Source organism: Perna viridis, chromosome 2 (assembly GCF_037379345.1).
Source record: "Perna viridis isolate PV_CMFRI_1.1 ecotype Kerala chromosome 2, ASM3737934v1, whole genome shotgun sequence".
In the NCBI taxonomy this organism is placed as follows: Eukaryota; Metazoa; Mollusca; class Bivalvia; order Mytilida; family Mytilidae; genus Perna; species Perna viridis.
The window spans coordinates 32005820-32062131 of record NC_142446.1 but is presented as its reverse complement, the minus strand read 5'-3'; the positions used below and the strand labels follow the sequence as shown (position 1 = coordinate 32062131).

The following is a 56312-nucleotide window of genomic DNA, read 5'->3' as shown; positions in this document are numbered from 1 at the left end:
CAAGAGTTTCATAACGTAAAAATGCGATTAAATTGTTCACTCAAAATTGTCTAAAAGTAGTGTTTTCTAGGCATGAGCCTAGTGTACTGTTTTTACAATTATTTAAGTCAACTGCAGTACCGCTCTTCATAAAAATAAGAACCAGTAAATGAAATAAACTCTATTTTGAGGAGCTACAATGATTGAAAGAGTTAATTTTGAGAATAATATTCAAACAAAGAAATACACAAAACAAAAGATGGAATCAAAACTATGTATCATCGCATCCATTAACCATGAGTAAATTTAGAATGTAAATCTAATATGAGAACAAGAGAACAATATTGCAACCGAAAATAAAATTATGCAAAAGTTATTTTCTCCACACAGTTACATGCTAGATATAGTCAGATGTTAGTCACAACAACATAATTAAAATGAATTGCTTGAAATTTCATATAAAATTCAAATAAAAGTAACTTTCTCAACTCTAAACACGTGAAGGAGTAATAAAACTGACTAAGTTATGTCTTTGTCCGTACTCTCTTTATTTCAGTTCCAATAGTTTTTTTATTCTCTTTCAGGCTTGCTTTTCAAAATAACCTCCTTTAGAAGTGTATAATGATATGTTTGATGATATATACATATTAATCTTGCGTAAAAAGTATTAACTATTTCTGTCTGCGCAACTACAAACAAACAATATGCCAGAAGACCAATGCAATAGTTCTTTTATAGTAGTGAAATGAACCGCTTGTTGACAAATCAGCAGTCACAAATTTAGTTTGTGTAATAAGCATATGACAAACGATGTATATTGTACAAGTATGGTCCGTTCAAACTAACCAACATTTATACTACACCAAAGTCAGATGAATACAATTAATAGCAAAAGTATCCTTTTCATTTACACAACTGGTGTTACTTTTCGTGTTTTTTAAGCGCCTTCAGTTTACTTACTTTTTTGTACAATGAAAACCATGAAAAAAATTCGTAACAAAAATTCCTTCCTCCCTTTTAAGTCATGTTTAATTCAGTTAATAGTCAAATCACAGAACAAGCCAATATAATTTTATAAAGATTTTAAAGTAAGATATAGAATATTCTTTTTTATAGATAATACAGAACACTTAATTTTTTTCATAAACCATATTTGCATCTCAGTAGCATTAAATAATACGTGAAGAATTAAATCTTGCAAACTGCTGAAAATAAATAATAGCATTGCAGTTTTCCCATTCTCACGTTTTGCATTCAGTTGATTTCAGTTATTTAAAAAATCTTTTACTTTTTTGTTCGCTGTATCTTTGTCTGTATTTTCATATTTCACTAAAATGTCAAAATCAAGCAATCACTGTTGCAGTGTTTTCAAAACTTGAAGTTGCAATATAAGAACAAAAAGAGAAAAATTAAGTACCATTCCATATAAAAAGTAAACCTTTGTGGTACATGTTAAGAATGGATTCCCTATTTTTGTGTGCTTTTGTATTTTTTTAATATTTCTTTTCAGAAATTTGAAGTTCCTTATTTTGGCAGTTTTTCTTTTAAGTTATATTTTCTTTACAATGCACTATGAGTAGTACCCATACCATGTGTCAGAGAATACCCTTGACAATGTGTTTTTGTTGCAGGAGAAAAACCGTTGAAAAACAGAGCACAAGAGCACAATGTTGCAAGGGGGAAACATAGATACTACCAATTAAATTGTTTAAAAAGTACAATTAGTGGTATTTTAGACCTCTTATTTTAATTCTTTTATGTGAACATTTTAACAAGAATATCATACCACTATTCGGAAACCATCATATGCCGCCTGTCAATAGACTTATATATTTTTATATGGAACAGCACTTAAATGCAAAAAGAAACCGGACGTTAACAAAGATAGGTACCATTTACTCGAGTTTAACTTTTACTTTTTGAAAAAGCAATAAAAACAGATCATACCAATAAGTATTGCTAATAATATTGCCAAAGGTAAGATGTTATTTAAATTAATGATAACATCTGCTTAACATTATACATTTTCATCTAATACTACCTTTTAAATGTACGTTACAGCTATTGAAACATCGACATCGTTGGATGTTGAAACCACGTCAAGTACAGCTAGAACGTCATCCAGCACCAACAACTCATCAAACTACTTAAGCCCATCATGTTTCTGCTCATTTACCACTGTTTTGAATTATTCGTTCAAATATTTCTATGGAAATCTTTCAGACGATGAAAAAGCTGAAATCTTTTTAATGAAAAAAAGAGACTACAAAAAGAGCTTTTGTTGACAAGAAAGAAATTTCTTTTTATAAACGTAAAAGGACTTGCGCAGAGGATAATAGACCTATTGTTTTGACAATTCGTCGTTCAAGCTGACCTTCCAACATTACCAGTTGTTTTTGGTCGAAGGAAACACATGTTTAAGAAGATAAACTAGAAGAATCCGCAGTCTGGTACAAAATTTCTAAATATCGATGAACTCTTAAGTCTATTTCCTATTTTGGGTATAACACATATTAATTATTTTACTGATTTTTCATGAAAAAGTTATCCCAAAACAATTTCAATTCACATAATTCCGTAATTCGATATTTATTTTTCGATTATTATTTGTTTGGGCAAAATGTCTACCTAATTTTTTCGTAAACTATGTTACATTATAAATGTATGGTTACATGAGGTATCAGTCTCTATCATGGGATCAAACAGTGTGTGTGTAAAACATGTTATGAAAGAACCCATCATTTAGACACTAATTGATCATTTGTACCATCAGAATCAAGAAAGAAAGACGCCATTTCCATTTTTTAAAATTTTATTTCGTTAAAACGAATTGAAATGTCATAAAAATGCACTGCAAATGAACATTTAAAGGTCCCGAAACGCTCTCAAAAACCTCAATTTTCTAACGTTCTGCTGAAAAAGTACCAACTACGCAGTAATGCAGTTATTAAAATGTTCCTTTCAAATGGAGAAGTTTTCTTTTAATGAAACTATTTTGTCAGATCGATTAGTTTTTTACGTTTGTGTTTCAAACTTTCCCATTTTGTCTGACTTTCTCAAAGACTTGTTCTTCATTATATGCATATTTTAAATTATTATTTTCGTTAGGAATTTATTTGCAGATGAGTGTTTTTCAAATGAAGGTATTAGAGTATTACGGTACAAGTGTGGTCGGCCAGTTGTTCGTCCGTTAATTGAGATTCTAGAGGCTTTATGGAAATAGTATACATAGTCTAAAAGTTGTCTTGATAAAAGGAAACTACCATTCTTGCTTTCTCCTTTTTGTCTGAGCAGTTGGATTTTAAAAACCATAAGTTGTTTTCGTATTTAAAAATATTATCGGTTCTCTCGAAAAAGTCATTAATTTAAGTTCACCTTTTTTTTTAAATAAAAATCAACTATAAAAATGATAAAATGTATTCGGTTATTTTTTTTCTTGAATTTCAGTCCAGGACGCTGGTCGGTAGAAAAATGCCTCGGGTACATGCACTAGACGCCCGAGTAACAAAAAATCCTATCTAAACGATTTTCTTCGGACCAACAGCTGCAACGCACATACATGTACCATCTACGGTTTTAATTGGATTATTGATCTTGAAATCGCAAGTCATGAATACAAAGCAAGCGAAGTGTACAGTTAAAGGGCAGTTCGTGATAAACAAACTATCAAAATGACTAGCGGAACCCCAACTTAGATTCGCGGATATACATCTTTTTTCATTTTTTTGTTAGCTCTTTCTGGACTAATGTTAATTAAAGGCGTACTGATAAATCGAATAACGCCTCACACTTTCTAAAAAAATTACTCACTAACAAATAGGCTTCTGGAATAGGGTTATGTTGCTACAAGATTGAAGTCATCACTACAGAAGTTTTATGGTCGTCATCATGAACTCGTGGATCGTTACGGTGTATCCATCAGCCCCATGAAAAATGTTTGTTCAACGTGCTATACTTTTCCTTTCCTCGTATGTCTACCCCAGACTTGACTTTTTATAAGCAACTCGGTGGGTGTTTTTAGAAAAGCATAGGACACTTACCCTACCGGTGCATATGGTCCATGCTCCCAGTTTTTAGTAGAGTCCGAGTGGCTCATTTGCTTTTGTTGCTTTTTGTGTATGATATTAGTTACTTTATGTTAATTGTTGTGTCTGTTTTCCATATCTGGTCTTAGTCCATGGATTGCATTCTTTTGATTACCGCTATAACCTTGAATCCCTTGATTACCCTTACATTTGAAATAGATAATCAACATAATTATCAATAGAACAATTACAGTATGACTTGTTAAGTACGTACAAATGAAAGTTCTTATATATCACAGAAGCCAGATTATCGGCCAAAAATCTGGTGAAATTCACTAAATATTCCATAAAAGTATTATCTGTTAAAGCAAAAAGCACACATCCATTGACGAAAAAATGCAAATAAGCAAAATGTACTTCAATTTTAGGGTACTACTGTATTAAGTGAATATATCTAACTGTACAGTTAATTTACTTACTATTAAACACATTTTCTGACTTAAAGATTACCAACATTACAAACGACAGAAACATGAGCTCAATTTTGTTTCAAATATCAATCTCAGGAATGTTGTCTATTCGAGTTTGAGCCTCCTATTCCTAACGATTATCTAGTCATGAACTACCGGATTCTCTCTAGCTCTATATTATCTTTTAATGTTAATAAAGGAAAAAATGACAAAGTAATTAAAATCTTGCCATAGAAATTCGGAAAAGTTTTTCAGAAACATGTTTTGATCACTTTTATTATCTAACATTTACAACGCATTTATCTCAATAAATATTAAAAAAGATGACAGTGTTAAAATCATTTTTCTTTGTTATAAAGACAGTAACAATGCATTGGCTGTAAATCATCTTTTCGTTTATCAGCAACTTCGGAACTTATGTTGCATGAAAATAAATTGAATCATGTTGCGTTAAACGTGTCGAACCTGGGTCTGGTTTTTAAAACAAAATACGAATTTCCTAAACTCATTATCAAGTTCAATATTGCCTAACTAATCTAGATTATGATGAATCTAATGTGAAGAAACTATGAGATAAGATTGACACTTACAAGATTAAATCTAAGGTAATGTTGAGTTTCTCAGTTATAAGATATGTATATTACATACGTAGATCTTCTGTCATTACATGAATGATTAAAAAATCTTTGTCAGAACAATCGGTACATCTTCGGCCAATCTCGGTAATGCTCGACATCAACGAGATTGACAGAGAAGTTGCGATTGTCTATCGAAAGTGACGTTATTCGGAATTGATATATGAGGATGTAGTTTGTTTTAGGAAGTCTCACATATTCCCGTTGATCGGTATTTCAGAGATATAGCAACATAATGATGTATTATCAATAGAGTTAAATAAAATTTGAGTACAAATAGCCCCGCCTTTCATTGGCAAATCCTAAAATCACTTGAAAGAGTAAACAAAGGAAAGCGTTGAAGCTAGAAATCAATCGGTTTTTCAGATTAACATGGCGCAATTATTTCTTGGTTTTTAGCAATCTACATTTAAAAGTTACAACAGATACCAGTTATTAAATCTGTTTTAGCTCTCAATTGTGTTCAGCTTTGATTGTACATAGTTTTGCTGATTCAATGTAATAAGTTTAAGGATTAAGGTCACAGAAGTTACATGCATACGAATTTTATCTAGGTCGACTTTTTTGTCTTGCAAGACAATATATGTATCGGCACATATTTCACGTATTTAATGCATTTTTATTTGTGGATATCGAATGAAATTATAGAGGAAAAGTACAATTTAGTAGAAAAAATTCAAAGTTAAGGCATATTTCAACAGAAACAGGAAGTTTCGAAAATGACAGCTAAAAGAGCTTTAAAGTTGGTTGTATCGTAATATTCAGGAATTTAGTATTCTTTGTTTTTGGTCGGTGACAATAGGGTTTTCTAATGTAATGATAATATTTAATAATATTTATGAAATTCTAAAATTATAAAATGAAATAAAGTTTATTTGTTCCGGGACTTTTACTATTCCTAAAAGTTTTCAAAGCTTTCGGGCATTCTGATATTGTTTACACACAATGTCATGCAGTTTTAGTCGTATATATTTAATCATAGAATTGCGTTATTGTTGAAGAATATTTCATGATCATCAGAATCGTTTACATTCGTAGCAGAGAAGAGAGTAACTATTCTTGTTCTTTTATTTGTTTTTTCTTCGTAATTTGAAAATACGACTGAAGCCACCCCACTTGCTGAAAGTCGCAATTGATAGCGACCCATTTCAGGATTTTATCGTTAAAAGAACTGTATTTACAGTTACGTTTAAAATCTGAGAGCTTATCTAACACAAGTTCATAAGTGTAACAACTAAACCTCTCTGATTCCAGACATCTTTTTGCCACTGTGCGATTAGCCAAATTTATCAATAAAATCCGTAGCATACGCTTGTAGCAGATTAAGTAAAGAGGCTCCACTTTTGTCTAAATGAGAATTTGATTGTATTTAACCCCCCCCCCCAACCGAGCTACTTAGATTTCCTAAATAATAGTCATTTTATACAAACAAATTTGGACGTCTGTAGGCCATAGGCCTCCAACAGTTTCCCATAACTGAAATTATTACGTATTGTCATGGGAAAAGATTGATGGTCCCCAGTGGACGTCTTTACGTTTATCGAAAAAAAAATCAATGTACTCTATTCTTTTCATGTTGATGCTATTTTCATAAAAGGAAAAAAAGTAATTAAGTAGCACTCCAGCTAAGGATCATGCAAAATGTGATTCATGAGTAAAAAGCCTTCATATTTTTATTTTGATATTTTGTTTGAAATGTCATAGTGAACAGAAATTAACATGTAGTTTTTCATATAAGCTGTGCTCTTAGGAGATAAAAAATATATATAATGCACTGTAGATTTCAAAATTAAGGAAGATTACTCTGTAAATAACGCTGAAATACAACATAATCTACTGGATTTTTAATGCCTAAGAGCAGGCAAATTTGAATGAATAATTACACATTTCATAGTATAGACTCATAAAACAACTTAATTACAAAAAAATAAAAATATGTAGCCTTTTTGGGGTGTATCACATTTTTCAGATTTTGCATGATTCTTACAAAGACAACGAATTAAAATCTTCCCACGGAGTCAGAAAAGCTTTTCATGAACATATTTTGATTATATCTGTGACACATCTTATTATTTAAAAAGATGACAGTGTTTTTTTTTCTTTTTGTCTTGGTTTAAACTTTAAAAAAACATTCAAAGGAATTAACGATACATTATATTAAACCCATCATTTTTTCTCAGCAACATTGAAACTTATGTTGCATGAAAATAAATTTTACCATGATGCATTAAACGTATCGAACGTGGGTCTGGTTTCATAACAATAATGAATTAAGAAGTTCCCTAACTTGAATATTACTCAATTAATCAGCTGGAAATGTAAGTAATGGTGATTCTAATGCAAAACAATATGAAAAGTTTAAAATATTGAACAATTGCAATATAAATTCAAAGATAATGTCTAGACTTTGTATTCAGCTAAATCTTTATCCCAACATTTAGTCTAGGAGGTACAGAGACATACCATGGATGGTTGTTCACGTGATTAGCTGGTATCGTATGGAGCTTCCAATAAATCAAATTAATAACCTCAAAAACAAAACCACAGGACTGACTGACGTAAAGATGCAGCCTACCGTTATAACTGATTACGCTATAAGTCTATAATCTATATTCACTTGGAAGATAATGGTGTTACTGGCTGAGCAGTGCATACTCAACAATTTAGAGCACTAGATTTCACTCCCGATTTTTTGGGTTTTTTGTGTTTTGTTGGATCTTTGTGGGTCTGTCATTGTTATAGTTGGTTAAATTATCTTGACATTCTCCCAACCTGTAACTTCCGGCATATCAAATATAAACATGGTCGGTATCGAGGGAAAATATGATATTGGGATGGAAGAGAAGGAAGGGCCTACGTTTGCTTATATCTATAGGGGAAATCAGCCAATAACGATTATATTTCTTTACGGAATATGTAAATAATTATGAAAGGTGAGAAATACGAATAAATAATTAAATAAAGTTGAGGCCTGAGACTGCCTGTGACATGAGGAATGAAAACATGCCCAAATTCCCATAATATTCCCAATAAATAACAAAAATGCAATCATATATCCGTGGGTAAGTTGTCAATACCGTGTATAAGTTTACACAAACTGACACGAATAAAATATAAAAAGAACCCAGAGTAACACTCGAGAAATAACTATAACGTAAGAACTCATAAATTTGAAAAAAAATAGTGTCACAAAACAATGCAATGCCTAGTACATTAAATCTGGTGGCTAGGCAAAACATTCTTTTTGACAAAATGTAAATACATAATATTAAATAACAGCTAATAAGTCGGCGGCAGTAAAATAGGTGTTTTTTGCAAGTTTTCGAAAATACAGACCATAAGCCATTAGAAATATTAAGTTAATATTGGATAAACATATTGAAGTTTATAATATTTTCATATGATCATATTTGTGTTGTTCAACTACACAGCACAATAACGTTTATACAATTCACAGTATATCGTAAACGTCAAGTGTTCTGTTGACAGAAAATTGAAAAAAAAACTATTTGAATTAGCTGCCTATTGAAAGTGATTCGTGTAATAAGACAGCATTTTATTGTCTTTGGAAAAATATTTTAAATGAAACTCATCAATACAAAAAAGCATTTGTTAATTATTTGTCTCAATGTGAGACACTAACGATATCACCAATATTGTTTTCTCCTTAGAGAATCACACTGTCAAGCGAAATAAATGATCGTGAACAGACCAAGAATATATGTCAAGTATTGCAGCTTGATCGTGAATGGAGGATTTTAAGGATCATGAACAATTATTAATCGGAGAGTCACACGGTTGGTCAGTAGCATTTTACTAATATTTGGTTACAAGTGAATTAAATTTCTATTAAATTGTTTGATTTCACTCCCGATTTTTTATGGTTTTTTTGTGTTTTGTGGTTGTTTTTTTTTGTGGGAGTACATAATGCTTGTGCTTTAGTTTTTTTGTGAAGTCTTGTTTTCCTTATTTCCAGTTACTTGTGCCATCTTTTTTGTTCATTTTCTATGTTTCATGTGTTTTTATTTGAATTATCCCAATGATGATGCTTCAGTATTTTGTGCACCTGGTCCATGCTCCCAGTTTTTAGTTATAAAAGTGTTATAGATAAATATTATTTCAGTTATCATCACTTAACGTATTCATTTATGACTCTCCCATTTAAGATTGAAGTTCTAAATATCTTATTAACAATACAAATTTCTATTATTTATATAAAAATGAACTTTAAATGATTGTGATAGAAGAGGCAAATATTTTTTCATTGTGAATAAATTTCAAAACATTTTCTTAGTATTCAAAGCAAACATAGACAAACACATGACCAAACTATATGACCGATGCGATTTCCTATTCTTCAACTGCATATGGAGTTTTCATATTGTTAGGTTAGAGTTTGCAATACTATGCGGACTTTTTGTATCATTAGACTTCTTACAACTAAGTTTCTTGAAAAAAGGTCAAGGTGCAACAAGATTTAAGTCTGGTGGGGTGTGCAATTGTTCAATCTTCCAGTTTTAAATGGAGTCCATGCTGTTCATTTGCTTTTGTTACTATATGCGTGCTTTTGTTTGATTCTTCATTGTTATGTTCAAGGCATAATAGACTAGGTGCTGTACCTGTAAGGTAAGAGCGGACGATATGCCATTGAAGAAAGGGGAAGTATCATCAACAAATTGTGAAATCTTATTCTCAGCAACACACATCTCTTGTGAAGAGTAAAAACAAAATAATCGAACTGATCAGTGGAGAGTGTTTTGGTGACAAATTTTACATTATTAGTAAGAACCTCGACTGCAAAAATAAATTTTTTGCCTGACTTTTTATGAACAACTCGGCGGGTGTTTCTAGAAAAGCAGAGGACGCTTACCCTACCGGTGCACCTGGTCCATGCTCCCAGTTTTTAGTGGAGTCCGAGTTGATCATTTACTTTTGTTACTTTGAATGTATGATTTAAGTTACTTTATTTTCTTTGTTGTGTATGTCTGTTTCCATGTCGGGTCTTTGTCCCTGGATTACATTCTCTTGATTACCGCTGTAGCCTTGGTTCCCTTGATTACTCTTAGATGGGAGAGAGTGGACATCATTGTTCAATAAAGAAAGCGGTTCAACCATGTTCATTATTTACCACTTAGCTAAAAGTATCAGTTTACTTCAGGAATTATTCTAATTTTTTAAGAGGTTATACGAAATAACCTGGTTTGCGGCCATTTAGACTGATAAATTCATATTTTATAAAATATGAAAACTGGCTCAAACCAGGTTATTGGGAAAAACCTGTTCACAAATTAGAAATTTTCACTATTTTTTCGATTTGGTGATAGCCCAAATATTGATAACTAATTCGTACCAATCGACTTAAATGACGTCATAGTACCGACCCAGTTAGCCGGTATATAAACAAAATCTGGATTGCTCCAAGTGAATCAAGAAAACAGAACGCTTGTTACAGATCAAATTGAATTATAAAAGTTAAATTCATTTTCTAAATGTATTGCTAATTAAAATAAATTCTTGAATGAATCTTCAGGATTATATTTTAACTGAGTATTAACATATATGCTATCTTCAATAAAATGGAGGTCGTTTCCTATACATCGGTTAGTTCATATTATATTTGGTCAAGATTGATAAAAGTAGGCGTTATGCTTCATCCTGAGAAAAGTAGCTTTACCTTCGATTTTCTAATCTACATTTAAAAGTTATAATGGGCGCCAGTTATAAAGTTAAACTTTTTCTTTATCTTCCTCTAGAATTAATGATCATTGGGGACAATAGAGTATCAGAAGCTTTCGATCATATAATTATCACAATGTTCTTACCATAACAATTGATAAAATTCTGCTGTAAGTACATCTGTTCCGGAACTTTTATTATTCCTAAAGGTTGTCAAGCATTCTGATTCTGATATTGGTGCACACGTGCGGTTTTTATCGTATATATTCAATCTTGGCGTTATTGTTGATAAATCATTCATGACTTAAATATTCAGATAGATTTTTGTACAAAAATGTAATTTCAACTCCATGAAAAATAGAAAGAAGAAATATATTTTTTTAGATGCACAATTTTGTAGCGCACTTATTTTCAAAGTTTCGTTTTTCTTAAGCCACTTTTTGTCACTTTCTCAAAACAATCACAGTGCTTTAACTGTTTTTTAATCTATAATTTCTTCTAATTTCAAAATTGCTTCTAGCTCCTAGTTCCTATTGAATAACTTGTGTTTCACCTTCACTCTGAACCTTTGGGAGTAAAGTGTCTAAATCCTTCTGTTTCTTTGGTTAGTAACGTTTCTGGTCTTGTTTATTCGGTTGTTCATAGACTGAAAATTAAACTGAATTTCCCCCTTTAAAGTATGTAATAAGTAAGGGTAACAACAACATTACCGAAAACTAATCCGATCCATAATCAAGTCCAATTCACACGTTGTATAAGCCAATTCCACCCCAACGCCGAAAAAACCCATAGTTTATCAATATACACTGGTTGCAGTTTGAGTAAAGAGCTTCTAACTTTGTCAAGATTTGGATTTCCCTTCACGCCATATTGTGTTTTTTCCAATACTTTTAAATTTTAAATAAATTGTTTGGTCCGCTCTTTTTTAAAATGATATAATGTAAATTAAGGAAAACAAAAGTACACCGCTGAATACTATTTTCATTTTAAGATATCTACCATTAGCATCAGTAATTATAATCATCTCCTTGTAGAATAAATTTGCTCCCCCTATATTGCTGCCATTCAAATTTGAAACAAAATAAATCATGTCTCCTTCCCATTCATTATTCCAATTTGTCTTCATGTATGGACGTGGTCTTTCAGAAAAAAAAAGATATTTTGTTTGGTTTATTTAATCCATGGAAAAAAAGTTTGTTTATTCGTTTATTTCGCCGATGTCATAATGAAAATAAAAGTTTTATGCAGAAATTGAATATTCCATGTAAAAAGAAGGTTGCTTTTTTTAACAATAAAAAGGGAAAGCTGAATTTGCATTTTTGTCAGAAGAAAATTTAAAATAAAAGAAATGTGGATCTAAAGTTCAGAAAGTTAAGAGTTTATGCTGGGAGAGAAAATAAATAAAATCTGAAATAAATGATCAGGCTACTGGTTTTAGGTCATTAATTTACAAAAAAAAAAAAAAGAATACATGATGACGCATTCGTTTCACTTCCTGTTTTGATAGAATAAATTAACTGCATTAACTGCTATATAGATGACGTATTCTCGTTAAACAATCATAGTTTCGAGGGATTTAATACATCGCATCTACACCAAAGAACTTGAGACAAAGGGCACTAGAGACACTGTGAAGTCAGATTCATATCTTACTCTACACTTAGACATCCCTTCACCTGAGGCAACATCGTATGGAGTTTTCATTGCACAAGTCAAACGTTATGCCAGAGCTTGCCGGAACTACGCAGACTTTTTGTATTGCGCTAGACTTCTTACAGTTAGTTTTCTGGAACAGGGTACGTTAAGATTGAAGTAATCACTAAAGAAGTTTTAAGGTCGTCACCATGAACTCGTGGATCGTTACGGTGTATCCATCTGCACCATGAAAACAGACAAAGTGCCAATGTGTCATAGTTTTCCTTTCCTCTTTCGTCTCCCTCGGACTTAACTTTTTATGAGCAACTCGGCGGATATTTCTAGGAAAGCAGAGGACGCTTCCCCTATCGGTGCAATTGGTCCATGCTCCCAGATTTTAGTAGAGTCCGAGTGGCTCATTTGCTATTGTTGCTTTTTGTGTATGATTTTAGTTACTTTATATTATTTGTTGTGTATGTCTGTTTTCCATATCTGGTCTTAGTCCCTGGATTGCATTCTTTTGATTACCGCTATAACCTTGAATCCTTTGATTACCCTTACATTTGAAATAGATAATCAACATAATAATCAACACAATACTAAAGCCGCTTCAGCTGTCATTTTCGTATTTTCGTGTTTCTGTTGAAACATTCCTGAACTTTGAATTATTTCTACTAAATTGTACTTTTCCTGTATAATTTCATTCGATATCCAGAAATAACATGCATTAAATACATGAAATAGGTGTCCATACAGATATTTTCTTGCAAGACAAAATGTCGACCTAGATAAATGTCGTATGCATGTAACTTCTGGTGACCTTAATTCGCGCATCTGCTGTACGGGTCGATTCTTTAAAATAAATCTGATTACAAAGCGAAAGTGATTAGTTAATCAACGGTAAAGAAAACCGTTTCTTTGACGGACCCAAGCCGTAAAAGAAAAAAAAGGTCGAATATATAACGCAAGGATCCATTTGTAATTTACTTATAGTGATATAATATGGCACAAATGTGGACAGCAATTGTCATTATTTATTTAAAACTACTATCAAGAAATAGATGGAATAAAATAAAGCAAGATATATGTTTACCTGTGTATCCGTTATTGTTATTTTTAACAAAGGTGAAAGTATTTTTTTTACCCAAGTGAACGTCCCGTCGGCAATCTTCGGAAGTAATGGCCAAAAATAATATGATTAGAGCTAATTTAATTTTTGATTGAAAAAAAGACGTTGTTATTAATCTTGGTTCCCTTGATTACTCTGTTACAATACTCTGTAGGTACTATCGCTATTTATTGCTTGAATGCATAACTACAACCTTATTTCATGGAATCAGCAAAACTCAGTACAATCAAAACTGAACAAATTTGGCAACTAAAGCAACTTTAAGTAATTAATGAGTGAGTGAATATAATAGTATTACAAAAAAATGTTTACTCAGTTAATTGCTGAATGTGTTACTGCAACATATTAAAGAATTAGGTAGTCTAAGAGTGAAAAATGAATATAAAAATGTCTTAATGCGTAAATATCCAAGAAAGGTAACTGAAGGTAACATTGCTTTCATTGAAAATATTACATAAGCACAATTGCTAATTCATTTGTACATTTTATATATTTTTTTTTAAAAAGTATTCACCATAATGAACGTCTTTATTTAGGACGATTGATTGATTGATTATTGGGGTTTTACGCCCAAGCAGCAATATTTCAGCTATATTCAGGCGATGAACATGAAATGGGATGATAAAATGAACATGAAATGATGAAATGAAAGAAGGGATGGGACACAAGGATAATAAGGTCGACAAATTTTTATTGCCACAAAAAAAGGGAGGGAGGTATGGTAGGTTCGGGTCGGACAATTTAGCCTCCTATGGCGGAGCGCAAAGGTTCCTACTCCTATCGAATACCACAGCACGGTTCTTTAACGTGCGAGGAACATGGCATCTTTCCCAACACGGTGCACCACTGAGGTTTGCGGTAAGGTTTTCCGTATTATAACCTGACAACCCCAGCATGTAACACGCCAGGGGTACCCCATTCCACCACCTTGGGCACACATCCCGGCTAGGTTTCTGAGCACTATTTAGTCGCCTTTTACCACAAGCTTAACGCTGCGGCAGGCCTATTCTTTTGACACCCGGACCTTCATGGGGCATATTTAGGACGAATAATGTTTCGATATTCAACAGTTTTCCTATACTGAAGTTATTTCCTATGTCATGGCAACATATTTATTGTCCTCACTGGAAGTTATTTTTATGTTTCTAGAAGAAAAAAATATATGCTATTTTTTTCATGTAAGATGCAAACAACCAGTCGAATCAAACAAAACTATATGGACATATATATTGAAATAATCTGATGATTGTGTTGTTGAATTCTTGGTACTGTATTGTTGTATCAACTGCAGTTTGACATGGTGACAAACATCGAAATATTTTTTCTGGTTGCTATTAATATTGGAAATCAACGGATTATAATGTATATCTACACATTATCGAATTTGTATCTAATTGATTCTTTTGATTACCACTATAACCTTGGTTCCCTTGATTATTCTTTGATTACCGCTATAACCTTGGTTCCCTTGATTACTCTTTGATTACCGCTATAACCTTGGTTTCCTTGATTACTCTTTGATTACCGCTATAACATTGGTTTCCTTGAGTACTTTTTAATTGCCGCTATAACATTGGTTCCCTTGAGTACTCTTTAATTAACATGTTTGATCATTCTTCCTGACTTACTTATGTGACTAGTTTATCTCAATAAATATTAAAGAAGATGACAGGGTTTTTCAATAATATTTCTTTGTTGTCTAGTGGTTTAAACTTTCACAAACATAAAGAAATAAACAATGCATTAAATATAAACCAACTTTTTCCTTTATCAGCAACTCTGAAACTTATGTTGCTATGGAAATAAATTGCACTCACATTGTATTGAACGTGCTGAAACTGTCTGGTTTTTATAACAATTACGCGTTAAGACCTTCATCAAATTCATTCTCAACTTGTATATTGTGTAACTTTAAGGTAGAATTCCAGATTAAAATGGATCTAATGTTAAACAACATAATATATTTTATAAGTTTGAATACTTGAGATTTTGATTCAGTGGTATTGTGCAGTTTCTTATTCATAGATTTACACTTTGAGGTAGATATCACTCTTTTTTCGGATTAATATGCACAAGTATTTCTTGGTATTAAGCTTAATTTTTACCCCAAAATTAAGACTGGGAAATAATACAGAAACGTGAACGATTGGTTGATTCTATAAAAGAAATAATGCATAAAAAATTAAATGACCAATTCAATCGAGTTTTCAAGCTACTCAAATTAAAACATATGCCTTTCTATGATTTATATTAACCTATAAATAATCAAAAGGCATTAGAAAATCAAACTGTGTCGACAAACACATAAGATTGTATTGCTGCGATAATCAGCGAAATTTCGTACATTTTACTACATTTTTCGACGATTTTAGGCGATAATTTGCTTCGTATACAGACATACATACACACATAAGTAATATATATTTATAGTCTTATTGACACGATGTTTTAAGCTTGGCTGAGCTGAGCAAGGACAATTTTGATGTAGAGATAAGGGTCATCATAGAGATTTAATTTATATTTTTTACTTGAAGGGAATACACCATGAAAATGTACTATTTAAGCTTTTAGTTGGGTAACAAAGAAACCGTACGCATATATTAACTCAATGTAATTTTAGTTTTCTAAGTTTGCTCTAGACATGTATTTCCTTTGAAATCTTTTTTCTGGTATATGTCAATGTTGAGTAATTAAGGGGAAATCAACAGAATTTAATCCATGGACAAACAACCAGAAATAGATAACAAGCACACACAAAAAAGAACACAAAATAAACAAAATAATAAATACAAAGTAACAAAAGTAAATGGGAAACTCACACTCCACTAAAAACTGGGAACATGGACCAAGTGCATCGGTAGGCTAAGCGTTCTCTGTTCTAGAAACATCCGCCGATTTCCTCATAAAAAGTCGTCAGGAAAGGAAAATTATGGCACGTTAAAAAAAATAGTTCTCATGGTGCAGATGTATACTTTGTAACGATCCACGAGTTCATGAAGACGACCTTAAAACTTCTGTAGTGATGATTCAATCCTACAAGCAACATAACCCTGTTTCAGAAGCCTGATTGTAAGAAGTCTAGCACGAAACAAAAAGTTTGAGTAGTTACGGCAAGCTCTGGCATAGCGTATGATTTTTTTAATGAAATCTCCATAACAGTGTGCTGAAGGGATGTTGCCACAGATGAAAGGAAAATTGAAAATTCGGAATGAAAAGTAATTGCGTTCGTCGTATAGTTTGGTCAATAGTTTTCCCTTACAATCGATCTTTAAGTGTTTGTCAAGATTTGAGGCTGAATTCGCAGTGTCTGTTGTAGCTTAAGCAATAACGTCTAGTTAATCCATTTATAGTTAATCATTTGATTTAAAATAAAGATTATGGAAAACTATGGATGCACAATTCTCCTTAAATTTGGTATACCAAGTAACAGGTTATTGCAGAAGATCATTGACTTGATATAAAGTTGATTCTGGAATTGAATTTTCAGTGTATACGTTCTAATGGTTATTTTCTGTCAATTCTAGAATTTTTTAAGTTACTAATCTATTAATCACAACAACAGAACACGAGCAATATAAAATCTTTCCTACAATCTATCATACAAAAATATTTGCACCTATAACCCATCTAGAACTACCCGATACAGAGTAATAATTACTTTCATGTAGTCATAAAATCATAAAAATAAACCGCATTTACGGTTCTTGTGCTCTTAACTGTTCTAGAACTGCTACAAGCTAAGCTTTGCCGTCTTAGGTGTTTTAATTTTGTTAAATAGCATTTGGTAGTGACTCCGAATTAAAAATTAATGTTATTAGAATTTTTCACCACGGAAATACATATAAAATTTGTTGTGTTTGGATTAGACAATTTGCCAACAAAAACAAACAAACAAACAAACATGCATTTTTGTGAAAGTTCAGTCGGAAATTAGGGAATTTATTACTTTAAATTGGCAAATTCTACCAGATTATTTCAAATTGAATCATTTCTGATGTAAAATACGGGAAAAATGGTGTGAAAAAAGGACGGATACAGCGAAGCACAACAAATGCACCTGCGTAAAATTTATGCCAACAACAGTAAATATCTACATAAATAATATATAAGTAATCTTGAGGTACACAACTAGCGTTAACGAATCTTTTACTTCTGTTTTGTTTTTATTCTATTTGTTCATTTTTATGAAATTGTTTAACAACCAATTTTATGATAAACTGTTTGTAAGAAACGAGCTTACTTCACTGACATAGGTCTTTTACTCCCTTCTTAGGCATAGGACACCAACAAGCTGCCCCCTGTCGCCCTGTCCTTTTTTATTTTTATCCCCTTCCAGTTCTTTGTCACATTGCTTTCATGTCTGCATCTAAATCCATTATCAAAGTATTGCTAGGTCTACATTTTGTTTTTTACTTAGGCAATCCATGTTAGGACCTGCGCTGTAATATTTGTTGGTGTTATTTTTAATGAGTGCCTTATCTATCTGCAATGGTTAGATTTGATCTATTACTGTATCGTCTATTTCTCAAAACTTTATAAAGTTATAACAGTAAACTACGATTTTCTGTTGATTGTATTGAAATCAAAACAGTTTGAATTCGTTCCTAGGAAACATAAATACCGGTTCAAATATTTTCACGACAACAATGTGACACCAATCCACCAAACTGACGGAAATTAGAAAAGGTTGCCAATTTTTAAAATTGGAGTACAACATTAATGAATGAGGCGATTAAAAAGGTAACATGTTGTTGTGCTAAGTGTATCCCCAATTGTACAGGACGTTGATTTCGGATAACAGAAATTGCTTACAATGTATGCCGTATTTATACAAATCCACACACCACATTTGCAATCAATCTGTGCAGTGGGAGCTGAGAATTTTTTGACGAAAATGTTGATTGGGGGACAAACGGGCAAGGTGAATCCAATATACAACCAACTCGTTAAGTGAGGGTATATGAAGAATATGTATTTCTTCAATTGCTAGATTGCTAGAATCGAAATCTCTAGGTCATTGACTGTAATAGACTTTATATCTTTATAAAACAACCGACATTATTAGTTTACCATATTGAGAACAACAAAGCTTAAATTGAACTTATCATTAAGCAAAATTTGATTGTTTGAATGCACATGAACGTAAAAATATAGGTTTTTCATACACAAAAATTTACAGAAACAAATGAAAAAAAAAATGATACTTCGCCATGATAAAAATTATTCATCATCTCCATTTTTCGTTTCGCAGTAAACAGTATAAACAGACGAATACGTGTTTTTTGATATAATTATTTGTTGGGAGTTCATATTGCCAATGCTTTCAGGATTTTTTGTGTTTCGTCTTATTTTCCTTTATCTTCATTTTTTACATGTATATAATCTATTTTATTTTGTCCGCAACTTTGAGCTTTTTATACCATCCGTGTTTCCTGTTTTCACGTTCAGGCCATGCACCTGGATTTTGGTGCATCTGAATTGTCGACGATTTGGTTTTGTTTTCTGATATTCATAAGTACACATTAATCCAATCTGATTTGTTTTGATATGTCGACCTCACATGAAATTGTGTTCTGGTGGAGACAAAAATGTACTAAATGACAAAAAAAAACTATAAATGGCATATAGTTATTTACACTGTATGACAAACAGACATTTACATGACAAGATTAACTGAAAAAATATTGTGAGCTTTGAACAAATTCAAACAGTTATTTTTGATTTACAAATTAATATCTGCATCTAAATACATTTATTTATTATGTTTTAATTGAAATAGGATTGGTATTACCTATATTTGTACAAGATTGCTGAAAAGACAACGGGTATACATAAATCAGAATGTTGATTCAGTTACCCTCTCTGCCGAAACATATTTTTTATTTTTCTAAAAATAACCCGCAGCGTCGAGACGTCAGCAAGAAGTACTAATATACCAAAAGTCATCATTAGGCCTATACCGAAGGTAGTACCCACTGAAATGGCAACAAGTCTTTTATCCTCTGCACATGTCTTTCTTCTTTTATAAGAAGAGAGTTTTTTCTTATCAAGAATAAGCTCATTTTGTATTCTCTTCTTTTCATTTAAGAGGATTTCAGCTTTTTCACCGTCTGTAAGGTTTCCATAGAAATAGTCGAACCAATGATTTGAAACAGTGATACACGGGCAAGCACATAATGGGCGATAGTAGTTTAACGTTGGTGTTGTGGAAATGTTGTTGCTAGATGGCGTTGTATTTGCTGTATTTGAAGTTGTTTCAGCATCAAAATATGGTGTTGTAACGACTGCTGTAATTATATTAAAATTTAATAATGGAAGAAGAAAAAAAGAAAAACAACAACAAAACAACAACAACAAAAACAATTGTTATCGAAAGAGTAATCAAGGGAACCAAGGTTATAGCGGTAATCAAAAGAATGTAATCCAGGGACAAAGACCAGACATGGAAAACAGACATAAACAACAAAGAACATAAAGTAACTAAAATCATACATACAAAGGAACAAAAGTAAATGAGCAACTCGGACTCCACTAAAAACTGGGAGCATGGACCAGGTGCACCGGTAGGGTAAGCGTCCTCTGCTTTTCTAGAAACAACCGCCGTCGAAGCCTCCCTCAGCTCACTTAAAGGTGTGTTTACACTTATTGAAGACGTTTTGGTGATCATTGAATGTATTTACTATTTTGTTTTTTCCTCTGTGCAGAAAATAACTATGATATATTACTCTTGTACTAATTACATTAGTATGACACTATGTAAATGACCAAACAACGGAAGGTTTAAAAGAGACCTATTGACATGGAAAGTGTGATGAAAACTTTAGCCTTAACTTCTTTTTTTCTCGTGCCTTTGATGTTTTACATATACCAGTTTTTATGCCTTTCGATACCAAAGAGTGTGGTTCATAAACAGTCTAATAAGCATTGCAATTGAAAAGCTTAAATGAAATATTTCTTAAATTATAAAATTACCTCAGTTTTTTTTTTTTTTTTTTTTTGGTGCCTTAAGTGGTTTATGAAAATGAACAGGTAAAACGAAAATTTTAGATGATAGAAGTAAACATTCTATAGCATGTTTGGGTATCTGTAAAATCATTTTGCCTCGAGAATTCTTTTTCATATACCATGAATATAGTAAAGTATACCCTATGCATAGCGGATACAATGGGAATGTTCGGCGTTGGATCCCCTTTCTGGGTGAAAATTTTGTTGATTTCATGTAAAATTAGGGCATAAATGTTAAAGTAATACACTAGAATCTATCTGGAACCAATATTTCTAAATCTCTGTGTCAGCCCCTGTTTATCTGCTTGTTCCGAAGATACAAAGATATCCAGTGGTTCGTAACAGACCAAAAGGGTTTGCTTTGCTGTTATAAATTATACCTTTTTGTAGCTCTGCAAAATCAGAATACGCTATAACAGCAACATGATTGTAGCTACCAAAGGGGGTCACTCAATCGACATAAAAAACAAATTGGTTCCTTTTCAAGGAAAGGGACAAGACTCATGTAGAATCAAAGCAATACAATTTTGAAAGATTTAGTTGCAGCCTTATATTTTTTACTGTAAATGGTTTCACTCAAACCCATGACGCTTTAATTTGGTTGTTACGAAAAAAATTCGTTTGCATTTGTTTTACGTCGAGAGTAATTGACTAAGTTATTATTCAGATTTTTTCTTGATTATTTCAAATATTATTGGTCAGTATGGAAATGTGAAAAATAAATCTACAATCTAAGGAAACGACTCATATAGCCGCCTGAAATAATGTTTCGAATACACATCAATCTTATGATATTTTCTTGTATTCAAATTGAATGAAGAAGAATGTAATTACAATGGAGGCAAGCTTTCTTTTGTTTAGTCAATAAATAAAATGCACATTGATATTCCCCTCGACAAAAAGAAAAAAACAAAACAAAACAAAAAGAAAAGAAAAGAAAATAAAAACAAACAAACAAAGCGGCATTTTAAAATGAATTCAAAATTCAAAGTTTCTTAACTTCGAGCAAAATTTGGACAAATCGAGGAAAAAAAAATGTAGCCCACCTTCGTTTTTATACTTCCGACCCAACCCCCTGCTGTTGTAGTTTCATATGTGGTGGTCCTGTCATACGCACCCCCAATTATTATGGAAAAAATGAAATCTTAATTTTTCACGAATCCTACCCGAAAAAACCTAGCTGCGTTTGGCCTTTCATTTCATTTATGGGTGCGTTCTATCGCAAAATCCTTGAGCCAACCCTTCTGTTATTTGCCACCAAAATAAAATGCAGCAAATAAATAAATAAATAAAAATCTTCAACAATGCATTATGAAATCTTACAATTAGAGATTTTAATTTTCCACAATCAAACCACGCCACATGATCAATGTAAGAATACAACATTCCTTATTCAAATGAATGGTTTCTACAGTAAACTATTTTGGTAATGTCTATGTCACTGTTAATCCATTTGAATCAATTATTGATAATCAAAGACCACCTGAAACGAAGTATAGGCTAAATTAGTTGTTCTATGGTTAATCATGGATATGAAAAACCATGATTAACCACAGTATAACCTATGCATATAGGCTTGGACAAAATCGTAACAGTTCGCATTGCACTCGCAAATTTTCCTAACAATATCGTATGCATTCGTAATTGCTCGCGTTTAATCGCAATGATTTGTGAACTATGACATGCATCGTAAACGCAAAGCATTCATTCTTATTAAATCGTAAACCAAAAATATATATATAATGTCAGTGGTCGTATATCAACAATGTATTTATTGTCAATACTTGTTTGTACCAACTTGATTATGAAGTAAGTTTTGTTCATATTAATATCCGACACATTCAATTCACGTTTAAGGAACTGAAAAAGGTCATCAGTTGACAAAAAAATTCACTTATCTATATTTTCGTATGGCCTGACATCGGACATCGCTAATTTTTTTGTAAATTTGTTACTAAATTTGTACGAAAAAAAGCATAACTTTGAAAGAATTCAATGAACAACTATTATGCAAATGCATGGATTAATACACCTATTGTATATATGAGATTTATACCTTGAGTTTTAAAGATTGCATCTTTTTTTCACGAGTTGAGCGCAGAGAAAATGATGGAAGAGTAATCAAGGGAACCAAGGTCCCTTAATTAAAAAAGTAAATTCTTTTTATGAGTGAAAGAAATTTCAAATAGGACCATTCTTAAAGACGAAATCCGCTTAAAGGCAAAACACTTCTGAAAATATCATCAATGACGGACTTCCGGTTTCCAGTATTATACATATGTCTCAACTATAATGTCTGTAAACTACAAGTGACAGACGAAGACAGGGGCCGTTTAAGACTGATTCACGGGCGTCGATCTGTCGTGGCTGGTCTTTAAGGTCCTTCCTTTCTTTCACTACAATTTGCAATTTTAGGAAGAAAGTCTGGCTATACATTGATTGTTCAATGCCACTTACCACATGGGTCACATTTTTCCCATCTTAAGTTTGGGTCGGTAGTATAACACCATAAGAAGTTGTCATAACTGGGGTCTCTACAATAATTCTCGTGTTGGCTGTTCATTTTGTATCGGCGACGATGAGGGTAATCGACATCCCAACGCTGACACGTTCTACCAGAGATTGTTATGTTTAAAATTCCTAGGTAACTCGATGCAAGACCCGCAAAACATTCTACAAGAATAAAAATCTTAAAGTTAAAAATAAACTGGAATTTAAGACGAACATTAGCTAATATAGCTCTACCTCAGTCACACACACAAAAAAAGAAAAAAAAATCATATTATATTAAATCACGTGAATATAAATTTGGGAATATTATGAAAATTGTAATTCAATAATTATAATTCGGAATTAGAAAAGTTTGTATGCTTTTCAAGAAATCGACTCAATCAGCAAAGACAACGGAAAATTGCACACCAACTGTATTTCTGTATCAAGGATTGTCTTTTTTTTTCGAAATCAGGTAAATCTATTCTATGAAATAAATCTTACTTACCACCCAAAGCATTTTCTGTACTTAGGAATATAAAAACTATGAAATAAAGAATATGCATATTCTCCGTGTTTCCAGTCTCTGTAATGACAACTTTTAAAGCTTGCTTGCCATAAACACTCAGTCCCAAACATAAATTACGGATTCTTCTCATCTTGTACAGTCATCTAAACGTGAAAAGAAATGTGATATTCCTCTGGGACATGTTCCAATTAAGTATATCATTTTATCATAGCGCTTTTTAAAGTTTTATGAATATTAAAGACAATATCACAAAGCTTCCGGAATTTAAAATACATTAAGCATTTAGACAAATAAGTTAAAAAAATCATTGAAAAAGTATAAAACCAAAATACAGATCTTATTAAACAAATGTATGTTTCAGACAAAAACATAATAATATTTATACATTTTTCATATGGAGGTACAACGTTTGTGTTATCATGTTCAATCTCCCATTTGATAAGATGCTGTGTTCTCAAATGTTGCTGTTGAATGATTTATAGAAAGAATGATACTTGACTAGCCTCATCAGAATATATATGAATGGTGTATATGTAGGAGGTCATGTCATGTAATTGTCTTGAGACAATCTTACTACCTACTGCTATGTAATCTGAATGTTTATAATCTCTAGAATTTTTTATAGGTCAGACACATCGTTATTTATACTCAAAAACTGCAAAAATATACATCAAATTACATACGCGAATACGCAAACAAAAATAAGATGTTACAATAAGACAAACTACCTAACAACCTGAGGTAGATCCCAGTGAGGTTACAGCCTTTTCTTAATAAACACCTGAGGTAGAACCCAGTCAGGATAAGTAATGAATTTAATCCTTAGGTAGAACCCAATCAGGATAAATCGGGGATTAAACTCCGGAGGTAAAACCCTGTCAGGATCAAATGGGGAAACCTAATGAAGAACCAAGTCAGGTGCAATGAAGTATGACCTAAGATATGGGATTAAGTTGCCCAGGGTAGAACCAAGTCAGCCAAAAGCTTGAATCACGTGAATGAATCACGTGATCTTGCACTCCACTACTTGCAGTTGATGTAGCTGCTCATTTTCGGAAGGAATGACCACTAAATGTACTGTCATCATATCCAAATCGTTTTAATAGGTTTCCTAATATACTAATGAAATTATTCCTACTTAGCGGAAACTTACATGTATTATTTTCGACAATGGTACCAGATTTTCTTCTTAATTCAATGTACTGCGCATTGTATCAACTGGATAAAAAGTAAAAGTTTTTATATATTGTTATTGCGAAACCTTTATTAAAAGTGTCATCTTTAGAAGAACGCAACTTTCTCTGCTCAATTTCTAGGGAGATATCATTAATCTTTATCATATCTTATGTTTTTTTGGAAAATCTACCTGTATGAATCCACATTGCAAAAGACAAAAAAAAGTCAATTTAAAAGCGCATTCTAGAATTAAATCTTATAATAACGGAAAAACTCCAGAAGACAATAATTGACATGATTCAAACAAAATTTCTGAAGTTATAGATAATCTTTCTCTTACTCCCTTTCTGGGATTTTTAATGCCTCTCATAGCACTAGTCTTAAATTCTCGTCTAATGGGTCAATTCTTTTATATCGTAAATAAAAATGACGAATTCCAGCTAAATACATGTTTATAGCATCATGTTTTAGATGCGAGGTATTCTGACTATAAGTAATGAAATATAACAAATGATCTTCGTCAATTGCAGGAATGCTATCATTATAACAGGTTATATTATTTAAAGCTAAAAGTCTCTGAAAACACTTAAATGCTGACGAATACGTATTCAATGTACTCTTACTGATGGAAGCATTCCGTAACTCATCCAATTGACTAACTAGTTCATCATAAAATCTGACGACGGAAGACAAGGGTCTTCATTTGCCCGAGGAGCCAATCTCCTGAATTGTGTGTCCTGGTAACTAGAAATATAATCAGCTGTAGTATTAACCACACCTGGTATATGTCTCGCATGAATCACATAACTGTACATACCTGAGTGATACGTGAATTTTCCCATTAGTTTCATAATACTTGATACCTTTAAACGACCTTTACTTATTATTTTAGGTGTTGCTAAGGTAAACAAAACTCGTTTTCTACACCATTTGTTTCCCTATAAAATATAAGCCATTACAACAGGATAATTATTTTTAAAAATGACATAGACGTTTGCTCATTCAGTATATCATTTGGAAATTCGCCTTGAAACCACTGATTGTTTTACAAACCACCAAATGAGGCATTTGTAGCATTAGTATATAATTGTATGTCTGAATGTAATACACGTAATATTCAAAAATTATTTGTTGCGATCCAACATTCAATGGTAGATAAAGTATCAAAAAAATTAGGGCTTGATCTACAACCCAAAACCAGTTTTGCGAAGAAAACAAATTGTTGTCCCATAAAATGCCTTGGAATGGCCACAATTTATATCATCAGGCATAATTTTAATAATCTGCTGACACATATTGCAAGGAAAATTCCTTTATCAAAAATATCACTGAGACTTATGTTTCGGAATTCTCATGAGGTGCGGATAAATCTTCAATCAATCTTTTTTCTTACTATACTTGCCATCGACGATTCCAATAAAATTAATTTTATAATTTTGAAATGGAAAAACATCAAAAGGACCTGTCAAAAAACCTTTCTTCAATTCTTCTTGCACTAGGAAAGTGGTAGTTTCCTTTTGCAATACTACTGATCTAATTTTTTTACAGATAAAAGGTTTGTCAGGTTAATGTTTTACACCTGTGTCAAAGCCATGGCGGAAGTCATTTAACAAATACTCTTTCATACGAACATCATTGAAATATTTCAACTCCAAAGCCAGTATGCCTACATTAGCAGAGGTGTTGATTTACATTGATGACATTTGTAAATGGGGGTACTTTGTAAGTGCTCATTTATTTTTTTCTGAATCAATGGCCACATCTTTTGTGGGGCCGCTCCCTCGTTTTTTTTGTCGCCAATTTTGTATTATTTCCTTTGCAAACTACACATACAAGGATATTTCTACAAAGGGAGTGTACAACCTTTTACACCATTAAAAATTATCGTGATGCGATGGCGTGTCACCTATCATATTTCCAGTTATTGCACGTGCATTTTCATTATCGATGAGAAGTTTCACTACAGCCATGCGTCGTGCATTTAAAGGATGGTCAATTTTTCTTTTGATGTATTCGTTTTTTAGTTTAACCAAAGTCCAGTTCTAAGTATTAGGATATTAGGATAATAATATGGTTCTTCTGTTCGACGACGGGTAGGACCCATCGTCTTGTGTTCATATCTCACACGAATAAGAATAAGAATACAATGTAAATAGTTATAACGTACCTTATGACGAAAATAATACCCAAAATATTATTACAACAATAAACTATGAATTATAATACGAAGCAATAAGAAAAGCATATATTGTAGGATATAGAAACCAGCTTTCCTACCTGAATAGATTATAAAACTATTTTAATAGATTGGACTCACTAAATTTCTTTCTGACTAATTAGTACAGGAAACTGAAAACCACAAGCATCAGCAGATTGGTGCTAATTTAAAAAATCCCAAACTCTTTGTATTGCAATTAACCGTAGCAACTTAGTATTCAATATAAGTTACAAAATTTGGCATTGAAATAGAATGTGAAATTAATATATCCGACTTCATACATGAAGTGAGCATGTGCGGATAGTTATTTATGTTACAATGGCGAGTTTTATTATTTAGCACTTATTTTATTTTCACTCAACGCCGACACATGTAATAATAAAAATTTGACGTTCTACTCAGTGGTATGAGTATTGGGAACAGTTAGCAGCCATAAAACATGGTTTAACGGTCAATATATTTCCACCAGAAATGCAAGAACCAAGTCATGTTGATCATTACAGATGTTTTCAACTTTCAGGGTTTTCACTGCCATTTGTTACAGTGCTTCTTCTTTTACTGTGGTCTTGTGCAATCAGTTCAGTAAATAAATTTTGTTATTAATTTTTTTAACGAAATTTAAGTAAAAACACATAAAGATAATTTCTTATAGCGAGAATTGATGCTGATGCTACAGTGGTTGTTGCAATCTAAAATGATTGACTGCAGTTTGGCAGTCAGTTTCTTTTTGCACATAGAGGGCATTCCAGTAAAAATTTAAAAAAAATATGGTAAGAATTCGGTTGTGATATAAATATATTGCGCCTGTCTTTGTAAGGACCAAGCAAGTGGTAAAAACAACAAAATTTGAAGTCCGTATGAAAATTGGCAAGTAGAGATACACCTAAAGCACCTGTCTGTGTACGAATGAAGAAAGTGGTGATACACTATAAGAACCTGTGCATGTAAAATATTTTGAAAGTAGTGATACACCTGAAGTACATGTCCGTGTAAGAATCCAGAAAGTTGTAATACACCTTGAGTACCTGTCCGTGTAAGAATTTGGTAATTCATGATATACAGTAAAAACATGTTCATGTCTGAATTGGGCAAGTGATGGGATGATAAACCTAAAGTACAAATCCATATAACAATTGCCAAGTGATGATAATCCTAATGTACACGTCCATGTAAGAATTGGCAAGTAGTGATACAACTAAAGCACTTGTCCGTGTACGCATCGATAAAGTGGTGATACACCGAAGGAATGGCACCTGTCTGTGTAAGAATTTGGCTAGTGATGATACACATATAAAAGAATTTACAGTTACATTGCATTCAAATAATTTTTTACTGTTTTATCTAGGAAATAAAAGTGAAAGTTAAAACGTTTCTTCACCTTCCTGGATCGGTAGTAATGTCTTCATGGGATACTTCTAAGGTGCAAATTACCAATAGAAAGTTATGAAACATGTGTTATATATGTCATTAGAAACTCTCCTATTCTTACACAAATCTAATACAAAAATCGTAAAACAGGGAGAAGAGGGTAACGTTGTCATTTGTTCTTTTGATTATCTGATAGTATCTGATCTAAGAATAAATGGTGCTATATCATATCATACTTTTTGTTGGACATATAAAATATAAAATTTACTCTAAGAAATAATAAGTGATTATATTTCATCAAAAACGCATCTACCTAGTATCTGAATAATATGGTCTTCAACACCGAGACCAAAATGAAGTTCAGTGATACTAGTAGTATCAGCCAGTTTTTAAAAAGGTTTGGAAGTCTTGACTTCATTACTTGCCAATTTAAGGATATTAACTGACAAAAAAGTCTTTATCTTTCTAAAACTACTTTGCCAGGGTGCCTGGTTGCTGCCAGACCAGCGTGCAAATTTATTTCATTATACAGGAAAGTAACGTATTTACTTAAGTAAGCCTCTACGATGGTAATATATTTCAATATTAAAAAATAACTCTATATCTTTTATAAATATTAAATATTACAACTGAATCAGTACAAATAATATTTTTACGTAAAAACTTGGGCAGGTAAATTGATTTTTAAAAAAAATATATATATAGGCTGCCTCGCTTACTTCCTGATTTAGACAACTAACATCTACTATGAAATTATGCAATTTGTCATGTGATCTCTTTGAAAGGAACATTTTTTTAACTTAAAAAGCTAATTTTCCACAATGAGGAGTAAGAAACAAAGATAGGTACATGTCTCTTTCGATAATTCCTTTAATTAAAGTCATAAGTGGAATTTCTTTAATCTTTACAAACTCTTTGGAAACAAAGAAAAGGGAAAATGACAATTATTTTGTCCCTTTAGATAATGAGAGGTTTGTAAGCCGTCGAGCAAACGGTATCAGATTCAGCCTTTCAAGCAGTATTTAAAGAAAACCCATATAATTGATCAGTCTGAAAATGTCATTTTAAGTAGAATGGATTGGTGTTGGGTCTAAATGGAGCAATTAAGTATGTATATTGAAACTAGATTGTCAGGAAGTAATAGTAAATTTTGGGTATCTGTAAACATAAAAATGTGTTAATGCGTCTCAATTTATCAGGTCAACAAATGATCAAAACAAATGATGAAGTAAACGTAACTCAGAAAAATTGAGTAAAAGTATATACCAGAAAGCGGAAAGTCATTTATTTGTATTTGCTGCTGATGATTATAAAACGATTTTTCAAACTGTGCGATAAAGTTTTATGCAGATACTTCATTCGTTGCTCCGTACATTTTGTGTTTCTGTGTTAGCCTGCATATCGGAATTCTCCATTTTATGATTTCGACGTTAAACTTCTCATCATAAATAATTTGTTTCAGCCCAAGTTTCTTCAGTTTCGAATCTGTTTTGGAGTGAAGTGTTCGTTCTTTATGAAGAAGTAACGTAATAAAATAAGGTCTGATGTTTTCTTTTACTACCGAAATTTGGTGATCTAAAGTCTCCGATATATGGAACGATGGGTATATAACAAGTGCACTGGCGCAGTTCATAATTAAGGCTTTTATTTCTTTAGTACAATCTGAAACAGAAATATAAATGAAATTATGTTATCATGGTTATTATTATTTTTTTTTCTTGCTCCCGTTTGTTAGAATTAGGGGTGTGTTGCTATATTATCATACTTATCTACACCCCCCCCCCAATTATTCCAAAATTGGGAAATGAGGGTAACAACAAAATTACCGAACACTGTAAACAAATACGATGCATAATCAAGTCAAGTCCAAAATAAATCTGGCATAATGGATATTACACCACCGGAGCACCTGGTACCGCAATGGCCCAGCTATAGATTCTGTATTTTGTGTTTTCATTGTGTAAGATGTAATGTGATTCCCATTTTGCTGAACCGGTATATTTCAGTGGTCAAATCAGAACACGTTTGCAGTTCTATTTTTCCTTTTTTAAATAATGATCTCCGCTGCGGAAATATTTCCGGACACATTTAACGGCAAAAATTTGTCTGAATTGAAGCCAACAAGTTATGGCTCTAAATGCATTATTTTTGTTTCGTAAGTTAAAATTTACCTCAAATTGGTCAAAGTTTAAACGTGAACGCAAATTAAATCTATCTGACATGATGTTTTGCCTTGTTTAGTAAGAATAAAGGGAATGTGAAAAAGAGGAATATACCTTCTGTAGAGTTGTTTGTATGTAATCAAACAAGGGTTGGTTTCAATTTTATTTTATCAGTTATGATGTAAAATAAACCATCATTATAGGACTAAACACTGTTTTCCAAGAATTTAACAATCAGTAAAACCAGACCATTCATTCGATTTTACTTATATTCACAAAATGTCCGAAGTTTGTTCGTGAATGGACCAAATTAAAATATATCGATGATTTCTTTGTAAGCAAAAAAGTATCTAATCCCTCTAATGCCACTTAGAAAAATGTGATAATTTATTGTTTGTGTTTCTTCTCGAAGACCCTAATTCATTGCCAAACGGCGCATTTCAAAACGAAAACTTGACATTGTTGGCAATTTCAATATTGTAGGTAAAAAGGCGTTATTTATACAAAATGGTTAAGTTTATATACATTTAGCCAATTTTATGTATATATGCAAGTTTGCTTTTTTGATATTTGTTTTTCTTTGATTCGCTATTTCAAAGCCTGTCTGATGAACACGTCTACATGAACACAATAGATACTTAGCTCCAAGCAGCGTCAGACGTTGTTTTCATCTCTTTAAGGATAAGGTTCGAACGTAAGACGCTGTATGCTTGAGAAGGAACATATCCCCATCGATGGAAGTCCAAGTATAAGTAGCTTAAACTGGTTTCCAGATTATTCATGGTTATTTTAGAACACTTAAAATGTGAAATTAATAAATATTTACCATAACCAGGATCGAAGTCTTCCATAGATTTTACCCTGAACCCATATCCCAAAAGTTCAGATCTAAAGGTGTTTGCTGCATCTATATCGTCATCATCGTGAAGAATAAAAACATCAATCTCATAATTTCTTTCAACTGAAATTAATGAAATTTGTAATTAATTTGGAATAAATTGATTACAAAATATGCAAAATAATTGACTTGTATACTATAATCTCGCATTTCATTTTATAAACTATATTTAAGACATTCAAACTCTAACGGATTGCATTTTACTACCCTCAAACTTCTGTAGTTATAACCGATATATGCCCTCTTTTGAAAAGCTGATAAACAGTAAGAGTACTACACTTTTAGCAAAGCAATAACTAGAACATATAAATATCGAGCCACATATGCTATACGCGTGTTCATCAAAATATTCCATAAAATATTACAAGTTATCAAGGTATTTGTGCACTGTTTCGAATAATATAGAATTAGAAACTTCAATCCTAAAATAACTTTTGAATAATTTAAAAAGTATGCAAAATATTAGTAAAGAACCAGTTAGAATAGGGAAGGCATGACATAGTGTTTTTGCTTGTAACAGCAATTATTTTATTTCAACGTTTTGTTTTATCGAAATCAACCAGGTTCTGCGATATACCAATGAATACACGTCATCTATTTTGAAGCCATACCCAAATATAAACACCGATCGAGATTTAGAATAGTTAAAATAGCAAAGTTATTCGCACAGAAACTTGGTCGGATGTCCAATAACATGAATTAAGTATGTACATTTCCCATTGACGATTGGAAAATTTATTCAACCCCTCCTCCATGAACGTCACTGACGCCAAATTATTAATGATGATTGAGCTTTTAATTCGGAGGGTGGTTAAAGACTTGATATTTCTCAACTTTTGTAAAATTTTAGATTATTATATTCTTATTTTCAGTCTCGATTGAAAACAAGTAGGAATGTTTTAGCTTATTGTGCACGATACAGAATGTACTTACTCCATAATACAAGTCTGCCAAAAAGTGAACATCGTGTCTTTATGCCAAACCTGACACTTGGGCTTTTCTTGTATATAAAAACAACGACGACAAGTAAAAATACTATGGTTGAAGGTAGTATGATCAAACTCATTGGTAAATATGTTACCTTAATCACAAGATCTACAAAATAATTATGTGGTGGTAAATTACTTTAATGAATTCAATTAAAATCAATTTTAAGTAAATCTCGGCCTAAGGTTCTGCTTAAGTCAATATCTAGAAATTTAGAACATTCCTTATCAAATTTTCCTAAATTGATTATGCATTTGCAGCTCTGATGCTATGGTAAATGCATGATAGAAATATGTAATGCAACTCACACGTCCCATGTTTGAGAATATAATATGTATTACAACTTCTATAATTCAAAAACAACAAAAGTGTACACATCATATTATGAAACAATTTTTCAGATTTCCAAGCCTTTAATATCCTTTTCTTAATTATTTTTTATGCAGTGGTTTGCTTGAACAAATTGTCATTTTATCAAAAAGGATTGAGATATTTCATTCAATTGTCCATCTGTATCGCCCCGTGCTGGTCCGGGTGTCAAAAAAAATAGGCCCGCATCAGCGCTAAGCTTCTGAAAGGCGACTAAATAGTGCTCAGAAGACTAGCCGGGGGCTAGGGCGTTCTACCCACAGAGCAACTGGGTTGTGTGCCCCAGGTGGTGGAATGGGGTACCCCTCGCGTGTGACATGCTGGGGTTATCAGGCTATAATACATTAAACCTGACCACAAACCTTAGTGGTGCACCGTGTTGGGAAAGATGCCACGTTTCTCTCACGTTAAAAAAAACCTGCTGTAGTATTCGATAGTGGAAGTCTTTGCGCTCCGCCATAGGAGGCTAAATTGCCCGATCCTATCCATCCTTCCCTATTTCTAGTGGCAATCGAAATTTGTCGACCCTATTATTCTTGTGTCCCATCCCATTTTTCATTTCGTCATCATTTCATGTTCATTTTATCATCCATTAAGCCCCAACAATCAATTAATCAGTCCAGCTGTATCAACATCAATAATCATAAAATTCCGATGTTTTCATCATGGTTATTTGTTACAAATCAGTGGAAGCTTGCATCTCAAAAGATATTTAAGTTTAAAAATATTTGAATTTCTATAAAAAGTAATCTTCCTGCAAAAGCTGTTGATTTAAAAAAAAATCATGCTTACTTTTTTGTTGTTTACAAAAGATATGTGTATTTATATGCCGTCTTACTTACAAGAATGGATCATACTTCTGTGTAGAGTACTGGATAAAGAGGCTTTAAAGAAAGTTTCAGGAATATATTCAATTATTTATAATTTGTGTTTACGACTTAAAATGATAACAAATTATGGCAAAAAAGTAATGTCCTACTTTTTGACTTAAGCAGAACCTTAAGTAGATATTACTACTATATACAAAGTCAAACAAGAAAGTGACAGATCAATTTTTATTTTTCGTCAACTGAACAACTGCAAAAAGGAGAGAAAAGTATTATCTTAAATCCTAATAAGATATTTATTGTAAATGACCATACTATATTCATTCAAAATGAAACATGATGTTTATGTTCTAGTAGTCCTAAGTCACATGTAAGTTATAATCTGAAAGTTTAAATTGTGGAGTACATGTGAGGTCAATACGACGTGTAGTTTAAGGTTATAATCAAGCCACCTACCATCATTTTCTAATGAAACGTTAAAACTATTTATCACCGTGCCGTCTAACTTTGATATACTACAAACAAACGGATGATTGAAGTCGTCATCTTTTATCTCCTCAATTACCAGTTTAGATTCCATGTAAGTAACATTTTTACTGGAAAAAAATATATGCAATTTATTTTGAAAGAGTAATCAAGGAAACCAAGGTTATAGCGGTAATCAAAAGAATGTAATCCAGGGACAAAGACCAGACATGGAAAACAGACATACACAACAAAGAACATAAACTAAATAAAATCATACATACAAAGTTACAAAAGCAAATGAGCAACTCGGACTCCACTAAAAACTGGGTGCATGGACCAGGTGCATCGGCAGGGTAAGCGTCCTCTCCTTTTCTAGAAACATCCGCCGAGTTGCTCATAAAAAAGTCGTCCGTGGTAGACGAAAGAGGAAAGGAAAACTATGGCACTTTAAACAAATCGGTTTTCATGGTGCAGATGGATACACCGTAACGATCCAAGAGTTCATGGTGACGACAATAAAACATCTGTAGTGATGACGTCAATCTTGTGATGACTTTAAACCCTGTTTCAGAAGCCTATTTGTTAGAAGTCTAGCGCGATACAAAAAGTCTGCGTAGTTTCGGCAAGCTCTGGCATAACATGACTTGTGATATGAACACTCCATACGGAAGGGATGTTGCCACAGATGAAAGGAAAAATGACAATTCTGAATGAAAAGTCATCCCGTTTGTCGTAAAGTTTGGTCAATAGTTTTCCTTTACCATCGATTTCTAAGTGTAGGCCAATATAAGAGGCTGACTTCACAGTGTCTGTAAGAATTTGTTTTCATTACAATTATATCTACTGTTGCTATATTATTCAAAAATATACTCGTTATTTCATAAAGAAAAAATAGTCCTCCTTATATATCAAGGATAATGCACTTCAAAAGAAAACAATTATCATATTATCATTGATAGTATGAATACACTTGATAATATAAAATACTTTTTAACAATGTGCATCGATTTTCAGTCATGATTTGTAAATTATCTGTCTAAGAAAATAGAGGAAATCTTTTACAACAGATGTGATACTAAGTTTCTTCTCAGTGAAATTTAAAAAACGCAGCTTTTCAAATTAATTTACCAAGCAAATTTGATAGAATCGCAAGAAACAATAAGAAACAGATCTCATGCATGTTATGTAATTCCCTGTTTAATGTTACTTAAGTAGCAGTCTTTTTTAAGTTTTTCTGTAAAATGTGTTACTCCTCAAAAAAAGGCTACACATTTTTAATTTTGTTATTAAGTTGCTTTATAGGTCTATATGATGAAATGTATATTTTTTCATTCCAATCTGTCTGCTCTTAGGAGATAATCCACATGGAAAATCCAAGTTTCTATTGTATTTTAGTGTCATTTACAGAGTTATCTCCCTTAATTTTGAATTCTACAGTACATACTATATAAATTTTATCTTCTATGAACAGGGCTATATGAAAAAAACAGATGTTACTTTCAGTTTACTATAACATTTTAAACAAAATATCAAAAATAAAAATATGTAGGCTTTCCAACCATGAATCACATTTTGCATGATTTTTATGTGGAGTGCTACTTAAGGTCTCACCAACCACTACTAACTTTTTCATTACTTTCAATATTAAAAAAGTAATATTCAAAGTTTAATTGTGAATTCCTAGGACTAATGACTTCTTGAAATTGCATACCATTACGAAGCTTGCGAAATAAGGCTGTCAAAGTATTATACTAATGATACGATGATCGTAGAATTATTTCAGAATGAATAATATTAAAAACAACATGTTACCTTTTCTGCTAACTGACAGGATTGAGGCAAATTACTTACTCATGTAAACAATAGTCGTACATATTTTGTAGTAAAGTACAAATATAGGATGGACTCAAATAATATAATAATTTTCTCTTGAAAGCCACCGTGTCTTCACGAATGAATAATCATTTTAACATTTTGTATATAAACGTTTTATACATGTACCTGAAACATGTCCACCGTGTGTTACTGACATTAGTTGTTATTATCTCCCCTTTATGAAGCCAAGTTATAGAACCAATACTTTGATCGTCACAGAAATCAATTCCACAGTCTACTTCCACCGGTTTCCCTACCACTGGAACAATATCAGGAGGTGTGTGTGGTAAAGGATTACCTCCTCTTTCACAAGCTAAAAAGAGATTCAAATACTTATCTTGAATTTTATTATCATGTAACTTTTTATACTACGCTCATTTGTCATATTGTTTGGTTGTCATAAAAAAACAAAGTTTCACTTGCTGCTATTTAATTCAAACAATTTCTATAGGCAAAGCACTGGCGGACCCAAGGGAGGGGGTTCCGGCGATAGGTACCCTCTTATGCACGAAAATTTTATTTCATGTATTTAAGGGGTTCAGTAGAGAGGATAAATAATTGACTACAATCAGATTTTCCAAAAGCATTTTTAGGAAGCAATCAAAAAGTGGCAAATAATATACTAGAACCCCGTTCTAAAATCTATGATTCCGAACCTGCACTCCATTTAGTATCGCACTGAAAACTTTGTCCAACATATACCAGAAATCCAATTCCCGATATCATTTAAAATTATAACATACTATGGCATAAACATGTTTAAATAAAAATGATCTTTTTTAATTTGTACAATACATCAAAACCATGGTTATAAATAGGATTATCTGGTCTCATTAAGCGTGTTAAGACTTACTGTATATTGATATAACAAAACAGTGTTTGTTGCCATTCCTTCTACATTCGTAATACCCTCTACTTTCAGAGAAAACTTCTGTAATCTCAAATTTTTCATTTCTTGTCCTACATCTTTTAGTGGGACAGAAATGACATTCACAAAATGAGAAGGGAAAGGACGTCCAGTTTGTGTCCATCGCATTTCTGAAATGCCAACTGACAGAACTATCACCCGGAATTGGACAGTTAAATTCTACAGAATCCCCAACCAAGACGTATTTTATTTCACAAGATCTTTTTGCTGAAATGAGATGTAAGTATAACAAGTCATTGACTATCAAAATGCATAGCTGGAGCTGACTTTTGTCACAATTGTAATCTAAACAACTATTTATGAACAGTATTCGTCGCCATTTCAAGTCTTTGAAATTTTTCTACGGTACTTCATATCTCTACAATAAATTTGTATGAGAAAACAATTTTTAAGGTCTATCTGAAGGCTTGTATTTATTTTCAGAAAAAAAATGATACATGTAAGCATGAATGGATCATTAATGCTATCACAAAAGCAACATCATGTGTTTGCAGTGTGCTTACATATTTCATCACCATAGACATATTAAAGGAGACGGAATAGATCTGATCTTAGCTTTTATCAAAATTATTATTAAATATTTATAATGTTTTATTATCTTTACTATTGAAGTAGTTTAACTAACACAAAGAGAAAAGACTATTTGATTCTTGACCATGGTTGGAAGACAACTTATGTAACGTCTAATATAAAAATTCAAAATATAACTATATAAAAACAGAATGCACGTAACATGATCTACTTACGTTCGATCTTGCATTTACTGGAACCAACGGCTGTGAAGGCACTGAAGAGAATGGTTACTTTAATTATCTGCCATTTCTCCATTTAAATTGTCCTATAAATGGTGAAGTGTCAACATGTACATCTAAGTACTCCAATGCCAAGCAAATTTAACAGTTTATTTTATTCCGATAATTTTTGTCTAGATGTTGCAATCTAAATACAAAATACAAACCTTAATTAATAATGAGTATAGATTATACCCTGGACTGGTCATCATTCTAGCCTCTTGGTTGTAAATTCTATTAAAAATGACGATCCTTTGTATTGATATATATGTCGAACGCTAATTATTCCAAAGTTATTGCCAATCTGGATTATCTGGTAACATTTAAAAATATTTAACCAGGCACCTTGGTTCGGGAACTTTCATTATACAAAGTCTGTTGTCAATTTTTATGGCTCAAATTACCATTTAAACGTTTGGATTTGACGTACTTGAATCATTCCACTGTTGACGCTTCGGTATTTTTTGCCAATATTACATATTATTACAGTACATGTAATTATTTTTTAAAAAAATCATGGAAACTCCATTTTATCATTTCTTTCCACGGACTGGATATTTATGTCGCATCGTTTTACCCCGAGAGATGTCCAGCCCGTGGTAAGCAATGATTAAATGGAGTTTCCGTGATTTATTTCGATTCTAATATGACTAGTTTCTTCATATATCTGAAAAGACGCAGTCTGTTTGTTGCACGAAATGTTGATCATGTGTTCATCACTTTTTTAACATAGCTGTGGTCTAAAGAGGTTTGAAGCACGTCGTATTAGAATTGAGTTTGATATCAAACTCCAATCACTTATAGATTTCCTTTCAACCAAAATGTCTGGATTTCGAAATGAGTGTGTTACATTTAGATCTCAAAACTAAAATTACCACCAGTTTGACAACTAACAATTTAAAACATATAATATTATTGTGCGTTTTTTAATAAACCCTTGTGTAATGTGTTAATTTCTTGTATGTGGTTTCAGCAGTTCAAACGTATCCTGTAAATTGACAACGGTTATAAATGAATTATTTCCTGAACAAATTTACTTGAAGTTTGATATGTAGGTTGGTATACTTCTTAACAAATCTTCTTGACACAGACAATACACAGTCACATATACTTTTTTGATATACACATTTTAAACACACATATATTTTTGTTTATAAAACCAAACATTTCAAATCGTATTACATGTACAAACTGTCCCAATGAGCCGTTCCATGAAACATATTTCTATTATCCGGGCACTAACATAAAACGGACAATCCTGCTGTAAATATTACTGTTAGAAATAAGTACAATTTTTGAAAATGAACCACTTAATGCATTTCCTTGTAAACCTAAAAAGATATTTGTAATTGTTGAAATACTTATTTTGACTTCTTAACATAGTAATAAAACACCAGATGAACAAATAGATTTGATCAATATAGATTATTACCACACATTAAATAAAAAAAAACTTACATTTATGTTAATATTTATCAATAAAACGAAGCACCACAATCTCAGTCAATCCTGTAACTACACACGAAAACCGGAATTATCCTACTTTCACGTTGTACAAATTCATTTCTATATATAGAAAACATTTTAAGAGATGTGAACCACTTATTTCACACTTGTTATTATAAACTTTATACGCGCCACAAAACAAAGTAATTGTCACAATTTACGTGTAAAAATATGTTGAAATTTAAAAATATTAGATTTTTTTTCAAAATTCTCTGTAATCAGTAGCAAATCATTCAAATCTGCAAATCAAAAGATAAGTTGTGAGAAAATATGCATTACATTTACTCGTGCTAATTATACAATGCTACATAACGTATTTACCTGATTATTTATTGCTTTTCAATATTTAAACCTAATTCGTACATCATTTTGAAATTGTTTTCTTTCTCAAGGAGTAGCCCGCGCTATCAAAGACTCCCTTGGATCTGAATATGCTTTTATTTGAGAATAAAAAGAATAATCTGTACATCTATCTATAACCTTATGACGTAATCTGACATGCTTGTGTTCATTTCGTCTTTGTTTTAATTTGGACTAGATGCCCACGAAATCGTGGTCGATTGAGCAAAGTGTGGACACAGTACTAATTTGACGGATCCAAACAAAATTATATTGCCTTGAGTCCGGAGGAATTTTGGGATGACTGTCATTCCCTGTTTGTTATCGATGATCCAATCTTTTGTTTTGGTTTTGGTTTGTTTTGTTTTGTTTTTCTTGGGAGGGGTGGTTAGAGGATGAGGTTGGTAACGAATGTCCTTTTAATTTTCTGCACCACCCAACAAAAAGGGTGGAAAATAAAATCGTAAATTTTAAATAATTTAATATTAATCTCTAAACAATGGGTAGGGGGTTTACACATGAAAAGGGGGAAGGGATCCGGACTTTGACCTTGTCTTTGGGTGCACGTGTTTAACACCCTGGATTTAAGTTGCAGGTATTTTATTACGCATAAAAGGGGAAGGTTTACCCACGGACTTCGGGTGCAGGTGTTTTTAAACATAAAATGTGGGAAGGTTTACTTCGACACATTTTAAATGTGTGAAAACATTTTTTCCTGTTTGTTAGTGATTGATTGATGATCCAGTGTTGTTGTTTTTTTTTTTTTTTTTTTTTTTGTAAGGGGGGCTGGGTTGAACACTCTTTAATTTTCTATAAGTTCTGCTCCACCAGTTAAAAGGTGTATAATAAATTACTCAAAACAACGGGTAGGGGGTTTACCAGTCATGCCATTTTACACATACAAAGTGGGAGGGGCGCAGATAGAAGGGGGTGGTTTATTTCGACACGTTCTACGCCTTTCCATGTCTGGACAGGTTTGCATCTCATAAAAATGGTGGATGTCGTTTAATTAAGCAAAATAATGAACATACAATACTCGTGTAACACATGTACAGATGATCCGGGAAGTACGTCGAAAGCGTATTATAACACACGGGCCAATGACGATCTTTGGATATTTTCCAAAAAATTCGCGTTTTCCGTAGAAAAAATATTGGTTCATAGACGAATTTAGGAAGTACACAACGTTACATTTATACCTCATATCACAAATATATTCGATCTTGTGTTGTTTCAGAGCAGTTGCCGCTTAAAGAAATCGGTCTCTTCCTTAAGTAGTATAGATGACAAGCACAGAGTCCAAAGAGGGACATTTTCATTCTGGCCTAGTTTTAGACAATCTATGATTAAAGGGAGTTAGAAAAAAGTGCACCATAAAACCCTTTATTTTGACGCAACGTTACCAAGACGTTTAATCTGTAAATCAATAGTAGAATAATATTATTTTTGACATCTCCGAAACGTCAGTCGAAAATTGTATGTAAGAGGTTGTATCAAGTGCAAGTGCCTGCTATGTATTGGTTTCACTGTAATTTGCCATCAACGTACGGTTATTATTGAATTGAAAGAAACAAATGGAAGAAAAAATAGACAGAGATAAAGTATGCTAACTACAGGTTGCTGTTTAAAGGTAGGATTTACAGTAGTGTAAAAAGTATGTACAACCCACTACTCTAGTTTATGGTTATAGACAATCGTCAATAGTTCGATTTAAAAAGAACTATCTTGACTTTGACAAAATTATCTACAGACAACGAAGCAAAGTAGAAAAATAATTCATTTTAATTTTGTCTATTAATATAACCAGAAGTCAAAGCCCATCTATTTATTATAATCACATGTTTAGTATTTCTCACATGACTGAATTTCAAGTTGAGTTATATCCCCTGTTCTGCATGTTTCGAAAGAAGAACGGTACCCTTTTTTTCACAGTACTACATGCAATAACAATATAAGTTAAGTACTGCTGTGCTTTCTGAAAGCTTTAGACAGTCTGTTAATTCTGCATGCTTTGTGTAATGCAACTCTGTTAAAATAACGATCTAAAATACTGTTACGAAATAACTCGAGTGTCAAAACGAAAGTTACACAATATAAACAATGTGATATTTCTACTATTTATCTCTGTACTTAACCATTGGCATTGATCTGACACATGCAATAACAAAGCAAGCAATGCAGTTTAAAAATGGAATACAAATTTAAAATGTCAATGACGAAAACAAGACGGTTGTTTGTTTTTATTTTGTTTGACGAACAAAGGAATCCTTAAAAAAGATTTGTCAAACTAATTCTAGCTACATCATCGTTAGTTCTAATTTATAATTAATTATGTGACATTATAGATATTTTTCTATGAAACAAAAAGTTGTATTATGATTGCACTAACATATCACCTCTTTTAACAGGTTCGATTATCAAAATTTCAGCCAACATGGTATTAGAGCATTTCTTGCAGGATCTACATGATGTCAAATGCCCTTTTCAACTTCTAAATCAAAACGAAATAGATGATTTGGAATCAGCCATTCATGAGATGATTCAGGTTGTTTTTCAAAAGATGTTTGATCGAGACCATAGACTGTGTTTTCCAACAATGTTACCAACAGGTGGTTTTTACGAGGGGGCGAAAATATTAAATCCCGACGAGTTTGATTTTATGGCAATATGGGATGCCGCGTCATCAGATAAGGAATTTGAACTAGAGAAAAGCTGTCCTGGTTGTGTAATCTTGAAACCAAAATTCGAAGATCACTGGCTAGCGTTTGTTCAAGACGGAAAGTTTTTGTTTGCCAGCAACTTGAATGACTCTTCCGTTCTAACCTTTTCGAAATACTTCGACATTGGAATTAGGTCGGAGCATAATGAAAGTGTAAAAGAAATAATTACAAGGGAGAACGGAAATCTTCAACTTATAGGAACAAGTTCTAGATACCTGACGTGTAGTTGGGAAAGCCCTTCAGATATAATGTCAGACTTAATAAGCATTGATATTATGCCTTGTATTCAAGTACCTGACTGTTCAATGGTCGAAATTCTCCACGATGTCCCCAAAGATTTGCATAAATACGTTCAAAAAGATGGTTGTCATGTTGTTCCGAAAAAATGTACCATTTATTCAAGTCATTTTCGTTCTCAAATATCGTTCGGTAGAGTCGAGCTTCATATGGTATTGGATATGAGTGATCACCACATAAAATGCTACAAAATATTAAAATACGTTGGCCATCTTGTGTCTGCACTTTGCTTTGACTCTTTTGTGCTGAAAAATGCAATTCTTCACCATTGTTTTCGTCTTAAATGTTCAGAATATCTTTCCTTAGGCTCATGTACAATACAAGTGTATGAGTATTTGCGAAAATGTTCTGAGGATCGGTTCCTTTCATATATATTTAGGCCGGATAAAAATATTCAATGGTAGGGAGAGATGATGAAAAATCTCGTTTTTATCAAGCACAAGCAAGTTTGGCCTATATTTTAATTTCTATCTTCCATCACATAAAAGAATCAGATGAAAATGACACAGAATCTTTTTTAAAATTGTTGCATCAACTCAACACTTATTTAGAACGCCATATGGAAGGGAAATGGAATTTTTCGACAGTTGAGGAAAAAATGCTTAAATACCTAGAAAATAGAGCCAGAGGTACAGCTAAAAGCCGGGCAGAAAAAAAAACAGAGCCGGAAGTACAGCTAAAAGCCGGACAGAAAAAAAAACAGAGCCAGAGGTACAGCTAAAAGCCGGGCAGAAAAAAGAATATGTATCATTATATAGTTGGATATAGATTTTAGTTATCAGCAAGTTTTCCATAAAACTCTATTTCAATGTAAACACAGTAATTATTACTCATTTAAAAAAAAACGAGTTTAACAACGAATTTAAACAGAAGCTATCGACGTCATGAAAATTTAAAATCCTGTTACGTTTGTGACTGGGCAACCAGAAACTATAATGCTTTGTTTGCAGTTCATTGCTCTTTAAGAACGATTGAAGCATTTGTTTCTGCGATTTACTGTGGTTAAAAGAAGTTTTTTGAATAATGTCGTACTATATCTGATGTATTTCCTCTTTGTCTTAAGCTTCATCTGCTTTTAACTCCTGATAAATGTTGACTTGAATGGAATAAAATGAGTTTTTTTGGCAATAACTGTCATATACTAACTCTTTTGTTTGGATGAATAAGCGTGTGAGTATGGCAATATTTTACATGATGTCGTCAGGATTACAAAGGGCAAAGGCACCTTGACTATGAAACATCAACTGTGCTACTGTTCACCAATCTCCTCCGCATCCCTAACTACCCCCTCCTTATTATAACGTACTAGTTTTCTGGGTTTCCTATTATTCTATGCACTAAACTCTTTCAGATGTACAATACTAATTTCAAAAATTAAATTTCCTCTCCTCTGCACAGGAGATCGTCCGTCCGTTGACTGTTTAAATAAAAAATGTTTCATTTGATATTCAAATTATTCATATCAAAGAACTTATGGTAGTGCAAACTACGACGGTCCTTTAGTCTTATATAATTGATTAGTTCAATACATTCGTAAAGCACAAAGCTGGCCGATAAGGAAGACAGTGTATTTATCTGTCTTTAGGACGACTGTGTATCTTTAATGAGTTACTCAACAAATAACATCTTCTATATAGTTTAGTCAAATTAGCAAAGTATTACTTTTTTCTGCAACATATAACGAGAGTAGGTATGGTAAATATATCAAAGCGACAACAACCCCACCGGAATGAGAATGTCAGCCCAAGGTCACCTATTGGTCATCAATGAACTCGCACCACAGGGCAGGCTGCAGTTGGCACAAAACACCATTATAAAACAGGTACAGCGAATGAGTTGCCAATATGTACTCGAGTAACATGAAAATAAATTAAATGTTAGAACGAAACACTAATAGGCCAGACATTTATTTCTTGGGACAGGTTGGTTTAAATACTTTGGCGTGATCACAACCCCCCCTCACCCCCACTGTGGAAAAAATATTCCAACACATCCAAAATTCAGTGCAAAAATGGCTGAGTCCCATGTTACAACGAAAGGTATTTGAGTTCTAATCTATACAAGTATGACCAAATAAAGAAAGAAGTCGATCAAAATCCTCAAAAGATGAGGGTACATAAGGCGCTGTAGTCGCCTACATGTAGAAATGAAATAATCACTCTTTAATAAACTCAAAATTGTTCCATTTTTTACAATTAAAACAATTTGTTTCATCTTCGTTTTTAACCAAATCAAAAGAGAAAATTTATTTTCATTTATAAGTTTTTCAAATTCAACTATTTTATGTTGAATAAAGGAAAAAAATAATTACACTTCAGTTTTATGTTTTACGCTATCTGCTATACATATAAAGTGACAAGTAGAGGAGGAAACACTCTTCAAATTGGCGTACTCTCAAATAGTTAGAGTGGGGAAACGCTCTCGGATCATATAAGTTTTGACATAATTTTTTTCCGGAAAGAGAATGCAGTCTTTAAAGAACTTTGTTATATAGAACTGTGCTTAATCATTGCAATATCTAAATACACTAAGCCTGGATTTTTTACAGGCAAACAAAGCAAATGGCTTTTAAATTTCCTACTTTCAAAATAAAAGTAGGAGCGAGCAAAAAGCTTTATTCTCGCTTGATATTATAACAGTGTTTCCACCTTTGCCGGATCGCATAAGGGAATCAAATGCGTTGCGACATTAATTACAAACAAAATTATCTTTAGACAGCATGGTGCAGGTTTCTTTATAAATACTAATGATCATACGAGCTTTACAGCATCTCATTCTTGTATTACATTCAACGCAAAAGTAAATCATAATCTTTTATCGAGGAGATTTATACGGATATTAGAGCAAACAAATATTGATAACTATTAGATTCAAATATTAGATCCATTATAAATCTATAATTTTAAAGGATAGTGACATGGTTCAAAGTAATTAAGTGCATTCGCGTACATGCGTGCATGTTCATGACACTGGCTATAGTAAAATCGACATCTGATCAAAGATAACTTCAGACTTTATTTCATTCTTTGGCATAAAGCTTTTTGATTAATATATCTACTCCACTTGCTACAGTGTATTTAGGGTTTCAGTGTATATCACACGGGTGGCCAGGTGCTTAATCATATGACAGTTAGCTAGATCACATGATATATGTACAGGTAAAGTTGGATATTTTGAAGGATTTTTAGCGTGATTCTTAATTGAAGGTTTTTTTTTGTTAAATGCGCATAGAGATCCAACGTTTTTGGTTAACCTGGATCTCACTATAAAATAAGTGACTTGAGAGTGGGAAAATGCTATTTTATTTACATAATAGCTTCCAGGCGGATTTTGTGCATTCGTTTCCAGGGGCGTAGCTCCCTATACGCAAAAACGCACTAAGTCTTGCGTACGCATCGAAAAATCAGCAAAAATAAATAACGTCTTTTGTTGTAGATAATACAGGTCTAAGGTGGTACCTTTTGATTTTAAATACTAATTCATCTAGGTTTGGTTGTTCTTTCCTTGACATAATGATATGTTTTCTTGTACGCCAACAATTCCCATTCCTGTTATACATGTATTCTCATAAAATTATGAAATGTCATCCAAATCACCGGAATTACGGATTTAAATCCGCGTGTGTTTCTTGATTTACTTTCTTTAAGTTATATATATTGCACAAAGTTCAAAATGGCAAAAAAGAAAAAAAAGAAGGTTTTTCTCCACACCTTTTCCTAACATATATAAGTCTGTGTAATGATAGAAAAATGGGGAAAAGTTCACCATTATAATTAACTTACCATGTATGGATATGTATGGATCGATGTAATAAAAATGAGATCTATGTTAACCCCATTCCATTAATTTATTCATTAGACGGAGAAATGCAACAAATGGATCATTGCCCAATACAGATATGAAAGAGTAATCAAGGGATCCAAGATTATAACGGAAATCAAAAGAATGTAATCCAGGGACAAAGACCAGACATGTAAAACAGACAAACACTGCAAAGAACATAAGTAACTAAAATGATACATACAAAGTAACAAAAGTAAATGAGCAACATGGACTCCACTAAAAACTGGAAGCATGGATCGGGTGCACTGGTAGGGTATGCGTCCTCTGCTTTTCTAGAAAAAAACCTCGCCAAATTGCTTATAAAAAGTCAAGTCCGGGGTAGACGAAAGAGGAAAGTAAAACTATGACACGTCAAACAAATCGGTTTTCATGGTGCAGATGGATACACCGTAACGATCCACGAGTTCATGATGACAACCATAAAACTTCTGTATATATAGTGATGACTTCAATCTTGTAGGTATAAAATAAAGATATTTATTGCATGAAAGATGTATGTTTGTTTTGTAGGATCTTCGAGTCACGTTCTCTGTTTCGGTGGGGTATGTCCGTCTGCCTGTTGCATTTACTTTTTTACACCTGTCCCAAGTCAGGATTGTCTGGTCAAAATTCAAACTGAGTCTCATGAAAAATATTTCTTATAACAGCAATTAAAGTGCCAGAAAATGGTAATCGATCCATGAGCCCCCGCCTAGATATTCCGCGGTCTGTTCTCTTTACCCACCCCCTTTTCCACCTTGCAAAGTTTACGTTACTATATCGCTCCACCGCCGATCATTCAATTATTCACACACCCGTGTCAAGTTTGATATGTGATGTTTTATTTTTTCGTAAGAGATGGAAGTATTATGACATTAAAGTTTTTGTAATATTTGTTGAATTGAAATATTTCTATGATTATGCGCTCATTTTAGTCTATTTGGATGTCTTAGCGAGCAGGACTATTTTTTTCTAATTGACCAGACGCAGGTCAAACACGGTACCTCCAATAACCGAAAATGTGTCTCTTTTCGGAAAACTACATGGAAAAACCGAAAACCGGGTGTATATATCTGAAAACTTCAATAAAACACGTCTTTTTGTTATATAATTGCTTCTTACATTATTTAAATATTCAATTATGAAGTTTTTTTGTGAAAAAAATGTTTTTATGTATATTTCAACACTTTCTACCCTTAGAGAGTCTCTAATAATCAATATTGCATCGGAAGGACAAGTGACTAATTTCAAAGTACTGACGCCATATTGATTATTACAGAATTTCGTCAGGTGGCTAGAAAGTGTTGGAATACTGAAAAAAACTTATTTGCAAGTGTGTATAAATAACACAGTGAGCAATTATACCACCCAAAAACGTGTTTTATTGAGATTTTCGGATTTTCAATCTGTTTTTCGAGGTTTTGGTTAAACATTCACAAGAAGATGTCGAAAGCTTTTAATAACAAACGGATTTTTGGACATGCAATATACACTTTTTGAGTTTTTAGTATATTGTTAATGTCTACGATTACAAAATGGGCCATTTAGGTTTGAAAATGTCAATCTTACCAATATAAGTTAAATATAGACTACTATCATGACTATAAAAATCCTCGATCTTGCTATGTTATTGAGAATGTCGGGAACTCCTAATATTGGATTTTCGGAGCTGCAACATACGCTTTTTGTGATGTACAAAAATGTAAGTATAGTTTTAATGTTTATGAATACAGTGAGGGTGCAAGGGGTTGGCATCCCTCCTTTTCATGGGAAAATTTGTAATTTTCATGTGTAAAGTTGACAAAAATGGCAAATAATGACTTAGTACCCGCTTTTTCTTAGGAACCCAGGCTGCCATCCCTCATTTTCAAAGTGTGTGGATCAGTCCCTGCCAGATTGGTCCTGAAGGCTTGAGAAAGTGTTCTAGTGTTTGTAAATTACAGATATTTTTTGAACAATTTTGATAAAAAAATATATTTTTACACATGCTAAGAGTTTTCAAGTTGTTTTATATTTTATACACATAGTATGCCGGCAATGTGTACATGTACATGAATAAACATACATGTTGCAAACAATATGAAGTATTTAAAAAATAAACATTCGAATTATGGAATTGTTAAATTAGTATGATTTCAAAGCAGAGACATAAACAATGTCTGTTTCAAAGGTAAGAATGAAAGTCAATATCTTAATAATGCCCCCTTTTTTTCTATGTAATAATGCCTCCTTTTTTACTATGTCACATGATGTCATATGGCAAAGAAAAAAGGGGGAGCAATTAAAATCTAATCTGAATTAGACTGGGATGAAATGAGGCCATGTGGCATATTTATCACATTCAGCAGTTGATCTTGATCTATCAAAAAGGGGGATATCTAGTAAAAATCAAGTATATATATGTAGCCAAATAAACTTTTAGAGTATAAAGAGTCCCCGCTTATTGATTTGATTACATTTTGATTGTATAAGAAATTGCCCCATTCTCAAATTTTCAATCATTATCATTGTGGCCGACGTGATTTCAATACCCTTTATCACACCCTATACCTATATTGCATACTGTATATCACACCCCTAGAGCTATATCGCATATCCTATATCACACCCCTAGACTTATAGCGCATACCCTAAATCACAAGCCTAAACCTATTTCGTACACCCCTAGACCTACACGTATATTGCATACTGTACAAATGTACATGTTTATCACACCTCTAGACCTATATGGCATACTGTATATCACACCCTTAGACCTACATGTATATTGCATACCCTATATCACACCGTTGGACTATATCGCACCCTTAGGCATACACTGTACATACATGTATGTACAGCATATACTGTATATCACTCCCCTAGACCTACATGTATACGGCATGCCCTATATCTCACCCCTAAACCTATATGGCATACCATATATCACACCTTTAGACCTACATTACATACCCTATATCACACCCCTAAACCTATATTGCATACCTTATATCACACCCTACACAGTACACACTTGAAGTAAATTAAAATATATGATTTAATGAACATGACATGTCAAAATCTGTATCTGATGCGATATCAACCCTTTACTTATATTACCCTGCGGACGAATGTCCCTAAGTGGGTTTACATAGGAGTCTTGTGTTGATACGGCATGTGATACAGATTTTGGCATGTAATACTCAGTATGGAATGTAAATATGTATATCTGTTTTCTGTTGCAATTTTTGTTTAAATTAAAAAAATCTTTTGACTGGACTAACGTGTTTACCTTTTGTAATATCCTTTTTAAAACACCAACAAAAGCATTGCTTCTTGGGTATCTTAAGTTGTCATTGCTATGATCGCGTATGTTGCTATTAGCAACTGCCGTGTGTTGTGATGAAAAACAGGTACACATGGACTGGACCATCAGTAAAACTAAAATCATTTGCCTTCCATAAAACAACGATGAAATAAAAATTTATTCAAACCATTAAAAAAAAAATCAGATATATATATAACATAAACAATTAAAAAATCCAAAATTGAATATGAACTTTAAAGTCACGAAATTTTGCATTGTCACACGGTTTTAAGGACAAATGCAAAGGACGAATTTAACTCCTTCCTACTCCACAATGCACTGAAATTAAAAACAAAATACAGATTACTTCAAATCATCTGAAATGAAACCTTAAATATATCTTATAATTTAGCAACCTCCCATCCCGATTGTAGTTCTAAGGTGTCATTGTATGTCAAGTCTAGCAACCCCCCCCCCCATCCTGATTGCAGTTCTAAGGTGTCATTGTATATCAACTCTAGCAACCCCCCTCCCCTCCCCATCCCGATTGCAGTTATAAGGTGTCATTGTATGTCAAGTCTAAGATCTACAGGAACATATTTCGGATTTTACCAAACATGATTTGTTGTTCTGCTAATTTTCTTTCCTTTTACAAAATTTAGAAACATCCGTAATATTGTATAATGTATTCATGTTCACCCGTAGAATGACATCAACTTAGATGGATTTTTTAAACCTTAAATAAAAAATAAACTAAGTTTAAATCGTTTACAACTTTTAAAAATACAAGGACAAAGATTTATTTCTGATGTTGTGATCACTTACAAAGAGAACTCGTAATTTAGTACTACAAGGTGCGATTGATTTTTATCCAAACCTACGTTACAAGAGAAGTTTCTCCTCAAAACATGCATATTACAAGATTTTAACAAAGAAATTCCTTCGTTTTATGGGAGCGACTGCAATACAAAACAATGTATAAGAATACAACTCCATACTAAGTTTGGCCAACTCTGGAATGAACAACTTTAAACATAAATAATACTTAAGCACCAATCAATATAAAGATCAGATGGTGCGAATTGAAGAATTGATTCATGGTGTGGACGAACCCACCGATGATACGATGTTTTTCCGTACATATGCTACATTTTTACGTTAAAGTGGTTCATTCTGTATTTTTGAATAAAAAAAAACATGCATTCAATTTCCACTGAACTCAACCAAATTTTGATTGATAACTCTTGTCTCATACACAATCTACATATTTTTTTTATCTCGAAAGTGCAACAACAGAATGACTAACTAAGATTTGGTATGTAGGTTGTAACTTCTTCACCATTTTGTTTGATATGCCTGTACCAAGTCTGGACTATTGCGGTACCAGCTACTTCGGTGGTATAATATCTATTTCGTCAGATGTTACCCACCATTTCGTTGGTGCAATTTCTATTTTGACAGATTTTATTTGGACATGACTTGATTGGATAAGTGTTTTGTTGTTTACCATATTTAGATATAAAAGTGAATTTGGCGGATTTTTAGCATGCATGAATCGCCTCCTGCCTGATTATTTGATTAAAATACTACTAAATATGTTGACCAGAGAAGCTCCCTACTCTCGTGATAATTTTAAGGAAAAAGTTTGTTGTTGTCAACTTGTGACTTCTTACCGCTATAACCTTGGTTCCCTTGATTACTCTTTGATTACCGCTATAACCTTGGTTCCCTTGATTACTCTCTCTCTGGATGTTCATTTCATAGAATTAATGATTTTTTAGGGTTTTTCTAATTTGATGAGTACATGTACATATATAAATAATTATTTGATAAATTTACCTTACTCCATACCGTGCATGATATTAATTTGACTAGTATTTTATATATTTAAAGTCCTGGTTTCCTGTTAACATTCGATAAAAAATGTTATTTTCAGTATTTGAGGTTATGAGCTCAAAGATTACATTTTATCTTGAATGTTTGTTTATTACTATAATGAAATTTAAGATAAACTCACAATTTCGTGTAACAGTTGCAACTGCCATTCTTCCTGGTCATGCTATTATGCGAGAAGGGGTGATATTACAAATTTATTGTATTTTGTACATTGCAACTGTCATTATATAATCAGAATAGTTATCAATCTGATACTGTGTTAGAATGTTTTAAAGATAAAATGGGTGACAAGTATCATTATCCACTTCCGATCCCCAATTCTTACCATTATTATCCAAACAATGATCCAGACAGGGAAAAATAAGGTAATGATGAGATTAAGACAAATCTTATCTGAAAACCTACAAAAAAGGAAACATTATATACAATTAAGGAATCGTAAGTGACAAATATATCGGTACTCTTGGGTACTTTTGAAACATTTTTTTACGTCGCAGCATCATCCTTACAAAAAGAGTCAACTTAATTATAACAGTAACAGTATTGATCCATATCGTCCAAAATTACCTATCTTCATCCAAAATTAAACTTAAATCGTCAAAAATAATATGGTATACACAAGATTGTCCGTTAAAATAATTTATTCAGGCTTCACTGTTACAAATATATACCTTTCTTTGGTTTGTACGATCGTTGTTGTAGGTTGACCCCCTGCAACTACAACTGTTGTCTGTTGTTGTTGTTGTTGTTGTTGCATTGGTGGTGGTGGAGCTGAAAGCAAGGTTAAGTTAACAGCTATATAACGAAAACTCGTCATTTCCACACAAATGCACCACGAGAGATTTATATACTTAAAAGGATGTCATCTGCAAACAAGTTATTTTGTTCGTTTCGCCTGGTCTGAGGTATGTAAATAAGGTTATTTCTGGGCTTTTAGTCTACATAAAGACAGACAACAACATAAATGACAGATGAAAACTGCCAAATAAATAATAAAAAAAATAAACAGGAACTTTAACAATACATATTACGATTAATTCGACTCTTACCATAGCCATATCCTGGATGAGGCGGTGGTGGACCATATCCTCCATGGGGTGGTGGTGGACCATATCCCCCTTGTGGAGGTGGTGGTCCATAACCCCCTTGAGGAGGCGGCGCTCCATAACCATCTTGTGGAGGTGGAGGACCATACTGTGCTGGTTGTCCTTTCTCATATGGTGGTGGTTGCTATTTAGTTTGGAAGACATTAATACGATTAACTGTAACGACCCCAAGGTTCATCTTATAATAACGTACAGAAAAAAAAGAAAAAAAGTACAACCAACCATGTCAAAAAACATAAAAATATTTATTTCAACATAGAATCACTGTATTCTTACTGATGCACATGTATTTACATGACAGACTTATTCTCGGTACTGTGCAGTAGTGATATCATCATGTAGTTGCTTTTGAAAACATAATTATCCTGCAAAAAATGTCTTAAACGTTTGGTGACAATCTCATTAATGTATTATATTTAGCAAACTTAAATTTCTACTGCAATGAATCATTTATGGTTTTGGATTTGTCGACCGGAAATATACACTTTGTGTTGCTCTACAAGTTGTTAATTCTACTCTAACTGAATGTATTTGATAATCCACTTCCTCTTTCTAAAACACTTAGAGATTAAAATATAGGTTGCGTGCATTACTTTTTACCATAAACTACATGTCCTTTAACATAAGACTAACCCATTCACCAATCTAAGTTCTGTCCGGACAAGATGGATGAATAATTGAAAATGAGAGTACGCTATCTTAGAATACCGAGAAAACAATATATATTTTATTTCATTCATGTTAAATCAGTTTGGTTAAGAAAGAAAGAAAGAAAAATAGAACTTCAAGCATTGCAAAAGTCATAAGGAATTTTATGTTTGTAATAAATGATATATTGATGTTAAAATAAAGGGGTTTGTAATAATTTAAAAAGTAACACTGCCTTTCAGTCAATGTCTGTTTTTTTCATTTAATACCCAACACAAAGAATTATTCTAAAACAGAGATAAGGCAAATATAATATCTATCTTACAAATCACCAATCTCAAGAAAAATAAGCTCAACTCTCACGAATAATGACTTATCAATCCTATGTAATTTCTCCTTACCGTCGCCATCATGAAACAAGGTAATTTCTTAAATCCGTACGATAAGCGAAACGAGATTTTTAGAAAATTGAACTTGTGTAGTATGTAAATGTGGTAAACCGATATTGTTATCACACACGACTACATTTAAACAACACATAAATATTTGAAGATCGCGTTTGAGTAAATAATGTGTGAGGTTACTATATCTGTATGTGGTTATCATATAGGGCATGTAGATAAAGCACCAGACAGTATTATCGTGTTTTTGTGCAAATAATTTATTTGGCATGGAAAAGTCTTGATCACATTGGCAATCTCGCAACTAGTGTGAAAAGGCCGATTCTGCCGCACTTCCCATTTGCAAGGGGAAATCCTGCATAAAAACCCCAACCGCGACGGTCAGATGCAAACGGACGGCATTCCAATTGAGCATAGGGTAAAAACAAGAATTATGGCTTTCGTACAGAGAATAAGTCAGGTCGCCCCAGAGGATAGTGGGGACGTGGATAAGAACATCTTAAAGAGAGGTGTGACCCAGATTGAAATAAATAAAAGGATGACATTCCGTAGTGTAGACATGGATCGCTATTCTGACTTTTTCGCAGAATACCAGGTTGACCTGGATCAGTCTTTCCCAACTCCCACCCAGCCCAGATCGATTCTCAAGAGTGCCGCCTCCGCACCCTCGTCCAAAAACCCCAACCCCCCAAAGGCAGTAGCAGTGCTGCAATACCCCCAACGTGACGCAGATGGATGAGCATACCCAGCTGTGCCAAAATTGCGTTGCGTAGTCAATGAAGCTGCGTTTTGAGCATCAACCAGGGGAGCAGAAAACCACTTGCAACGTCCCACTCAAGAGGAAGAAAGGACAATTCTGCAAGGATGGTCTCTGCTGGAGGCATAGCAAGCAACCACGCCAGCAGGAGGAGGTCATCCCAGTCGAGGGTAAGATGGTGGTGAAAGAGACCACGAAGACCCTCCGTCAAATAGCTAAGGATGAGGGTCTGAGGGGGTCAGTAGGAAGAATAAGGAGGCCTTGGTGGAGCTCATTGAGGAGAAAACCACCCGTAAATTTGTCCGCCAGGAAGTCTTTAGCAAGAAGCAGCTCAAAGCGCTAGCAAAGAACCGTGGTCTCACCAAGTACTCCCAGCTCAAGAGAGGCAATCTACTCCAGCTGGTGGAAGAGAACATCAGAAGCGCCCCGGTGGAGGATGAGATCAAGGTCACCGATAGGAGGGAAGCGCTGAATGGTGTATTTGGCACGGTCATCATCGAACCTCTGAAGCCGCATGACGTGGCCACGTTTCCTAAGGTAAGTCGAAGCACCATCTCCACCACCATCTCAGATGCTCTCACCCGAAAGAAGGGTTTGAAGGTGCACTTAGTGCTCCTAGTGGAGATGGTGAAAACGAGCTTCGTGACCGAGAGAATATCCACATCACCACTCCCTTCAGATCACGAACGACAATGATCGTGGAATCTGACAACCTCGAATTGGAGATCGCCTCCATGATGGGGAAGATCAGGGAAAGTATGGCTAGTTAAATGCGCGAAGGGAGCGGATGGACTTTCAGCAGCATCAATAAGCTAGAAATCTATCTCGACCAATTCAAGCCACTCAAGGGTAGCTCCTTCATACCACTCACATCGGCTCTCATGAAAAAGAAGGCGATCGTCAATGTGAAAAATGAGGATGATCGCTACTTCCAGTGGGCGGTGCTATCAGCGCTTCACAATATCGAAGTTGATCAGAAGTCAGCAAACCGCGGAGCTCAGTAGAAGAGATGGGGGGATAAGCTAAAATTCGAAGGCATCGATTTCCCAGTCTCGCTCAAGGCGATCGATAAATTGGATATGTAGAATGCCTCCATCAACGTCTTTGGCTTCGACGGCGTAAAGAAGGGTGAGGATGACGAAGAGGATTTCCAGGTTTACCCCCTCAGAATATCTAAGAATACAGGCCCCACTCACGTAGATGTTCTCTCCCTAACCCGCAAAAACAAGCAACATTGCTGCTGGATCAAGAGCTTATAACGCCTTTTGAGCTCACAAATCTCAGAGCATGGTCATGAGCTCTTCTTCTGCCGCAGATGCCTTTCCCACTTCTCCAGGCAGGACCTCCTTGATGAGCATATGGAATATTGCAATCAGAAGGATGCCGTCAGGATCGAGATGCCGGAAGAAGGATCCACCATAGCCTTCCACAACCACAAGAAGCAGATGTTTACTGCGGTGAGGATGCGGCCAAGCAGTTCGTCCAATACATGGAGAAGGAAGTGCAGACGATCAGCAAGATATGCAAGGAGAAGAAGCCGATGGTGATGAGCGACGAGCCCCTGCCCACTTCTTTACGTCTCCCGGGCTAGCCTACGACGCCGCCCTCAAAATCACCGGGGTCAGATTGGAGCTGCTCTCCGATTCGGATATGCTGATGATGTTCGAGAGGGCAACAAAAGGGGGCGTCGCCATGATCTTTCCTAACCGCCACGGCAAGGCTAACAATTCCTACATGGTCGACTACGATAGCTCCCAGCCCACAAAATATCTCACCTATCTCGATGCCAACAACCTCTACGGTTGGGTGATGGCACAGCCCCTTCCCACGGGAGATTTCTAGTGGATGGAGCCGGAGTAGATCGAAGAGATCCTGAAGTATCCCGACTACCACG

General features: G+C 33.4%; 3 protein-coding genes and 1 pseudogene across 16 annotated transcripts; 1 reads left to right on the top strand and 3 right to left on the bottom strand.

Moving 5' to 3' along the window:
• Nucleotides 1-19302: 19302 nt before the first annotated feature.
• On the bottom strand, nucleotides 19303-23440 carry LOC148624661 (uncharacterized). Its single transcript, XM_088571168.1, has 2 exons — nucleotides 23012-23440; nucleotides 19303-19836 (listed from the first exon to the last, which is right to left on the bottom strand). Exons 1-2 carry the CDS (start codon nucleotides 23115-23117, stop codon nucleotides 19403-19405), a joined length of 540 nt encoding a protein of 179 aa, XP_088427294.1. The 5' UTR covers nucleotides 23118-23440; the 3' UTR covers nucleotides 19303-19402.
• Nucleotides 23441-29598: 6158 nt separating this feature from the next.
• Nucleotides 29599-39239, bottom strand: LOC148624660 (uncharacterized). Of its 11 annotated transcripts, none has more exons than XM_088567462.1 (9): nucleotides 39099-39238; nucleotides 37596-37788; nucleotides 36775-37056; nucleotides 36048-36234; nucleotides 34035-34174; nucleotides 33594-33635; nucleotides 32329-32490; nucleotides 31324-31458; nucleotides 29599-29997 (listed from the first exon to the last, which is right to left on the bottom strand). In XM_088567462.1, exons 2-9 carry the CDS (start codon nucleotides 37675-37677, stop codon nucleotides 29678-29680), a joined length of 1350 nt encoding a protein of 449 aa, XP_088423588.1. In that variant the 5' UTR covers nucleotides 37678-37788; nucleotides 39099-39238; the 3' UTR covers nucleotides 29599-29677. The 11 variants fall into 11 exon arrangements, with proteins under 11 accessions (XP_088423588.1, XP_088423589.1, XP_088423591.1 ...); XM_088567463.1 differs by having other exon boundaries at nucleotides 37596-37687; nucleotides 39099-39236; XM_088567465.1 differs by lacking the exon at nucleotides 39099-39238 and adding an exon at nucleotides 37808-38538 and having other exon boundaries at nucleotides 37596-37687.
• Nucleotides 39240-41352: 2113 nt separating this feature from the next.
• Nucleotides 41353-43633, top strand: LOC148624659 (uncharacterized; annotated as a pseudogene). Its single transcript, XR_015919725.1, has 2 exons — nucleotides 41353-41399; nucleotides 41894-43633. The product of XR_015919725.1 is annotated as an uncharacterized LOC148624659 (transcript).
• Nucleotides 43634-49774: 6141 nt separating this feature from the next.
• Nucleotides 49775-53821, bottom strand: LOC148624658 (uncharacterized). 3 transcript variants are annotated; one of them, XM_088567455.1, is made up of 6 exons: nucleotides 53662-53821; nucleotides 52556-52736; nucleotides 52178-52277; nucleotides 51832-51907; nucleotides 51628-51669; nucleotides 49775-49949 (listed from the first exon to the last, which is right to left on the bottom strand). In XM_088567455.1, the coding sequence occupies exons 1-6, from the start codon at nucleotides 53671-53673 to the stop codon at nucleotides 49935-49937; spliced, it is 426 nt and encodes a 141-aa protein (XP_088423581.1). In that variant the 5' UTR covers nucleotides 53674-53821; the 3' UTR covers nucleotides 49775-49934. The 3 variants fall into 3 exon arrangements, with proteins under 3 accessions (XP_088423581.1, XP_088423583.1, XP_088423582.1); XM_088567457.1 differs by lacking the exon at nucleotides 51628-51669; XM_088567456.1 differs by lacking the exon at nucleotides 51832-51907.
• Between the last annotated feature and the right edge of the window lie 2491 nt (nucleotides 53822-56312).

Bases quoted from the DNA above. Each gene is read 5' to 3' on its own strand.
- LOC148624661 (XM_088571168.1), bottom strand. From the start codon at position 23,117: ATGAACAGCCAACACGAGAATTATTGTAGAGACCCCAGTTATGACAAC. The intron at 19,837-23,011 runs GTAAGTGGCATT...ATATAATTACAG, and splicing joins GGAAAAATGTGACCCATGTG to CAGTCGTTACAACACCATAT.
- LOC148624660 (XM_088567462.1), bottom strand. From the start codon at position 37,677: ATGGAGAAATGGCAGATAATTAAAGTAACCATTCTCTTCAGTGCCTTC. The intron at 37,057-37,595 runs GTAAGTAGATCA...ATCTCATTTCAG, and splicing joins CAGTAAATGCAAGATCGAAC to CAAAAAGATCTTGTGAAATA. The intron at 29,998-31,323 runs GTAAATATTTAT...TTTCTGTTTCAG, and splicing joins AGACTTCGATCCTGGTTATG to ATTGTACTAAAGAAATAAAA.
- LOC148624658 (XM_088567455.1), bottom strand. The intron at 52,278-52,555 runs GTAAGAGTCGAA...CCTTGCTTTCAG, and splicing joins TCATCCAGGATATGGCTATG to CTCCACCACCACCAATGCAA. The intron at 51,908-52,177 runs GTATATATTTGT...CCTTTTTTGTAG, and splicing joins ATCGTACAAACCAAAGAAAG to GTTTTCAGATAAGATTTGTC.